Source organism: Camellia sinensis, chromosome 11 (assembly GCF_055761805.1).
Source record: "Camellia sinensis isolate YWXY chromosome 11, ASM5576180v1, whole genome shotgun sequence".
Classification (NCBI taxonomy): domain Eukaryota; kingdom Viridiplantae; phylum Streptophyta; class Magnoliopsida; order Ericales; family Theaceae; genus Camellia; species Camellia sinensis.
Genome location: NC_138971.1, coordinates 121,018,227 through 121,090,315, shown reverse-complemented (window position 1 = coordinate 121,090,315; position 72,089 = coordinate 121,018,227). Strand labels below are relative to the sequence as shown.

Sequence of the window (72,089 nt, the reverse complement as noted above, 5' to 3'; positions counted from 1 at the left end):
AACTTGGTTAGAGTAAATTACATGACTCCATGACCCCTTGATAATTGTCCAATTTACATGTGACCCTATTATTTTGACAAAATGACACAACATACACCCTCTCCTCTCCCCTCCTCTTGAAATGAGAAATTATTTGGTAACACCACTTATGCTATAACACTTGTCCTATTGTCTCCTAAAATTGATACAAAAATGGTGGATCACAAATGTTAGCCAATGAAATTCAAATTGGGATATTACCAGTATTTATCCCTATAATAAAATGTAATTCTTCCCTTGAGTCCTATTACAACCACACTTTTTATACAACATTTCTTGATGACGGCTGAGAGGGTGATTTATGATCTGGAGTTGGGCCGAGATATCGACCGAGCAGGTTGAAAGCCCAGCAGTGCATTGGGCCGAGATGACCGACTGTATGCCCAGAGAAGGGCTGCTAGAACTTGGGCCGGGCAGAGTTCGGGCTGTGTGTGCCACCCCGGACCGGACAGAAACTGCTCGGCAAGGCAGTGCTCGGTCGGGCCAGGATGCTCGGTCCGAAGATGGCCGAAGCCAGATAGGCCGAGCGACCGGCGCCCGGGAAGGCTCGGACATCCGAGGAAGTTGTCTGACCGGCAGAGAGGCCGACCCCAGGAGGCACCTCGGGCTAGGCTTTGCCGAGATGCCGCCTAGCCCGGTCCTCCTCAGCCTTGGCCAGTGAAGTGCTAGGGTATGGAGCACGGCATAGCACAACGGATAGGGCAGCTCGGCTGCCGAGCTCCAGTTGTGATGACAGGCAGTTGAGGTTAGGTGATGAATGACATGGTTTATGCTGACAGATGGGATAGCAGAGCCGCGTGTCAGGAGATGACAGGGAGTGGATATGGGGCTCAGAAGGTATATAAGCATGTCTGCGCCCCCCATACGCAGGACACACGAACATCTCTGTAAGGAATTCTTACACTCAAACACTCTCTCCCTTCTCTCTATCCATCCTTAGGTGTGTGCTAACTTGATCGTCGGAGGGTGTTTCCGACCACACACCGCCGGGTAGCTCACCATTACTTGCTCGCAGGTGATCGGACATCGACGGAGCTTGGAAGAAAGGAGTACGGGCTTGCCGGAATATTTGCTCCCCGTACAATTGGCGCCGTCTGTGGGAAGTTTTCAGACAAAACCTTGTCTTCCAGGCTCGTCTGATCGCCGTCCATGGCGAACAACGACGAGTTTCCGTTGTCCGCCATCGACGGAGCCACCCCGGAGTATACCCGAATGAGAGAGGGACCTCCTGCCGTCCATCCAATGGCTGACTTGGGGACGCCCACTAGAGGACAGTCAGGAGACGCGCGGGACAAGCGCGGAAGGAGTCATGGTCATTCACGGAGTCCAGACGGTCACCGGCGGAGGAGAGACTCGCACGCCAGGCGACTGGAAAACAAGTTAAGGGACCAAGACGCTGTCATCAGGCGGATGGCGGCGGAGATGGAGGATCTTAAGCGGCATGTCAAAGGGAAAGGTGTAGCTGGAGTGGGAGACCACAGTGAGCGCACCCCATCCCGCCGGTCAGGCGATCAGGGTCAGCGACGTACTCAGTCCATTTCCATCACCAGGAGTTACCAGGTTGGTGATTCCAACGTGCATGTAGAAAAGTCTAGCGCGCAAGACAGCACCTACAAACCCTCACGTCCGGCGACGACGTCGAAGTACTCTTATTCTGCTCAGTCAGAGGACCTACGGGCAGTGTTAAGGGAGCGGGCTCGCCGGCGCGAAGCCCAGAGAATACCAGCTTTCCAGCGGCTCTCCTACGGGGTTCACGCCAGCGAGGAGGTCGAAATGCCTCCACCCCGCCAAGCAGTGCCAATATTTGAAGATATAGACCTGGCCAGGCTGAGTGCCACCCCTTTTTCCCTGGAAATAGAAACAACACCGCTTTCGGCAGGCTTCCACCAGCCTAAGTTCACGCTCTACGACGGCAAAACCAATCCTTATATGCATGTGAGCCACTTCCGACAGGTCATGGCCGTACATAGGCGAAATGACGGACTTATGTGCCTAATCTTCCCGTCCAGTTTAGGTGAGCTGGGCTTAAAGTGGTTTGAGAGGTTGCCGGAAGGGAGCATACAACGGTGGCATCAGTTGGCCGAAGCGTTTGTTACGCGCTTCAAAACCAACACAAAAACACCAAAGGAAGTCGATCACTTGCTGAGTGTCAAGATGGAACCGTGCGACACACTGAAGGCATACAATTCAAGGTATTGGGAAACCTTCAACGAGATCCTGGATTACCCGGTCAACCTTGCAATCACGCAATATAAGCGTGGTCTCCCGGCCGGACATAGACTGCGGGACTCGCTTACCATGCACCAGCCGACCTCCATGGGCCAGCTCATGCAGCGCATCAATGAGTACATCCGAGTAGAGGATGATGCGTCAGCTTCCACCGTGAAGGCCACCCCGGTCGGAATAGACAAGAAGACAGCAGGCAAAGTGCACGCCGTTGGGCAAGAGTCCAGCCGCTCAAATGACCGAGCAGAGGAATCAGACCGAGGCTCAAATCGTAAAAACCGGGGTAAAGGACGTCGGAATGACCAGGATGATTACCCCCGGGATGACGTTGAGGACGCAAACAGAAGAATGAAGGCGAGGACAGGCATAACCACGGTCTTCAAGATTCCAATCTATCGCATACTTAGTGAAATCCGAGACAAGGAGTATGTCCGGTTTCCTGCTAAGTTGGGCGATGGACAAAGGGGCTACAATCCGCGGTATCGTTGTACGTTTCACCGGGAGAGGGGCCACCGGACTGAGGATTGTTTGCCTTTGCGACAACATTTGGAAGAATTGGTTGCGGCCGGGCATCTGGACCTTTACATTGATGGCGGCGTGAAACCGAATCAGGCTCCGGTCGATCCCAGGGGACAGGATGACCGAGATGCACCACCACAAGGAGTTATTAATGTCATCCACGGCATCGTGGAACCGGAGCGTGTTTGCGAACTCCGGGGCATGATCAAGAAGGCAGAGCATATGAGGGAAGTTTTGTCAGTACAGCCTGCCATCAAAAGGGGGAAGACAGAGGAGAAAGATGTAATTAGTTTCACCTCAAGGGATTTAGAGCGTATCCAGACGCCGCACAACGATGCTCTTGTAGTAACACTACGCGTCAAAGAATTTGATGTTAGACGGATCTTGATCGATCAGGGAAGCTCGGTCGAGATCATGTATTATGATGCGTTCAAACAGCTCAAACTCCGTGAGACAGACTTGGCTCCGGCCACTTCGCCACTGGTTGGATTTAACTCGCAGTCGGAGTGGCCATTGGGAAAGATTATCCTGCCGGTCAAAGCGAAATCCGTGGTCAAGCAAGTGGAGTTTTGGGTGCTACAAGTGCCTTCAACGTACAACCTTATCCTTGGAAGAGGATGGCTTCACGCCATGCAAGCCGTAGCATCGACCTACCACCAGGTGATGAGATTTCCCTCGGCTATGGGGGCAATCGAGGAGATTTGGGGTGATCAGGTCATGTCCAAGCAATGCTTCGTGGCGGTCAACGGGAGCCGGGCTGCCAAAGGATTCGTTCAAATGATCGAGGGACCGGAGGACCGGAGTGTCTTGGATGATGTTGGCACCAAAGCCGAAGACAAGGCTGTTGAAGAATTGGTTGAGGTGCGGATTGATGCCGAGCAGCCGGACAGATTCTTCTTGCTCGGTTCAAGTCTCTCGGCCATGGAGAGAACCGAGATGATTGAGTTTTTGATGGCGAATATCGAAGTCTTTGCATGGTCGCCCTACGACATGCCTGGCGTTGACCAAAGCTTTATTTGCCATCACCTCAATGTCTTCCCTGGAGCAAAGCCAGTCATCCAGCGAACAAGGAGATCGGCGCTGCATCACGCCGAGGTAGTAGCAGAGGAGGTAAAGAACTTGCTTGAGGCACGAGCAATACAGGAAGTGCACTACCCTCGGTGGATTTCCAACACGGTAGTGGTGCCTAAGAAGAATGGAAAGTGGCGAGTCTGTGTCGACTACAAGACAGTCAACCGAGCTTGTCCAAAAGACAGCTTCCCTTTGCCGCGCATTGACCAGCTAGTGCATTTGACGGCTGGACACAATCGACTCAGTTTCTTGGATGCGTACCGCAGCTATCACCAGATTGCCATGCATGGGCCTGACCAAGAGATCACCTCCTTCACGACTCCAAGGGGACTCTTCTGCTATCGAGTTATGCCCTTTGGTTTGAAAAACGCCGGAGCAACCTTTCAGAGGATGGTGACCAAAATGTTTGCTCCTTTGCTCGTCCGGACAATGGAGGCTTACATCGATGATATGGTGGTAAAGAGCCGACATGAGGCAAACCATTTGTCTGACTTAGCCGAGATGTTTGCCATTCTGAAGAAGCACAAGCTGCGCTTGAACGCCTCGAAGTGTGCCTTCGGCGTGGGATCCGGGAAATTTTTGGGATTCTTAGTCACGAACCGAGGCATCGAAGCAGACCCTACTCAGATCAGAGCCGTGCAAGAGTTGAAGCAGCCCAGCTCGGCTAAGGACGTGCAGCATCTGGCCGGGATGGCCGCCGCGCTTAATCGATTTATAAGCCGGTCATCAGATCGCTGCCGCCCTTTCTTTCAAGCATTGAAGTCAAAGTTCTCATGGGATGACGAGTGTGACCGAGCTTTGGCCGAGCTCAAGGATTATTTGTCTTCTCCGCCGCTGTTGGTTACACTAGAGCCAGGTGAGGAACTCTACCTTTACCTTGCCGTCTCCCAGCACGCAGTAAGTGCGGTGTTAGTCCGGGCTGCAGGAATCAAGCACCCCCCAATTTTTTACGTAAGTAAGACCTTGCTGCCGGCTGAGACGAGGTACTTGCCGCTGGAAAAGCTTGCGTTGGCACTGATGATGGCTTCGAGGAAATTGGCACATTATTTTCATGCCCATACCATCGTCGTACTGATCGAGTTTCCCCTCAAGGCCTTGTTTGAACGCGCAGACTTTTCAGGCCGAATTTTAAAATGGGCGGTCGAGTTGGGACAGTTCGATGTGAAGTTCCAGCCGCGCACCGCAATCAAAGCCCAAACCTTGGCCGATTTTGTTGCCGAGTTCTCACCTGGCACTCATCCGGTATGCCCGGTCGACATTGCCGAGGCAGATGATGAGACGTACGCAATGCCAACCGAGGAACAACCAGTTGAAGAAGAAAGCGCCGCGGAGTTAGTGCGCACCATCGCAGTTCCCTCAGTTTGCACGGTCATACCACCCGGCGATGCGATGACGGAGTTGTGTATCACCAACCCATCCACTCTGTCCGGTACCGCATCACCAAGGGGGGAAGGAATGGTTCCACACAGCTCAGAACTTGATGATTCGCCTACGGACTTGGGCATTCTGAACCAACTTGTTGAGTCCGGTGCCGAATCATCCAGGAGGGAAGGAATGGTTCCAGTCAGCTCAGAACCTGCGGCCGGCTTCACACCGCAACCTGATGATTCGCCTACGGACTTGAGCATTACAGACCAACTTGCTGAGTCCGGTGTCGAATCACCAAGGGGCACTGAATTTGAACCGGTCAACACCAAACTTGACACCGCACAGCCAGGCAGTTGTGATCCCATTGCCCTTCGCAACTCTCAGGACCCATCTGACTGCTGGAACCTTTTTGTGGGGGACATGTGGAAGCTTTTTGTTGATGGATCGTCTAACCGCCATGGTGCCGGCCTAGGTATTGTTCTTATATCCCCGGACGGCCTAACCATTGAGCATTCTATCACACTTGGCTTCCCGGCGTCTAACAACGAGGCTGAGTACGAGGCGCTTCTCGCCGGGCTCAAGAGCGCAATTCAAATGAAGGCTGCCGAGCTCCTGGTATACAGTGATTCCCAGCTTGTGGTTAACCAAGTTTCAGGGATTTATGAAGCGAAGGACGATAGGATGGCGAAGTACCAAGCTCTGGTCAGGGACCATATCAAGCAGTTTGAGGCAATCAGAGTCCAACAGATTGGCCGGGAAGAAAACAGCCGAGCTGATGAACTCGCCGGCCTCGCTTCCATGGTAGATAGTACGTCTCCCAACCCCCTGTTAATTGACTTTCTTCCGCGGCCGAGCATTGAAAACGCCGGGCAGACGGATGTACTCTGCGCCGAGTTAGGTCCCTCATGGATGGACCCCTTGATCTTGTTCCTCAGAGACCGGATTCTTCCAACAGACAAGAAAGAAGCACACAAAATCCGGGTGAAGTCAGAGCGGTTTTGGCTCTCTCCATCTGGCGCGTTGTATAAGAAGTCCTTCACCGGTCCTTATCTCAAGGGCGTGCACCCGAATAGTGTGGCAGCCTTCTTGTTTGAAATTCATGAAGGCATTTGTGGCAGCCACATAGGGGGCAGGTCCTTGGCCTACCGAGCTATTTCGCAGGGATACTGGTGGCCGTGCATGCAGGCCGACGCGCAAAAATATGTCCGCAAGTGCGAAAAATGCCAGAAATTCGCCCATCAGATCCACCAGCCTGCCAGGGAACTTCTTCCCCTCACCAGTCCTTGGCCTTTCGCCATGTGGGGGCTAGATATAGTGGGACCACTGCCAACAGCACCGGGCAACCGGAAATTCTTCATCGCGGCCACAGATTACTTCACAAAGTGGGTTGAAGCTGAGCCCTTGGCAACCATCTAAGAGAAAGACGTGAAGCGATTTGTCTGGCAGAACGTGGTCACGCGGTTTGGCGTCCCCAAGATTTTGATCTCTGACAACGGCACCCAGTTTGACGGTCGCCTATTCAGAGGATTTTGTGAAGATTTGAAGATAGAATTCTACAACTCCACCCCGGCCTACCCGCAGTCCAATGGTCAAGCCGAAGCATCAAACAAGACTATACTAGATGGGTTGAAGAAACGGCTGGAAAAGGCTAAGGGAAAATGGGCTGAAGAATTACCTAGCGTCCTTTGGGCATACCGAACAACCCCGCGACGTTCGACCGGGGAAACTCCATTTGCTTTGGCTTATGGCATGGAGGCGGTCATACCTTTGGAAGTTGGAATGCCCACCCTTAGAAGCGAAAGTTTCGAGCCCGAGCTAAATGCCGAGGCTATTGCCTTGGAGCTCGACCTAGCGGAAGAGCGCCGGGAGAAAGCCCTCATCCATGTGGCCGCCTACCAACAAGAGCTCTCCAAGAAGTATAACAAGACAGTGCACCCCAGACCGTTCAAAGTTGGAGATTGGGTTTTGAGGAAGATTATGGGCAACACCCTGGTGCCAGGAGAAGGCAAACTAGGGGCAAATTGGGAAGGACCCTACAAGATCACTGGTCTGGCTGGCAAGGGGGCTTACCACTTGGAGGATCTAGAGGGAAGAGCCATACCCCGGCCATGGAATGCGGCCAACTTGAAATTGTATTATTTTTAAGCTTTTACTTTCCTCTTTTTGTAAAGAAATTTTTTGGCTTACAAAGCAGAATGTAATTCTTTTTGTCAAATTATAGAAGTAATTTTGCTTTAGCACTTGGATTATTGTTTTAATGTTACGGGCCGAGATGATGTACTCCGGTTGGAAGAGTTGGTGTCTTGCCCAACTTTGGATTCCCAACCGAGATGATGTACTCCGGTTGGAAGAGTTGGTGTCTTGCCCAACTTAGGATTCCCGATCGAGATGATGTACTCCGGTTGGAAGAGTTGGTGTCTTGCCCAACTTAGGATTCCCAACCGAGATGATGTACTCCGGTTGGAAGAGTTGGTGTCTTGTCCAACTTTGGATTCCCAACCGAGATGATGTACTCCGGTTGGAAGAGTTGGTGTCTTGTCCAACTTTGGATTCCCAACCGAGATGATGTACTCCGGTTGGAAGAGTTGATTTGTTCGACTTTGTTACAGCCGAAGTGGCTATTTCGATTCATGAATTTGTCTTGTTCTGCTGAAGTGCTTAGACCGTGTTATGTATTCCGGTCGACAAAGTGTTCAAACGATGAGTTATGCCGAGATGTTTTGCTAAAGACAGAACTGATTACAACCGTGCATACACTTGCAAAAATTTGAATTTTCATTGATAAGAAATTCAGTACAAAGGTGGGGACAGAGCCCGGTTACATCAAAAGTGTTGAAAGCAAAAATACAAAAAAAAGAACAAGAGAACTAAACTACGGGGGAGAGATTGGTGAACTCGTCCTCGCCAGCATCCAGGTTGATGGTAGGACTGACGTCTTCGACACCGGGCTCAGCATTGCCGGGCTGCTCTTGCACCTCGGCCTCCTCTGCCTCCGAATCTATGTCACCCTCTCCGTCCTCAAGTCCTTCCTCGGCCTCCGCTTGCAAGGCGCTGAATACGTCGTTTGCGTAAGGCACAAGGTAGACCGGTAGCGAAGCTGGAGGAGGGTTGGCAAATACGTCGGTGTCGAAGCCTTGGCCGAGGTGTTCGCAGGCGGACTTCCAGCCGGCCTTGAAGTAGATGTCTTGAGTAGCGAAGACTTGCTTTTTATAGCTCTGCTCGGCCTCGTTAAAACCGGCGTTGTTCGCAGCCCGGCAAGCTTTCTTCTCTGACTTCTTGAGGGTGTCCACCTCGGTCTGGAGCTCACTTTGTTTCTTCTCGGCTGCATTCAGCTGACCGAGCAGCCTATTATTATCCGCATTGGCCATCTCGAGAGAAGCTTTAGCCCGGCCGAGCTCGGCTTGAAGGCTTTCAACCTGGCTGGCAGTGTCGTTGGCTTTCTGCCTAAGCCGGTAGATGCGCTCCAAAACCAAGTGTTGTTTTTGAATGGCCTGCACAAAGAAGCAAAGTTGATCAGAAAGAAGACCGAGCAGAAAGGAAACCGAACAAACACTTATGAAATTTTTCAAAGCAACATCCACTTACCCTGGCCATGGACTTCACCGACGATTTGACCAACCGGGTGTCTGGGACGTGGTCGCTGCCGACCACGTCGCTCGGTAGCAGCAGGGCCTTGGTCAGATCAAAGGCGAGCAAATGCTCTTTGTCAGCTTTGATAGAAGCCGTTGCCGGGATATCCTGACCCCGGTGCTTCAAATGTGGGCGCCAGGCCGGCACTGGGGCGGGGGTGTCAGTTGGGTGCTCGGTGGTAAGCTCGGTGACTAGCTCGGCGGACGGGTCTGCCCGAGCTCTTTTTCCGGCCCGACGTGCAGGGGCTTCTCGGCTGGATTACCCGGCGGATTGAGTGGCCAGGGCGACCACGGCGCCACTGGATTGACCGGCGGCTGGCGACCGAGTTACCACGCTCGGCACCTCGGCGGATGTGGCGGTGAGCAGGTTTTTGATTCGACTTCTTTTGGCCATCTCTTGCTCGTCTGTCAGCTGGATTAGCGGGACGTCGGGTAGGGTTGGATCTGGAGGTGGCGAAGGAGCTCTGAGGAAGTCGGTTACTCTACTCCGGCGCGGGGCAGAATACCTATATGTCGGGGTATAGCCGAGTAAATCGTTGCAATCCCGGTGTCGGTACCTAAGCACGGTCCGAATTGCTTCGACGTTGGGGAATTGGTAGTTGGCTTGCAAGACTTGGATAGCTGCAAAAGAAACAGGGAAACCGATTAGTTAAAAACTAAAGAATTAAGTTCACCGAGCAAGTTTGAGTGGCTTACATGAAAAACCGAAGTCCTTGCTTATGAACCAGCCCGGCACCTCGGCGGTTTCATAATTGCCCGACACCCAGAAAAAATCATCGTCGTGAAGATCTTTATCCGGGGTGCCGGTCACAATTTTTTCCTTGCCCGGTCTAATCTTCAAGTAATACGCTAGGCCGTCGCCGGTGTGGCCCATTGTGTATTGCCGTAGTATCTCGGCTAGACCTAAGTGGGTGCCTAGCCGATTGTTCAGTTCGTGAACGCCGTTGATTATTCTATAGGTGTTGGTTGACACTTGGGTGGGCGCCAGCCCGGTACGGCGGAGGAACTCGGTTATGAGAGGGTTGAGCGGGAAACGAAGCCCCCCTTCAACGATTGAGAGCACGGTGAAGGGGCATTGGTCAACTCTTCCCCAAGGAGTGGTCTCCTCCTCAGCCAGTTCGAGATGAACATCGGCCGGAATGCTGTAATCCTCTCTGAAGGCTGCTAGCGCGGCCGGAGTTTCCACTAGGAAGCGAAATTTCCCCATTTGTGGCCGGCTTAGGGTATCCCGGCTGAGGGGTTTGGCGCTAGTTATTGGATGCAGCTCGGTCCTGAGAGCTTCAGGAATGACAGTGGTCCCCTCGGACTCTGCAGGAAAAGGATGGCAAGTGTTAGGTGTTAGCGCGGTCGCGCAAAAGGAGCTGGATTTTAGCTCGGTCATCAAGGCTGCCAGACCACCTCGGTCGTTGATTCTATCTAAGGAGCCCGGTCAGCCAAGCAGGCCAGATGTTAGCCCGGTTGAGCGACCAAGTCCTTTTGATTATCTCGATTTTGCTGGGTTTGAGACAAACATGTTATTTGCTCGGTCAGGTGGGTTTTTTGGATCAAAAGAAGATCAGGAGCCCGGTTCGCTCCAGTTCTTCAGTGTTCTTCAGGAAGAAGAAGAACAACAAGAACAGAGGGAGGCTTAGTACGGATTCTAAGGCCTATACCCTAAGAAGCTACGTTTTTGTACCCTAATGTGTGTAATATGAAATAAAATAGCAACTAGGGGGATCGAAGATCTTACCTGTGAAGAGCTCGAGCTGTCCTTCAAAGCACAAAGAATGGCAGTCGAGATAGAGGAGAGGGCTTGAGCTTTGGATCGTCAGATAGTAGAAAGGCAGTAGGAAGAAATGGCGTAAGAAGGTCGTGTGTATGTAAGAATGAAAGGCCGCCAAAATTCAAAACTCTGGCACGGACGGCGGGTTGGCTGCCCGATGACCAATGGCAGCCCGCCACGTGTCCCTATTTATGGCGACGTCAGGACTGAAGCGACGGGTTGAAGAGGCGAAGAGCCGGCCGAGCTACTTTTGGAGAAAAGATGTCAGCCGGGGAATATAACCGGGCAAGTTTGCAGACAATTATGCCAACTAGCCCGGACGAGGTTCGGCGTCTTGAAGACCGGAGAAATGTTATCTCGGTCGAAGTGAGTAATCCCAGTCACGCTTTCGCGGACGGAATTAAGGGGCAATTGAGAGGGTGATTTATGATCTGGAGTTGGGTCGAGATATCGACCCAGCAGGTTGAAAGCCCAGCAGTGCATTGGGCCGAGATGACCGACTGTATGCCCAGAGAAGGGCTGCCAGAACTTGGGCCGGGCAGAGTTCGGGCTGTGTGTGCCACCCCGGACCGGACAGAAACTGCTCGGCAAGGCAGTGCTCGGTCGGGCCAGGATGCTCGGTCCGAAGATGGCCGAAGCCAGATAGGCCGAGCGACCGGCTCCCGGGAAGGCGCGAACATCCGAGGAAGTTGTCTGACCGGCAGAGAGGCCGACCCCAGGAGGCACCTCGGGCTAGGCTTTGCCGAGATGCCGCCTAGCCCGGTCCTCCTCAGCCTTGGCCAGTGAAGTGCTAGGGTATGGAGCACGGCATAGCACAACGGATAGGGCAGCTCGGCTGCCGAGCTCCAGCTGTGATGACAGGCAGTTGAGATTAGGTGATGAATGGCATGGTTTATGCTGACAGATGGGATAGCAGAGCCGCATGTCAGGAGATGACAGGGAGTGGATATGGGGCTCAGAAGGTATATAAGCATGTCTGCGCCCCCCATACGCAGGACACACGAACATCTCTATAAGGAATTCTTACACTCAAACACTCTCTCCCTTCTCTCTATCCATCCTTAGGTGTGTGCTAACTTGATCGTCGGAGGGTGTTTCCAGCCACACACCGCCGGGTAGCTCACCATTACTTGCTCGCAGGTGATCGGACATCGACGGAGCTTGGAAGAAAGGAGTACGGGCTTGCCGGAATATTTGCTCCCCGTACAACGGCTTACAATGGAAGTGGACCCTACATCATTACATAGTATAGGGCCCACTTCCATTATGAATAAGAGATAAATATATATATATATATAGCGTAAAAATTTAAGTGGCTATAATCTTAGGTTTTTACCGTTGATAGAAAACATATGATTAGGGATGTGTGTCATGTCATTCGTTAACATATGATTAGGATTGAATCAAAATTTTGTCAATACTAACTTAACCAATTTAATTTTTGATTTCATTGTTTTGTGTCATTTTGAATTCGTGTTTAATTTGTATCAAGTTAACATGTCATATCATTAAAAAAAAAATTCCTTCATAATACCAATTGCATGAAAAAACTATAAAAAAAGATATATAAAAATAAAAGTAAAACAAATCCCACGAGTTAAATTTAATGAAACAAAATTTCTCCTCTATGAAATTATAAGTTTCAATTCAATCTCATTTCTTCAATTTCGTAAAATGAAATCCTATTATTTATTTATTTGTTTGTTTGTTTTCTAGATAAATTCCAAAATAATAAGAGATTATTTCATTTAAACCTCTATACTTTTACACGATTTTCAATAACCTTCCCAAACTACTTTTATTTTCACGCGTACTCCCATACTATTTAAGTGACCATCAATTTTTCCCCTGCCGTCATATTTGAAACGGAAAAAGTTAAAAAAATTACATTTTGGCCCCAAATTTAAAAAGAAAGATGCAGCCCCACCCTTTCCTACCAACAAACCACCACCACTTCAAGCCCTTCTATCTCCTTCGTCATAAATCTGTTTCGCTTCATTTTTACGTCGTTGGATTCAACTCACGGTCTAAGTTTCGTATCACATCTCATACGTCTCGTTCTTACTCTTTTTGCATGCTATCGGAGCTCCAAAAGTTGATAAATAAAAAATAATAATAAGATTTTTCTTCTCGTTTTTGACTTTTCTTTGAGCCATCTTTCGAACTTCATATCTTTGTCGATTCTTGACGGTTCTATTTCATTCTTTCGCTATTCTCTTCACCTCACTTCCTGCTTCGCCCTACACTACCTTGCTTTCTCACTTCTTCATGTAATGAGTGGTTTTGGTATGCTGAAAGTTGTCTGAAAATTAATTTCAAAAATTTTAAAACATTCATATTTTGTTTCTTTCTTCTTCATCTTCCTCATTCTTCTTATTCTTCTTCACTAAAACATGATGTGAACATAGTTCTAGGTGGTAATGGAGCTGGTAATGGTGATGGTGGTGATGGTGGTAGTGGTGGTGGCAGTCCGACGATGGAAGTGGGTTTGGTGTTGTAAGGTGGCGGTGATGGTAGTGCTCATGGTGGCGGTAATGGAACTTGGTTGTGAAAAGGTGGGTTTGGTGTTGTAAGGTAGTGGTGATGACAGTGATCATGGTAGCAGTAATGGAATTCGGTGGCGGTGAAGTTGGTGGTTCGGGTGGTGATATTGGTGAAGTTGATGATGGTGATGAAATTGATGAAGAGATATATTTCATCTTTCTATATATATACACACATATCAATAATCTATCTCCATAACAACCCTGTTGAAATGGATAGCTCTATGATTTTCTTCTTCTTCTCTTATTTCCCAAGATTCTTCATCGTTATCAGGATCCAAGAAGACCCATCATCATCATGTAGCCTCCTCCGATTACGAACCAAGATAGATACAGCAGAAAACAAGTTGATCGTTTGATCACTTTCAAACCCATTTTCATTTTGTCTTGATTTCTTCACCTTCCCCTCATACTCCTCTGCAACCAACACAGCAATATCCGTCATCTCTCTCTCTCTCTCTCTAGATCTCTTTATGGTGGAAAATATGATATTTTGATTATTGAATTGTGTTTTCTTTCTTCTTTCTCACTAAAATAAAGAAAAAGTTTAGATGGATAATTGAAGGAGAAGAAAAAGATCACTACCCGAACCACCAACTTCACCGCCACTGAACTACACCAGTTTTGTTCTTCTTCAAGCACCACCACCACTATCACCAGTTTTGTTACCACCTAGAACCATGATCCACATCATGTTATAAGTAAAGAAGAAGAAGAAGAATGAGGAAAATGGAGAAGAAAGAAACAAAAGATAAATGTTTTGAACTTTTCAAAATTAGTTTTCGAACAACTTTCGGCATACCAAAATTGCCCATTATACGATGAAGTGAGAAAGCAAGGTAGTGTAGGGAAAAATAGGAAATGAGGAGAAGAGAATGGCGAAAGAATGAAGTAGAACCGTCAAGAATCGAGAAAGATATGACGTCTGAAAGATGGCTCAAAGAAAAATCGAAAACGAAAAGAAACATCTTATTTTTTAATCAACTTTTGGAGCTCCGATAGCAAGCAAAAAAAGGAAGAACGAGACATGTGAGATCTGATATGAAAACTAGACCGTGAGTTGAATCCAACGATGTAAAAATGAGGCGAAACAGAGTTATAACGAATGAGATAGAAGGGCTTGAAGACGTGGTTGGTGGCGATGGATTGCTGGTAGGAAATGGTGGGTTTGCATCTTTCTTTTGAAATTTGGGTCCAAAATGTAATATTTTTAACTTTTTCCATTTCAAATGTGACGGCAAGGGAAAAATTAATAGTACCTTAAATAGCATGGGGGTATGCGGGAAAATAAGAGTAGTCTGAGGGGGTCATTGAAAATCGTGTAAAAGTATGGGGTATAAACGAAATAATCTCAAATAATGAATGAGAGATTACATATCTCAAAATGGTAACAAAAAAAAGTGTATTGAACCCAAAAACTATATTTTATATATATTTTTATGAAAAATTTAGCTAAAGCCTCTTAGGCCTAATATGTTAGTGTGTAAAAAACAACCTAAAATATTTTACTTCCTAAACTTCCAAAGCAATAGGCGCGTTCTTCATGAAAGATAAACTAACATTTTTCCTCTTTTTTTGGACAATCTTGCCCTTGATATATATCTCAAAGATTTCAAATCTGTTACTACGATTGACATTGAAGCTTCATTCAATGATCATTGTTCATTGATTACAGAACAATGATCATTGTTCAACCATCTTCACTATTCTTCATTGTTCATTGTTCTTCAGTAATCAATGTTCATTATTCTTCAATCATCGTTCATTCTTCAATCATTGTAATCATGAACTAATCAGCAATCAGTATTCAATGATCATTGTTCTTCATTACATTACTGTTCGTGTTAGAGTTGAAGCTTCATTCAATCATTGTTTGATTATTGTTCGAGTTCGATCATGTATGTTAAATTTTTGATTAACTATTTGTTTTTTTAATTTGTTTTTGTTTTGTGTGATTCGTAATTAATGATATTTGTTTACTAGTTTGTAAATATGAAAATAAAATTTCTTCTCTACTTATTGTAATTGCTCATTGTAAGATGTACTATATTTTTTTTATACCCTGTTCATAGAATGATGGTAAAATTTTACTCTGATAGTGTGTCATTGTGTGATTCATTTTGTGAACTCGCAATAAAGCTATGTTTCCTAATTGATTGATAGTAAAATTTTACTATAAAACAAAGTAAAATTTTACTGTTTACATCAATTTCAACGGTATTTTTTTTTAAAAAAAGAAATTATAGTCAACATAGATCTTGTTTAATAGATTTTGATGAGATGATTCTAAAAATACTAATTTTTATTAAAAAAAACTATATCTAGAACAAAAGTTATAGCATTTTAAAATTTAAAATAAAAAATTAGTAGTTAAGGATATTTTAGTAATAGTGGTGTGTGTTGACTTCTTAAGAATAGGGTAAATTACAAATACACCCCCTGAGGTTTGCTTAAAATATTGATTGTCACTCGTGATTTGAAAAATTACAAATAGCCCCTTATTAGAATTTTTATTTAACAGAATTAACTAAAAAAATAAAATTCATAATTGCTCTCTTATACAGTAATAAAATTACCTAAAGTATTAATTGAAACATATTTTTAACATCATTAAAAATTGTTAATTGACTTGATGATTTATTAATCAAATGGGCGATTTGTTATGAAATTAGAAACCTTAGGAGGTGGAATGTAATTTTCAAAATCACAGAGGGGTGATTCATATTTTAATTAAATCTCAGGGAGTGTATTTGTAATTTACTCTTTTCATTTAGGGTTGGACTTCTCTCATGTTGAGATCTCAACATGAGAGAACTTGAGCGACCTATAAGGCCCATCACCGATTCCGTTTCGATGATCTGATCCATTCAATTTGTTGAGCTCTCAATGTATATTATCCATGAAGAAACTTAGTTTGGTCCAATAGTCACAAATTTTTCATTTTATAGCATTTGTCTCTGAAAAAAATTGAAATAAACCATCCATATTTTTAAAGACAAATGCGATAAAATAAAAAGGTTACTATTATCAAATTAACCTACATTGAGGGCCCTGCAAAATGAACGATTTAGATTATCGAAACGATACCCATAATAGGCCCTACGGGCCCCTCAAATTCTCTCTCATGTTAAGATTCCAACATGAGAAAAACCCAATCCTTTATTTAACTGAATCGAGTTACTATGCGATTTGAACATATCATGATGTTCAAATCGTGGTACCTCTAATAGAAATAATATTAAAATGTAGGGTTAATTATACAAACACCCCTCCATTATAAAAATTGTATTGGTTTAGAGGGGTGAAAATGACACATTAATATAATTGAGGGGTCAAAATGGTGGATTTATAGATGATGAGGTCAAAGTGATTCACTAATAGTGGAAAGGATCTTAGTGTAATTAATCTTAAAATATATAATTAATTTTCCATTAAACGGGTATGTGGGTCATAATCGTATTCATGTTGAAAAATAGTCAACTCAAATCAATAATTTTGTACGTGGTTCGAGTCATATAAAAATAATTCAACCTACATATTCATCATGTAAGCAATTTTAAGACTGAATTCTTATTTTATCCGTAATATATTGGATTAAAGAAATAAATCAACCCGATAAAAAGAGTCAACCTCTTCCCTTCTCTCCTTCCCCTCTCCATTTCCCACCTCCTAGTTTATCATGTAAGCAATTTTAAGACTGAATTCTTAGTTTGTGTTGTTCTTCCACACAAACAAAATTTCTTCTTTTCATCCACCCCTTCCTCACTGCTTGTCACTAGTTAAGTTCCAATGGTGTTGGCCGCCACCACCTCTTCTCGCTCCCATGAAAACATAAATTGAATTAATTATAATTAAAAAAAAAAGAATAAAATAATATTTATGATTTTGATAAATATATTAATAACTATAATGATTAAAACCAATCCACTAAAACCATAGTCAAGTTAAGAGAATTTACTAGGCCTAACATAATTGGCCCATGACTCTCTTAATGGCTTAGTTTCAAATGGAAAGTCACGGGAAGAATTTACTAGGCCTAACATAATTGGCCCGTGACTCTTAATGGCTTAATTTCAAATGGAAAGTCACGGGTTCAACTCTTTGTAAGAGAGAATTGAATTAAGAGAACTTCTATGCAGATCCTAATAAAAATTGGCACAACAAAATGTCACTAATCGTCTTTTGCTAGAACCAACTTTCATGTGAAAATTAAATCTAAATATTAGGACCTACTAGTAATTTATCCTAGAATTTTGAATTAATGGATAAATACTTGTGCTTTGCAAGGATGGCGAGGCTAATTCCAATAAGTGCTAATCAAACGACTGACTTGCACCGATAAATAAATAAAAATAAAAATCAAGAAGCATCGAAAGGACGCGGTAAACTAACTCCTTCCTTAAACACAATGGTAAACCTCTGAATTCAACTGTTGTTTTCTCAAACCAAAACTTTGAGTTATTTAATAGGGGTGAGCATGGTCCGGATTAGAAAATTTGAATCAATCCAATCCGTTTAAATCATGGAACCAATCCGAACCAATCAATTTAAACACGGATTGGATCGATTTAAGACCATAGATTCACATAATTAAATAACAAAAAAATATATATATATAACACTTTAATTTCATAAAAATATAAACATAACGTTATATTAGTTTCACAATAGTAACATGTCTTTCTATAATAGCAACATACTATTCTAGAATTTAAACAACCATAAGAAAATTGATTTCATCGTAAATATTTAGACCATTACAAATTAAAACTAAAAATTAACAAAAGTAATAAAAGAAGATATGATGCGGGTTTAGGTTTGAATTTAGGTTTTATATGGAATAAGAGAAGATACTATGGAGAGGATGTATAATAAAAATATAGACTATTTATATACGGTCCGAATCGATTCCAGTCCAGAACCGTGAGGTTCAATCCAGAACCAATCTGTAGACTATGGATTTTTAATTCTTCAATCCGGAACCGAACCATGGATTCAAAAAACCAATCCAAACCTATCAAATTAGACTGGACTGAATCGGATTACAAATTTCACGAATTCCTTACTCAGCCCTATTATTTAAGAGTTAAACATAGTCAAAATAGGGTTTAAATATTATATTTCAAATAATATTTGCAAATAGACAATTCTATCTCAATTTTTATTTGGTTTACAGTAATTGATTCGCACTAAATTAAGATTGATTCATATCCATTAGTGCATGTGCTCATACCTAACGCAAGGAAATATCTAGGCACAACATGTCATATGCAAATTATAGTTTAAATTCGTGTTGATTACAAACTATTCTGATATATTAAATTAGTGATGTTACAAATCAATGCAACTATAGTTTTTTTTTTTTTTTAAATCCAATGAAGGAAAAAAGTAAAGTACATAGGGTATGCACATTTTTTTGAATTATTTTTTTTAAATTGTTTCTTCTTTGCAACATTGTCATAGTTTGTTTTCTGCTTGATATATAAGCCCAGACAAAGAACAATTTATGTGGGGACAAAAAAGGGCAACAAAAAAAATAAATAAATAAACAAAATAAAAAATAAAAAAGGGCTGCCACCACCATAGAATCATCATCTAGACAGTTCATGATCTCACAGCCGTGGCAAGACAGACACCCAAGAAACTAAAATATATTCAGCAAACCTAGATCAGATGAGATGGCCATTCCACAGCAATCAGGAGTAATCAAGTAAAAATTATGCAAACAATATCATCACTATCTGGTAGCAAATAAAAGAAGACATCATCATAGCCCCCTCTTTAACAAAATCATAATACGTAACTTTATAAAACTCTATTGGATAATACTATACCTTTAACACAACACAACTATTCTCACAATAAATAGATCAATGCCACCACAGCCAACAATTTATAGTTAATTGACAATTTTGCAATCAAAGTTCACTAATTCAGTGCCTAGGGGTAGTTTTGTTTTCAGCTGCTTGGCACGTTCTCTAGCAGCATCATTTCCCTCGCCTATTGGGTCATTTAAATCCCACCTTCACATGTAATATGGATGTCTAGAAACGACAGTTATCTTGTCGAGCAACACAGCATTCTCAAGCAAGTACACAGCAAGCTCAGTGTCACAACAATTTCTACCACTTTGAGGAATTCATGTAAGCCTCTTGTACCCTCCCTTGGCTTCCCTCCCAAACATGTAAATCCCACATTTAACTGCCATAAAGCAACAGAATTGAGTCAACTTTGTTTACAGACAAGGAAATCAATAGACAACATAAATCTTTTTAAGTTTTTATCATAACATACATGCTCTTGTATTCTTTCTAGATGACCACCATAGCGTAACTGCCAAAAGGAAAGCAGTGGTCATGTCATTGAGAACTAAAATCATCAATTTAGCAAAAAAATCATCATTCTTAACAATTAATAATAGATGAATGGGACACGAATTATGCAAATTGTTTGTTTCTCATGAGTTACAACATTCAATAAATTTTTGCATTCATTAAAAATGAACTCCATTGTTGGTTTTTGTATCATATAGATTAAGTTATATGGTTAGGTCTTCTATGAAGTGTTCATTAGCTCCATAAAATTTCAACAGTCTCTTACTTTCTTATCTTGAGATCTTAAATTATCCTAAAAAAACTAGGACAAGCCAGCAACCTACATACAACTTCACAAGTATTTTTCTTTCCTTTTTTTTTTTTTTTTTTTTTTTGGATCAACAAAAGTCAGTGATTAGTTGTTAGATTAGCATCTAAGATGAGTTGAACTCACACCTTATGCTTACAAGCACCCCAGTCTTGCCTCCTATTCGACTCCCAAGAGTGGAACCCAAGACCTCTCCTTAGGGGAGACTTGGTAGCCAAAGGGCTAGCCACACAGGCTACAACCCCTTGTTCAACTACGCATGTATCGTTCACTTCGATAGATAATAATTTCCAAAAATCAATGAGAAGTACCGAAGCTAGAGGCTTAAAGCAACTACATCTTAGGACGTGGTTATCCTCAAGGAACTTTTGGTGTGATCGCCAAAAATTAGAGTGCCTCAAATTAGACTGCTTCTTCGTTTTCTCCTTCTATATCAACAAGAAAACAATTGCCTTCATGAACTAACTCACAATTTTCATATCCCTATTTTATGACCGTTCAATTACCCCATCCATACACCTTCCCTTACCTATTGGATTTCCATTTAAACTCCAAAAACCATAAATAATTGTTCAAAACTTTCCATAAACTGAGTCTAAAAACAAGCAATTTATATATTCTTGAGCACAAAATTCCCATAAACCAAACCTAACCTAACCCACCATATACCTCAGCCATTAGTCCCGACTTTCATACATTTCTTACATCACGTTTAGTATCAGAAACTTTGTATCAAAACATGCACACCAACATACTAGTCTTCATCCATTTGAGTTTCAACCTAAAGGATCCTACTTTTTCTGTTTGATTGTCTAGGACAAATCCTGGTAAGCATCAGTAACAAAATCAAGTCCTTTGTGCAATAAGTGACTTGTATAGACGAAAATTTTCGCAACCAAAATTTCAGTAATTGATCCAAGAATGCGGTATTAAAATTGCTACATGTCAATTTTAAAAAATCCCTATCGATGCCTAGCTCTGTTGCTTTGCCAATATCAATGAAGTGATTATGGAAAGCAAAAGGATAGCTTTAACCTATATAATTCAAAATCAAGACGGTAAGCAGATGTTGAAAGTTTTCACCAGATGTTGTGATTGCTAATGAACATGGTAATTGAGATACTAACTTCAACAAAGTCTAAAGATTGAAAGTAAGAATGCAATGTTAGTTTACAACATCTCGAATCATATCCCTGATCTACAAATCACTCAGGCCACTGATTTTATTTCCAAACACTTAGGCCCTTAATACTGTCCTTATTGCTTCCTAGCAGAAGTTTCATGTCCCACAAAAAGAAAAAAAAAAAAAAGAGTTTCAATCTTCCAAGAATACAAACCATGGTTCATTTTTATTTATTTTCTTTATTCCTAGAATACTACATTGAAGGCAAGCTTTCTCATAATGTGGCGGAGAATGAAGTCGGGCATGTTAACAATAAAATGGAAAATCTAAAATTTTTTATGCTAGTACTCGAAACTTCATTTAATAATTTCGATTCATTTGGGTTAGTGCCAGACCGAGAATGAAACAGGCCTCGTTGGTTATGGGAATTTTGGACACACCACCAAACTGAACAATGAATGGAACTCAGTCCACCCAAAATGAAAAACTCAGGTTGCTTCATGTTGACCAACAGTTCTACTTTAATTAAATATTTAGTTGCCCACTAAAAGTTTAGAAATCCCTAACCATAAAGTCCGCAAAATACATGGTCAAACTCTTTGAGAGACATCCAATAAATATATAGAAACAACATACTTGAGACTTCATCTAATAATTTCTAATTTGAATTTTAAGTCTCCACTTAAAAATTTTAGTAAGGGTGAGCATGTGTTGGTTGGGTTGGGTTCAGTTGGGTTAGTGCTAGACCCAAAACCAAATGAACCTAGTGAGTTATGGAAATTCCAAACCTAGAACCAAACCAATGAATGAACGGAATCCAACCAACCAAAACTGAAAATCTTCAGGCTCCCATAGTTCTACTTGCATTTTATAACACTTCAATTGTCCACTAAAATATTTGTAAATACTCAAACATAAAGTCAACAACACATGCTATGCAAATGATTTTTGTAAATGGTTAAAGCCAAGGTAATCAAGACAAATCAAGAATATTTATATCTATAATAAATATTATATAATATATACATGGGGTTGGTTCTCAAGTTGTTCCACATTACTTAAGCCCTAAACCAAGAACTGAAACGACCATGTCAATTATGGGATTTTTTGGATCCAGAACCAAATGGAGAATAGTCCCAAAACGATTGGTTCAGTTTGCAAGTTCATCTATTCATTTGCGCACCTGCACTTTTTGTAGCTCAATAGTCTATTGTACAATTTTATTTATCTTTTATTACCTTTAAAAGGCTTTACTGAGGCCTGCCTCGATGCTGGCCTCGAGGCGAGGCTAAGGCAAAATGCCTCAAGGCTTTGATTTTTAGACTTTACTCCCCAAAGGCTTGCGCACACAATCTGAGACATGCGCTTTAGATGCGTCTTGTATGCCTTTTACGCATAAGCACATGAAGAGTACGCATATGGAGAGTTTGTCTTAGGGTCTTGTTAAACTTACTCTAGTAGATGGTTTAAACATAAAAAATAAAAAAGAACCCTTTTTTACAACTATATTCTATAGGAAAAATTAAGTAAATGACTAATTAAGAAAAAACACAAAGTCAATGCTCAGTGAGAAGCTCAATCACCAAAACTAAGAATACCAATTTCACTTTCAATAAAACAAAGCTTCATTCTCTATAGTGAGCCTTGAGCATAAAAGTATTTACACCTTTATATTTAATTTTGATGTATTTATTTATTGTTTTAAAATATTTACTAAATATAAAAATTTGAAATTTGAAATGCTTACGCCTCAATGCCTTAAGGCTTACGCCTCAACTCATGAGGGCGTTTACGCATTCGCCTTTAAAAACTTTTCCTTTCTTAGATTAATGTTAGGGATTATTTGCTAATTTTTAAAATTCACTTGACGGGGGCTATGGTTTTGGTCCATGGGTTGTATTGTACGCCAAGTTATGGTTTTATGGAGAATTTATACGATCTAGATTTTTTCAACAAGTCAATGGACCTTAGTTTCTAATTTTGAATTTTTAGACCAAGTTGAATTAGAACCCAACAACCTACATATGGGACATGCATGTCGATAAGTCTAATCAATAGAATTGATTTCCAAATTTTTTAGAAAAATTTGAAACTTTGTATAATGTATGGCAACCTTGCTTCAGGTGCAGTTCTGAAGGAATGAACTCAGATAGAAACCAAAAATATTCTCCATTTTGTTCCTCTAAATCCTTCTCCTTGCTCATAAAAGCCAAGCTATTCTTTAGGAGTTAAATCATTAAAGTTTTCGAAAAGAGGCCCTATTAATGCTTAAAACACCAATAAAACAGAACTCTTTCCCCAACCTTTTTGTAGATTTAGAGAAGAGAAAGAAATAGGGAATGAGTGAGACCTCATTCCCTTTTATATTAAGAATAAAACATAATTACAGGAGTGCCATAAGGCATGAGTTATGAGCCAGCTCATTACAGCCCATTACATCAAACCACAATAACATATGTGAATATAATTTCCTATTCTAACACTCTCCCTCAAGCCAGGGCGAAGATATTTCTCAAGCCGAGCTTGTTGAGAATGTTATAAAATGGTTTGCTTCCTATTCCTTTGGTGAGAATATTTGCTAGTTGGTCTCCAGTCTTCACAAATGAAGTACATATGGTGCCACTAGTGAGTTTTTCCTTGATGAAATGCCTATCAATCTCCACATGTTTGGTTCTGTCATGTTGAACTGGATTATGAGCTATACTGGTCGCCGCCTTGTTGTCACAGTACAACCTCATGGAATCGGTCTGATGGATCCCCAAATGTCCCAACAATAGTCTGATCCATAGCAACTCACATACACCTTGAGCCATAGCCTGGAATTCTACCCCAGTACTAGATCTAGCAACCACATTTTGTTTCTTACTTTGCCATGTGACTAGGTTGCCGCCAACAAATGTGCAATATCCAGAGATTGACTGTTCTATTAGTGACTGATCTAGCCCAATCCGCATCAGTAAAGCCTTCCACACCAAGATGTCCATGTTTTGAGAAGTAGAGACCCTTTCCAAGGGAAGACTTCAGGATTTTTAAAACTGCCTCTAGGTGGGAAGTTCTAGGAGCATGCATAAACTGCCTAACCATGCTTACTGCAATGGCAATGTCTGGACGTGAGTGGGATAAGTGTATAAGCTTATCCACTAGTCTCTGATATCTCCCCGTCCACTGGCTCACCCTCTTGATCCTCACTTAGTTTCTGGCCCAGTTCTAGAAGTGTATCACATGGTCTACCTCCAAGCATCCCAATTTCCTTTAACAAGTCAAGTACATACTTTCTCTGACATATGAAGATACCATCTTTGGACCTAGCTACTTCAATGCCTAAGAAATACTTCAAATTATCCAAGTCTTTGATTTCAAACTCCTTAGCTAAGTATTCCTTCAATTGAGGGATCTCATCAACGTCATCCCCTATCAGAACAATATCATCAACATAAACAATAAGAGTTGTGATCTTACCATGTGGGAGTGTTTCACAAATAAGGTGTGGTCAACTTGACTTTGCTTGAACCCATATTTCAACATAGCTTGAGCAAACTTTTCAAATCAAGCCCTAAGCGACTGCTTTGGCCCATAAAGCGACTTTCGGAGCTTGTATATTTTATCTTTGGACTTAGCATTTGCAAAACCAGGGATGTGAAGCCCTTAAAAAATGTATTTCTTTAAAAACCCTTACGTCTAAATTATTTCCTTAAAAGTCCCTTAGTTTCTTAAATTATTTCGAATCTTGCAGGTTAACATTTTTAATTTTTATCGGAATAGGAATATCCTAGCCGAATTAGGTTCCTTAGCCTAATTTAATTTTACATAAATAAGGTTCCAATACATGAGTTTAATTCCAAGCCCTCACTTCTTTTATTAATTTCAAGATTTTGCCCCAAACTAGTACATGTACTTTTTATACTATAGTACCACCAAATCAATTTCTGGATCTATATGTACATTGAGAATATATCCATAGTACACATATATTGAATAGAACATTCTCCATTTCCCTTCCCCATGGCCAACCAACCTAGGAGAGTGTGAGGGATCAATTTTCAAGGCTTGTAATCATGGCATTCTAGAAGCAAAAGTACCAAGTACCCCTAAAACAAGGGATTGTGTTCCCAACCTAGTTCCATTCCAACTAGAGGCTAACTAAATCTTGTCTAATCACATAATTAAGTCCCCTAATCACTCCGTATTCCTTTAGACTCCAAGTTACTTTGTCTCCAAGGAAAGTTATTTTTCTTTTTCTCCAAGTACACCCCTTTCTTGCCCACCAAGTAGACTTTATTTTATTATTTTTCCTTTTCTTTTGTCCCAAGTATCCTTGCCTATAAATTGAGCTCACCTCTCAACCATTTCTATCATTCTTCTTCTTGGTCCATCCATATCTCTATCTCTCTCATATTGTTCTCTTTTAAATTATAGAAATTTTGAGTTTAGATTAAGAGTGTTTAGAGTGAGTGTAAGCATTTTCGTAAAGGAGGAGAGTTGTAAATTTTGTGAAACCTTACATACCTTATGCCACTTTGGAGATTCATGGAGAAATATTGACATTCGAGTGTTGGCGACGGAGGAGATTGATTTGAAGTAATTCGGTGGTATACAATATGATTCATTTAAATCTCTTTGCAAAGAGTTTATTTTAATTACTTCCAATTTGTAATCTTGATTATTGTGATCATTTGATAAATTTTGTAAAATCATTTTATTGACACGTTTGAGTACTCTGGTCATTTGATAAATTCTATGAAGTTTTGTGTAGTCAGTGTTGATTTGTCTAGTTAAATGACATGGAAACGCTCCATACATGGATCGAATAGACCTTGCTAATAGCTTGCACCAATAGCCCGGATAAGCGGTTGTGCTTCGGTGAGGTAGGTGAGGCCGGTCACTGGTCATGTACCAAGTAGGACCGGTATTTGGTTCTGGATAAATTATCATATGTCAAGTTGACTTGTTTGTGCAATTTGGTAAATTGTTTCATTATCGAATCTAATCGGTTGTGTAATTGTTGGATCTCTGTTGATTTATTTTCTGTCTGAGCCTTGTTATTCTTGTTGTATTGTATACTTCCCAAATTAATTTATTTTTCAGGTGTGGAGCAAATTTAGTGGCGATTGAGGTTGAAGTATCTAAAAAGATTATTTGAGTTGGAGATTTTTTAGTCCACAACTATATATTATTTTTGAAAATTTGTATAATTTATGTTTTGGAGACATTTGAGTAATTATTTATGGAGACGATTTGCATATTTGAAATTATAAGTTATCCGCAATTATAAATTTGAGGTTGATTTGATTTATTAGTGGCCCGGAAGTTGGGGCGTTACAAGGGAAATATCCATATAGACCTCCTCTGCTAGGTCTCCATGAAGGAAAGCATTCTTCACATCAAACTGATGAAGCGGCCAATCCAAATTTGCAGCAAGAGAGAGTAAGATTCTCACGGAATTCATCTTAGCAACCGATGCAAATTAGGGCTGAGCAAGGAATCTGTGAAATCCGTAATCCAATCCAGTCCAGTCCAGTCCAATCCGATAGGTTTGGATTAGTTTTTTGAATCTGCGGTTCGGTTTCGGATTGAAGAATTAAAAATCCGTAGTATACGGATTGGTTACGGATTGAACCCCACGGTTTCAGATTGGAACCGATCCGGACCGTATACAAATAATCTATATTTTTATTATACATCCTCCCCCATAGTATCTTTTCTTATTCTATATAAAATCTAAACTCAAACCTAAAACCGTATAATATCTTCTTTTATTACTTTTGTTTGTTAGTTTTTAATTTTAATTTGTAATGGTCTAAATACTTATGGTGAAACTAATTTTCTTATGGTTTAAATTCTAGAACAGTATGTCGTTATTATAGAAAAACATGTTGCTATTGTGAAACTAATATAGCGCTATATTTATATTTTTATGAAATTAAAGTGTTATATATATATATATATATTTTTGTTATTTAATTATATGAATCCGTGGCCCTAAACCGATCCAATCCGTATTTAAATGGATTGGTTCGGATTGGTTCCATATTTAAACGGATTGGATTGGTTCTAATTTTTCAGGAACCGTAGATAACGGATTGGTCCTGGTTTTACCCCAATCCAATACAATCCGGACCATGCTCACCCCTAATGCAAATGTCTCCTAGTAATTTACCCCAAAAGTCTGATTAAAGCCCTTAGCAACCAGTCTTGCTTTGTACCGCTCTCTGTTTTGTGTTTTACCGTATACACCCACTAATATCCAACTGGATTTTTGCCTCTAGGTAACTCCACGAACTCCCAAGTGCCACTCTTGCTGAGAGCTCTCATCTCTTCCATCATGGCATGTTTCCATTCAGGAATAGAGAGAGCATCCTGAAAATTGGTAGGTAAACTCACAAAAGACACTTTAGACAGAAAGGCTTTATATGAGGAAGAAAGATTAGAATAAGAGATGTGATTAGTAATAGGATACTGAGTACATGGCCTAACCCCCTTCCTATTAGCAATGGAAACATCAAGATCTGAAAACTCAGGAATAGGAGCACTAGAATCAGAATTACCTGGACTCTCAAGAGAGGGGGGTGACTCTGGACACTCATCCAGAGAAGAAGTTGGCAGTAGAGAAGGAAAAGTAGTAGTCTCTTGCATTGAAGGGACTTAATGTCTGTCCTTGTCCCAGATATAAACTTTGCTTGCTTCCTTTTCCGCAACAACTGTTGGCTCATCATTCTCTATCGTTGCAACCACTGGTGAAAGTGGAATAGGAATCTCTTCACACCAAGGCTCCTCCTAAAGGGATGACAGTAATACCGGGGAGGCTGGAAAGTAAGGCTGAGACTCAAAGAAAGTGACATCCATAAAGACAAACCATTTGCAAGTAAAAGGATGATAACACTTGTAACCTTTTTGGGTGGCAAAATAACCCAGAAAAACACACTTAAGAGACTTAGGATCCAATTTACCACAAGGGAATGATTATGGACAAAGCAAACACAGCCAAAGGTCTTAGAAGGAATGGAGAACCCAGAAGAGGACTTGAAGAGGTGTGTGTTTTTAAAGGACTTGGGTAGGAAGTCGATTAATTAAATACGCGGCAATGAGAATCGCTTCCCCCCAATAGAAGCATAGAACCCGCATCTCAAATGATAGACGACGGCCACATCAAGGAGATGGTGATTTTTGCATTCTGCAACAAGATTTTGTTGAGGAGTATTATTGCAAGAAATTTGGTGGATAATGCCATGAGTGGCGAAATAACTAGCAAGACCAGAGTCAATATATTCCCCCCCATTATCAAAACGTAGAATTTGGACAACTGCCCCAAACTGAATACAAACCATTTTATAGAAATTTTGAAACACAGAAAGCACCACACTCATATCTCTCATCAGATATACCCAAGTGGCCCTAGAGCAATCATCAATGAAAGTAACAAATCATTTCTTACCTTTTATAGACACAAAACGGAATGAACCCATACATCAAAATGAATCAAAGAAAATAGGACTGAACTTTTATTAATAGACGGAGCAAAAGAGGCTCGATGTTGATTTCCAAGTTGACATGACTCACATCGAAAATGAGACATTATTTTTCTCAAAAACAGAAAGAAATAAATGCTTAAGTAATAAAAAGGTGGGATGGCCTAAGCAATAATGCCACAGCCAAATGTCGTCCTTGGTGGATGGTGATTGGATAGATGAATGAGCCAGCTTGTTTGTCTGATCCACAATGTAGAGACCATGTTCTCTCTACCACTGCCAATCCTATTCCTCATGATAAGGTCTTGGGAAAAACAATGATCAGGAAAAACCATTACGTTACAATTTAAATCATGAGTAATCCGACTCAAAGATAAAAGATTAATACTAAAATTAGGAACATGAAGTACAGAGGACAAAGGAAGGGAAGAGGTGGCATGAATTAAACATTTCCCTAACACAGATGAAATAATACGTACTTTTTCTTGACCGGAGGTGGGGTTATACTCGGAGAATAAATTAGAGGAGCCAGACATATGGTCAGAAGCACCAAAATCAATAATCCAGGGTACAGTCATATAAGATAGCAATGCACATGGGGCGGCAGCCAAGTTACCTGAATTGGCCAAGGAAGAAGAAGGTGCACCTGTAGCAAAAGTGAAGGCTCGACGGTCTAGCAAGTGACGAAGAGCAATCTCAAAATCCGAGGCAGATAACCCCGAAACATCAGCAGCAAGGAAGATAGTGGCTCAACAGTGTTGGAAAGATGTGCCCGAACATTGGCCCCGCGGCCTCTAGACTGACCAGACCTACCCCCTCGAGTACCAAGACGGTCGCCTCAACCACCAGAGGGAGTCCCATGCAGCTTCCAACAAGTCTCTCCTGTGTGTCGAGGTCTACGACAGCAATCATAGAAAAGATTATCCTTCTCAGAGGAAGGACGAGAACCACAAGTATCGTGAGGAGGTGCAGACACCAAGGCTGAACAATCAATAGTAACAGATGGAAGCATCGCAGAGCGGCGACTCTCCTCATTCTGCACAAAAGCAAAGGCTTCCTGAAAAGAATGAAGCACATCCATGCCAAGTACCGTACTCTGAACTGGATCATACTCCACCTTTATGCCTTCCTAGTGATTGTGCAGCACCACTTTGTAGTGTGAGGTTTTGAATTCAAATCTTATGGAGAAGAGTTTGACACTCTTTGTGGTTCCCCCTTCCCTTAACAACTAACATCCAACCCCAGCTGATGTATAAAAAAATAAAAATAATAAATAAATAATTGGATTCTATGTGTTTTTTCAGCATCTTTATGATGGACATTCAGGAACCCTCCATGAGTCTTAGCCAGTGAGAACACCACGAGTGAAACAGTGTCTATTTGGTTCATCACATGAGTGAAACAATTGAACTTTGGGCCACATATTGCTTAAAACAAAAACAAGGTTGACCATACAGCAGTAATACTTTTTATTTACTTAAATGTTTAAGACCAAGAACAAGAGAAAAAGTTTCTGCTATTTTGTTCACTAGGAATTTTTAATTAAACCACCCACTTGCAATTATACTGTTCAACAGGCCAGCCACTAGAACAATTGTACCAAGGAATGGGAAAACAAATCTTGGCCAATGGGTCAGGCCACGAAAATGGATTGGATCCAAAAAAAGTTACTCATAAAATGGTCAGCTAAAAATGGTTCTTGGCAGAGATAAGTAATTAAACTGATCAAAATGGGTCCATGTGACCGACCTGTGTACAGCTAAATCTGTCCAAGTATAACTTGTTTGCTAATTGGGCAGGTTCAGGGTTAATCCATTTAAACACAACACCCATCTTCACCTGCCCAACCCAACCCATCCATATGTCACCCTTTACTTAAAAGGCTTTGAGCAAGCATATACGTAATAATACAAAATTACTTTTTTCCTTCTTTCTTAAACTCGTCTAATGTACAGTAATAAAAGTACAGTTCAACCCAAATCTTTTACTCTCAACTAATCGGCACTTACGTGCCACTCTAAATACTTACATTTTCAAAATGCCACATCATGGGAGTATACAAAGATTGGCCCCCTCTTTTTACAATTTTATGAGTAAATCAACTTTATTTATATCTTAAGAATTTTTATCTAGGAAGAACCATGTTTGTGTTAAATTACTATGTACTTCTGTAACATTTTTATAACAAATATAAGATATCAATAAAAAGTGGACTCTAATTGCGTAAAATAAAATTTACAATCATTGAATTGTTCATCTCCTACATGTACAATGACCATAAATATTATTGTCAGTTTTTAAAATTGGTAAAATAAATAAGGATTGGCATGTATTTTAAAATTTTAAATTAACATAACAGCACTTAACCTAACGATATTTAATTTAAACATTGTAAAATAAGAAAATAACTCTTACAGGTGAAACAAATTAGGATAGACAAGAATTTTAAGAAATTATGTTAACTTACCACGACTTGACCTAATGAGGTTTAATATTGTTAATTTTTAAATAACAAAGGAATAAATAAACATAACAATCATGAGTATATAGTAATAATAAGCCTACATAACAAAAAAATGAAAGGTTTAACATCAAAGCTAATAAACCATCAAAATAATTTATACATATAAACATATATTTATGTCATGGTTCATAATAATATTATCATAAATTTGTTAAAAATATTAATTTTATTACGTGCATCGCATAGATCAACCACTGGTTATAATATAATAACTGCGTGATTACATAGTCAAATTACAAGACTGATCTCATACAAATGAATGGGAGCTAAAACATGTACAAGTACTCATATGAACACAACAAACATTGTAATTTGCATCATTTGACCAAATAAACAATAATCCAAGTGTTCTTAAATGAAAAGCCATTTAGATTAAGAAGATTCACCTTCACCACAAACTTATACAATGCATCTATCAAGGAAGTGAGGAATGGGATACTTTGGTCATCATATGCAACAGCTTACAATTCCAACCGCTTAAGATTACAAAATTCTGGAATTAAAAAACAAAACTACCACGCAATGGTTATGCCAACTAACCAGAGAATCCAGGTCCAGTACAAGTGTCTCTAGCTAACAGAGTACACCAGAGAAACGGTAAAATGCTGAACAAACTATATCCATGCAGTAACTAACAACCCCCAATGGATACTTCAGAGAACAGGACAACATTCTTAAGAGGATTGTTGATTATGTATGGCCCACGGTATTTAAATGATATGAGATTTGTAGCCAAAATCTCAAGATTTCGTAAACTGAAACAGTAGCTAAGCACCAATTACTTCAACTTCAGAGGACCACCTATTTTTAGATTAACCAAAGATCATGAATGCATCAAAGATAACTCTTCAATCAACGGACAATTAGATAAGAATTGTGCAAGAACGTCTTCTGTCAAATCTACCGATTTCAAGCAGAGGGAAGTCAAGGTATTAAAGCTTAGAACACCAAATTGGCTTAACGGAAAAGGGCAAGAATCCTCAAACTGAGAATCGTCAAATTATCCTCAAGTCCAACTCAAGCTTTCAAACTCTTTTCTTTTGCAAAGTTAATTCATCTATCAATGACACATGCAAAATTCTAATCCAAATCAAAGCACACTCTAAATTCTTCTATATTTTGGCCCTGATGCAAATTGGAGACTTTGTTTACCCTACTTATATACTTAGTCCTTTCAGTTTCAATTGACATTGTTTCTATTTCTTGTTGCATGCGCGCCTTTGTATTGGAAGCATCAAAATTCAAACTACCCATGGAAAACTTCCACAAATTTTTCCATTCAAGGGAAAGCACACCAGTTCTTGCCGCTTCTTTCATTGTCAAGAGGGACAAGATGGCAATGCACTTAGCTGATCCTCCATGTAATTGCTCTTCTTGCAACACTAATCATTGAAAACAAAAGCTAGTGACACACTTTGTTCCAACATATCAAACATTACTATGAAAAATAAAAATAACAAAATTCAAACCCATCATGCAACATAGAGAAACAAAAGAAATGTAGCAGTGCAACCCTCAACCCCAACCAACATAAAACATCCAAGAAATAAAAGCATTTTAATAACAAGAAGAAAGTTTTTTGTCCACAAAGGCAAGGTTTCCAATTAGGAATGACAACAAGACAAGCAAGGTTTGAAGCGCCCCATCCCCACCCCGTTTCCTTGTTGGGGTGGGAAACATCGAAGCGGTGGCGAGGATGGGTCAGGAGCAAGGGGTTGGCAAGTAATTTGTCACCCTTCAGAGGAATTATACTAATGAGGGAGATGATGTAGTATAAGAGGGACAAAGATTGATGAGTAATAAGAGTTAAAAAGATTAAAGACAAGTGTTAAAAAGGTAAGAAAAGAAAAACTGAGAAACACATGAGTGTTTTACTATTTTACTCTTACTAAATTTAACAAATCAAATTCATATGTGGATGGATATACATACAAAGGTCATTTAATTAAATATAATTGGCACAGGGTGGGTTGAGATGGGGCGAGCGAAGCAAATTTAGTATCCTCTCCGTTGTCTTGTTAGGGCTGTAAAAATGCTTGTGGGATAAGCTAAGAAGCACGAACACACACTTCTAAGAAGCAGATAGTACTAATAAGCACGAACGAACACTTTTAAGAAGCAGATGTGTCCATTTCGGACACCGACACTCTTAGACACGTGTTCAATACTATTTTTTACATGTCCTTGATTAAAATTAAAAATATTAATTTTGGACACATGTTTGACACTCATTTCATGACGTGTCGTCACTTATCGGTCATGTCTATCACTAAAAATATAAACATGAGACCAAAACTTTGACATTTGCTAATGTTTGATTTTCAAAGTTTGAGAATTTGACATAAATATCTTATATTCTTAAAAACAACGTATAATTCTTAAGAATAATGTAATGTATGATTCTTTTTAAAAAATATATAAATAGATGTGATGCAGAATATAAGAAACTCAATGAAGAGTAAATTCAAAAGAGTGGCGATATTTGAAAATTGGCATGATTTCAAAGAAAAATGAAAAACCGATAGGAACCATTCATAATCATGTTTTTAGTATTATTATAGTCCTATTTTATTATTAGTTTATATTTTCTAGGATTTTTAGGTTAGGGGTATTTTGACAATTTTCATATTTGTTGATATGAGTTAATAGGGGTTGCCCATGAGTGGGTATTATTTATTATTCTTATTTGGTCTTAAATTGATTTTGGAAGTAGATCATACTTGTACATATAACTAGACTTGTAGATATTTGTATAGATATTTCTAAAAGACATTCTAGAATGTTCTTGTAGCTTGTAAGAAGGCTTCCATGGGAAGCTTCTACATGACACTTTCTTGTGTGTTCTAGAATGCTCTTAAGAAGCCTATAAATAGGAGAGGCTCTCATTTGTTCCAATCAATCCAAGAATTGTACCGCGTCCCTTTAAAGTGAATACAAAAACATTCTCTCAAACTCTTTTTGTCTTCTTACTTGCCTTTCTTGCAAATTTGTGAGTTAGGCTGACTTAGCATCACCAAGTAAGACTAGTGATTGTCTCAGAGCCACGCGGATAACTTGGAAATAACCAGGGCCGTGACATGTCGCTGGCAAAAAGAGAATGTCCAAGCTCCTACGGTTCCCTATAGCTATAACATATTTCATACAAAGAATAACTTATAAGTTAGTTTAAAATTTTTTATTTTTTATTTTTTTTGTTAACTCATTAATTCTTTTGTTTTGTTTTTTGTTTTTTTAATAGCCCACTTCATTTTTAATAGAGGCACAAGATAGCCTTGACGATGGTGCTTTAACTGTATTTGAGATCGATGGTGTTAGGAAGAGATATCGGCTCAATCATTTTCATATAGTGGTTGAAGTAGAAATACTGTACAATAAAATCATGGAGCATTCGAACAGTCATATATACTCCCCTCTTCCAATTTCCCAAGTCAAGGAGGACAGGGCCAACGAGTGTACGGAATAATTGCATTTTGTTGCCATACCTTAAAGGGGAGTTACAATTCAAGATTTTTTGAAAACATCGTCAAATAGAGATTCACTCTTTGATTCCCTCCATTCGAATCAATATAAGAAACTAATGAAGGAGATTATCAAAATTGTTATTCATCTAAAGGGCATAAGTGATTTAACAATCAAATTAGATCTTCAAACTGTCTCATTATTACATGAAAGACAATTTCCTCAACATTGTATTGCCAAATTTTTTTGTGGCAAAGTTTTCAGTAAGTTGAAATTCTGCTAATAAAAATGATTTATTTATTTACTTATTTATTTATTCTTATGGATTTAATTTTTATCTTTATGTACTGTTATATAGGAAAGCAAAATAAGGTATTAGGTTTTTGTAATTGACAATCATGTTTGATAAATTTTTTTGAGTTGTAATTTTATTCGATCTTTTATTTCAATGAGGCTATGAGTATTTAGATGCGAATCTAACCTGAATTGTGCCTATGTGGCGGAGTTTATGATCTTAATCCTATCATGTTTGTCAATTCGCTGACTATATCACGACCTTTCAGAAGTTTCACTTGCTTGCAAAATTACTAGGAATTGTTCTTTTCCGCTCGAGCAGCCATTCTTGTGCTCGAGCGTAGACCCTGTTTAGTCTCACGCGTTTTAGTCACTCTGCTCGAGCGGCCCTTCTTGCGCTCGAACAGAGATCGCGGATCTGTTTGCTATAAAAGCTGCGGTTTGGTCAGGTTTTAGGGTACGGCTTCCAGATCTTCTTCTTAGGTATTAGGGTTTCCTTCTCGAGTTTTTTTGCTTGTTTCCTTTGATATTTGTAAGAGTTTAATCATGTATTGAGTGGATTATATCAAAGGGTTTGTTTAGTTTGTTTTATTCACTCAGCAGCATCGATATCAATCTTTGTCCTTGTATAGATTAATTTGATAAATGCCAACAACTTTAATATCGGCATTGGTGGATTCCATGGAACATAAGCCTGAAGCTTTAGTGGATTCCGGAGTGGCTCATCGTCGTGGATTCGACATCGGCGTTGTGGATTCAACGTTGGGCAAGACAATTCCAAGGTGAAGACGGGGCTGGAAAAGGCACATAGGGGTCGGTTCAATTCGGGCGTGAATTCATTAGAAAATTGAGAGTACACTTGTGTAATTTAGTTGTGCCTTCTTAATGAATTGTTTTGTGGCCTTGGCCCATGATTTTTTATCACAATTGGAGGCGTTCCAATTGTGATTTTTCCACGTAAAATTGTTGTGTCAATTTGTCTTTGATTGTTTGATTGAGATTGTTATTTACTGTTTAAAATTGGTACATAATCACAAATCAATATATCCGGGATTTTAGATTTTTCGTAAGGTAATAACTCCCTCATCAAAGTTGTTAGCATTTATCAAATTGATCTATACAAGGACGAAGACTGATATCGATGCTGCTGAGTGAATAAAACAAACTAAACAAACCCTTTGATATAATCCACTCAATTCATGATTAAACTCTCACAGATATCAAAAGAAACAAGCAAAGAAGCTCTAGAAGAAAACCGTAATACCTAAGAAGAAGATCTGGAAGCCATACCCTAACACCTGACTAAACCACAGCTTTTATAGCAAACAGATCCGCGATCTCCGCTCGAGCAAAGTGACTAAAACGCATGAGACTAAACAGGGTCTACGCTCGAACACAGGAATGGCTGCTCAAGCAGAAAAAAACAACTCCCAGTACTTTTGCAGGCGAGTGAAACTTCTGAAAGGTCGTGACATAGTCAGCGAAGTGGCAAACATGATAAGATTAAGATCACAAACTCCTCTGCATAAGCACAATTCAGGTTGGAATCGCATCTAAATACTCACAGCCTCACTCAAATAAAAGATCAAATAAAATTACAACTGAAAAGAATTTTATCAAACGGGATTGCCAATTACAAAAACCTTACACCTTATTTTGCTTTCCTATATAACAATACAGAAAGATAAAAATTTCATAAGAATAAATAAATAAGTAAATAAATAAATCATTTTTACTAGCAGAATTTCAACTTACTGAAAATTTTGACACCAAAAAATTTCGTAATACAATGTTGAGAAAATTGTCTATCATGTAATAATGTGACAGTTTGAAGACCTAATTTTATTGTTAAATCACTTATGTCCATTAGATGAATAACAACTTTGATAATCTCTTTCATTAGTTTCTTATATTGATCCGAATGGAGAGAATCAAAGAGTGAATCTCTATTTGACGATGTTTTCAAAAAATCTTCAATTGTAACTCCCCTTTGAGGTATGGCAACAAAATGCAATTCTTCCGTACACTAGTTGCCGCTGTCCTCCTTGACTTGGAAAATTGGAAGAGGGGTGTATATATGACTGTTCAGATGCTCCATGATTTTATTGTATAGTATTTCTACTTCAACCACTATATGAAAACGATTGAGCCAATATCTCTTCCTAACACCATCGATCTCAAATATAGTTAAAGCACCATCGTCAAAACTATCTTGTGCCTATATTAAAAATGAAGTGGACTATAAAAAAAAATAAAAAACAAAACCAAAGAAATAATGAGCTAACAAAAAAATAAAAAATAAAAAATTTTAAACTAATAAGTTATTCTTTGTATGAAATATGTTATAGCTATAGGGAACCGTAGGAGCTTTGACATTCTCTTTTTGCCAGCTACATGTCACGGCCTTGGTTATTTTCAAGTTATCCGTGTGGCACTTAGACAATCACAAGTCTTGCTTGGTGATGCTAAGTCAGCCTAACTCACAAATTTACAAGAAAGACAAGTAAGAAGACAAAGGGTGTGTTTGGTTTGTTTTTGAGAGAGTGATTTTAAAAAAAAAAAATTGGGGAGAGAGTTTAGAAATTTTTTTGGTTTGCTTGATTGTATTTTTTGAAAGTAATTTTGGAGTTTGGGAGTTTGTGATGATTTGATATTTTTGTTGTAATTGGGTAGATGTGTGTGAGAAAAAAAGTGATTAAGAATGAGAGAGGAGAGAGAAAAAGTGATTGCTTGATGTGTAAGAGAGAGGAAGTAATTTTGGAAATTTTTTGAGAAAAACAATAAACCAAACAAAATTTTGAAAAAAAATTTCAAAAACAACTCTCCCAAAAACAAACCAAACAAGCCCAGAGTGTTTGGGAGGATGTTTCTGTATTCACTTTAAAGGGACTTATACAACTCTTGGATTGATTGGAGCAAATGAGCCCCTTTCCTTTTTATAGGCTCTTTAGGAGCATTCTAGAACACACAAGAAAGTGTCATGTAGAAGCTTCCCATGGAAGCCTTCTTACGAGCTGCAAGAACATTCTACAATGTCTTCTAGAAATATCTATACAAATATCTACAAGTCTACTTATATGTACAAGTCTGATCTACAAATCACTCAAGCCACTGATTTTATTTCCAAACACTCAGGCCCTTAATACCGCTCTTATTGCTTCCTGGCAGAAGTTTCATGTCCCAAAAAAAAAAACAAAAAAGGAATTTCAATCTTCCAAGAATACAAGCCATGGTTCATTTTTATTTATTTTCTTTACTCCTAGAACACTACATTGAAGGCAAGCTTTCTCATAATTTGGCGAAGAATGAAGTCGGGCATGTTAACAAAAAAATGGCAAACCTAAAATTTTGTATGCTAGTACTCGAAACTTCATTTAATAATTTCGATTCAGTTGGGTTAGTGCCAGACCGAGAATCAAACAGGCCTTGTTGGTTATGGGAATTTTGGACACACCACCAAACGGAACAATGAATGGAACTCATTCCAACCCAAAAATGAAAAACTCAGGTTGCTTCATGTTGACCAACAGTTCTACTTTAATTAAATATTTAGTTGCCCACTAAAAAGTTTAGAAATCCCTAACCATAAAGTCCGCAAAATACATGGTCAAACTCTTTGAAATTAAGTTTAAGAGACATCCAATGAATATATAGAAATAATATACTTGAGACTTCATCTAATAATTTCTAATTTGAATTTTAAGTCTCCACTTAAAATTTTAGTAGGGGTGAGCATGGGTTGGTTGGGTTGGGCTCGGTTGGGTTAGTTGAACCTAGTGAGTTATGGAAATTCCAAACCTAGAACCAAACCAAAGAATGAACGGAATACAACTAACCAAAACTGAAAATCTTCAGGCTCCCATAGTTCTACTCGCATTTTATAACACTTCAATTGTCCACTAAATTTTTTGTAAATACTCAAACATAAAGTCAACAACACATGCTATGCAAATGATTTTTGCACATGTTAAAGCCAAGGTAATCAAGACAAATCAAGAATATTTATATCTATAATAAATATTATATAATATATACATGGGGTTAGTTCTCAAGTTGTTCCACATTACTTGAGCCCTAAACCAAGAACTGAAACGACCGCGTCAATTATGGGATTTTTTGGATCCAAAACCAAATGGAGAATTGTCCCATAACAAACAAGCCCAACTATGAAGACCTGATTGGTTCAGTTTGCAAGTTCATCTATTCATTTGCGCACCTCTACTTTTTGTAGTAGCTCAATAGTCTATTGTGCAATTTTATTTATCTTTTATTACCTTTAAAAGGCTTTACTGAGGCCTGCCTCAATGCTCGCCTCGAGGCGAGGCTAAGGAAAAACGCCTCAAGGCTTTGATTCTTTAGCTTTACACCCCAAAGGCTTGTGCACATAGTCTGAGACATGCGTTTTAGGTGCGCCTATGCATATGAAGAGTTTGTCTTAGGGTCTTGTTAAACTTACTCTAGTAGATGGTTTAAATATAAAAAATAAAAAAGAACCATTTTAGAACTATATTTAATAGGAAAAATTAAGTATGACTAATAAGAAAAAACACAAAGTTAATGCTCAGTGAGAAGCTCAATCACCAAAACTAAGAATACCAATTTCACTTTTAATAAAGCAAAGCTTCATTCTCTGCAATGAGCCTTGAGCATAAAAGTATTTACACCTTTATATTTAATTTTGATGTATTTATTTATTGTTTTAAAATATTTACTAAATATAAAAATTCAGAATTTGAAATGCTTACGCCTCAATACCTTAAGGCTTACGCCTCACCTCATGAGAGATAAAACGCCTCACATTACGCATTCACCTTTAAAAACATTGCCTTTCTTAGATTAAATGTTAGGGATCATTTGCTAATTTTCAAAATTCACTTGACAGGGGCTATGGTTTTGGTCCATGGGTTGTATTGTATGCTAAGTTATGGTTTTATGGAGAATTTATATGATCTAGATTTTTTCAACAAGTCAAAGGGCCTCAGTTTCTATTTCTTAAGTTTCAGACCAAGTTGAATTAGAACCCAACAACCTACATATGGTACATGCATGTCAATAAGTCTAATCAATAGAATTGATTTCCAAATTTTTTTGAGAAAATTTGGAACTCTGTATAATGTATGGCAACCTTGCTTCAGGTGCAGCTCTGAAGGAATAAACTCAGATAGAAACCTAAAATATTCTCCATCTTGTTCCTATGAATCCTTCTCCTTGCTCATGAAAGCCAGGCTATTTTTTAGGAGTTAAATCATCAAAGCTTTCAAAAAGGGCCCCTATTAAATGATTAAAACACCAACGAAACAGAACTCTTTCCCCGACCTTTTGACATTTTGAACGCAACCCCAAACACGTAAAATAGTACAAAATCCAACAAGCTCACAGTTTGAAATCAAACCAATTGTAGCATTGATTTTAACTCGGTAAGCTACCTAACTTTTCATTACTTAATCAGCCATAAACCCCAGCTGCGATGAGCATTTCTGTAAGTTTCCTAATCTTCCCTACATGAGTTTAGTACTAGGAAGCACGGGTGCGGGTGCGGGGACGGGTGGGGGTACGATTGCGGGTACGCCGATACGGAAAACCCCAAAAAAATATGATACGGGTACGGTTGCGGTACGCCGATATTTTTTTTTATTTTTTTTATAATTATGGTTAAAGGATCCAACCTACAAATTAAAATTAAATATCGAAACTAAAGTGAAAAGAAGAATCGATCATATCTACCCACAACATCAAGCATTGCAAACAGATAACTTAACTTAACTCAAAACCAATGGTTATGCATCACAAATTAATGCTCTGTTTTTCAGTTACATAACCCCCATCCCTCCCCTCAAAATAAACTGCTACGAAAGAGAATTTAAGGTGTCAAGGGATTTTAATTTGTCGTCAAGCTTTACAACCAATATCATATTGCATATATATATGACATATATCAGAAAAAAAAATTTTTAAAATAAGGACAGATCTTAGTTCAACAAATCTGGACAGATTTTAGTTCAAATATCTAGACATATATCAGAAAAAAAAAATATATATATATATAAGGACAGATCTTAGTTCAAGTTCAAAAATCTGGACATATATCAGAAGAAGAAAAAAAATAAGGACAAATCTTAGTTCAAAAATCTGGACAGATTTTAGTTCAAAAATCTGGACATATATCAGAAAAAAAAAAAAAAAAGGTTCAAGAAAAATGAAGAAGAAGATGAAGGATCAAAGAAAGAGAAAACCAAAGAGAAAAGAAGAATCGATGGTTTGCAGCGAAGAAACAGCACAAAAATCTAAAAAAAAAAATGAAAGAAAGAGGATAAAGAATCGAAGAAGAAAAGGGGAAAGAATCGAAGATGAACTTACCTCTTCAATCGCACCTTCGAATGAGAGAATCAATCGGCAGCACCTTCGATTAAACCTTTCAATCGCACCTTCGAAGTGTTCTTCAGACTCTCTTGGGAGTATTTCTGGAAGGAGATAATTGAATAGACATGGAACCCTAGCACCTTCGAAGTTCTTCAGCCTCGGAGTATTTCGAAATGAGATCTGGAAGGAGCTGAGATGATAGAATGATAGAGAGAATAAAGAACCCTAATTTTATATGGTTTCATGTTTTATTTATGTTTTATTTATTACAAAAGAACCCCAGATTTTTATAATTCTTTAAAATAGACATAAAAAATTGCTCCGGTACCCTTTAATTTATAAAAAAATCTCATTTTTTACCCCGGAGTACCCAAAACGTACCAATGGCGTACCCGTGGTGTGCCCATGGCGTACCCATCAGTATACTAACTGTATAAAACATACCTGTTTTGGCGTACCCAATACGCGTGCAGCCTTACCGGTACGCGTACCCGCACCAGAGAAGTATCTGGTACTTGTACGGCAACATTTTTGGAGTACCCGTGCTTCATAGGTTTTATATTAGATCTAGTATTATAGTGATTCCAAAGCACTTGGTCCTACATCAAAACCAAATTGTTTAACTTGAAATTACCAAAAAGAAGAAATCAATGCACTAAATTAGTTTCTAGTTAACAACGGCCTTGGCCTTGTGATTGTGCTGCACCACTTTGTAGTGTGAGGTTTTGAATTCAAAATCTTATGGGGAAGAGTTTGACACTCTTCGTGGTTCCCCCTTCCCTTAACAACTAGCATCCAACCCCAATTGATGTATAAAAAAATAAAAATAATAAATAAATAATTGGATTCTATTTGTTTATTCAGCATCTTTATGATGGACATTCAGGAACCCTCCATAAGACTTAGCCAGTGAGAACACCACATGTGTGAAACAGTGTCTATTTGGTTCATCACATGAGTGTAACAATTGAACTTTGGGCCGCATATTGCTTAAAACAAAAACAAGGTTGACCTCACAGCAGTAATACTTTTTATTTACTTAAACGTTTAAGACCAAGAACAAGAGAAAAAGTTTCTGCTATTCTGTTCACTAGAAATTTTTAATTAAACCACCCACTTGTAATTATAGTGTTCAACAGGCTAGCCACAACAACAATTGTACCAAGGAATGGGAAAACAAATCTTGGCCAATGGGTCGGGCCACGAAAATGGATTGGATCCAAAAAAAGATACTCATAAAATGATCAGCTAAAAATGGTTCTTGGCAGAGATAAGTAATTAAACTGATCAAAATGGGTCCATGTGCCCGACCTGTGTACAGCTAAATCTGTCCAAGTATAACTTGTTTGCTAATTGGGCAGGTTCAGGGTTAATCCATTTAACCACAAGACCCATCTTCACCTGACCCAACCCAACCCATCCATATGTCACCCTTTACCTAAAAGGCTTTGAGCAGACATATACGTAATAATACAAAATTACTTTGTCTTTCTTTCTTAACCCCGTCTAATGTACAGTAATAAAAGTAAAGTTTAACCCAAATCTTTTACTCTCAACTAATCGGTGCTTACATGCCACTCTAAATACTTACATTTTCAAAATGCCACATCATGAGAGTATACAAAGATTGGCCCCCTCTTTTCACAATTTTATGAGTAAATCAACTTTTGTGGGATTCATTAAATCTATATTTGGGTGTAATAAAATATAATGGGATTAGTAATTTCATGAGAATATTAATCCCCTCTTATGGTGGGATTAGCATTTTCAAAAAAGGGTTGGGATAGCTAGTCCCTTCACTTAAATTGATAGCTAAATTATCATTTTGCTCTCCACTTTACAAAAACAACAAAATTATAGATGAGGATTTTTAGGTATTTTATAAATTTAGTCCTAACTAATTAATACCACCCCACTAGTTACAAACAAATACACTTTATTTTATATCTCCAATCTAATATCACTACACTAATAATCTCCCCATTCAATCTTACCGTACTCATAATCTCATCTAACCTAATTCGCCAAACAAACAAGACCTAAAAGTGGTTTAGCCAAGCTAATAAACCAAATTACCAAAACTTAGCTTGCATTTATAACATATTTCAAATTGAAACGTTAATTTCAATCAATTTAAAACTAAAAGAATTTGATGTGGATTGTCCGATTAATTGATAACCATAACATAAAGACTTTTTTATGCCATTGAACCTAAAGTTAAGCTTTCAAAGTTTGCTATGAGCTGTCTTTTTAACCACTTACATTATCGCTAAACTTTATTATTATTATTATTATTATTGTGGGGATATATTTCTTGGGTACCAACACGTGGCATGGCGACGCCGACGTGTTTGGCCGAGGTGCCACATGTCGTGGAAATTACGCCGAGGTGATCTCGGAGTTGCCGAGGTTATCTCCGAAGATATCAGAATCCGAGATAAGCGGATAAGGGACAAGAGTCCTAAGACAAAGAGGAGACTTAGGCAAGATAAGGATAAAGCTCTTATGGAGTTTATCTTTATCTCTTGAAGAATCCAAAGTAAGTATTAAATTGGAGTCCATAGAAGTCGGGCTTCTAGTAGGACTTGGATTGAGTAAACTATAAAAGAGAGGCACCCCCATGGGTCTAAGGTACACAGTTTTATACTCAAGCTTGTGAGTTTAGCACTTGATTATCTTTGAGAGATATACTGACTTGATCGTCGGAGTGCCCCCGGGTGAAAGAGCCACCACCGGAGCCTTTTTCTTTCTGTTTCAGGTTACTAAAGCCATCTACTCTACCGGTGCTCTCCAGCTGATTACTAGGCGGGCAGTGTGGTAAGAAAATTACCCATACAATTTGGCGCCGTCTGTGGGAATCTTAGAAGAATAGATGGCCAGTAACGAACAGAGGGAAAACATTGGGGGCAACACTCCTGCTGGGAGTGGCAGACCAATCGACCTTGATGTAGAAGGAGACAGCCATAATGCAAGAATTCATGACCAAGGCCACGTCGAGAAAGACGTCGGCCAGGAAGGGAACACTTCAAAGAAAACAGACCAAGGCCAGTACTATAACGAAGATAATCTTCAGGTATGGAGGGATAGGTGCCTACGGAGGGATGAGGAAGTAAAAGAATTGGCAAACAAGTTGGCAGACCTACAGTCGGTCGTCAACTTCATGATGCAAAATAATGTAATGCAGCCACCATACCCGCTGCAAGATACGCCGATGCCAGCAATTAATACCCAGAAGGGAGAAAGAAGAGCAATTCTCGAAGCCCCTCAGCACACTAGGAGTGGAAGCCACTCTCACCGACCTTCCAGGGAAGGCGGACGAGAAGAGCCGAGACAAGAAGAGTCCCAAAGGACGTATCACGCGAAGGATCCAGAGCCCAAAGAACATCGCCATATTCAAAGGCAAGCACTTTGCTTTGACACAACACATGGAGAGAGATCAAAACGACCCCACCACGAGGCCGAAAGCAGCGTGCCGAAGAAATTGAAATCAAAAGATAGCCGAGCTCCAGGAAGGAGTAAAGAGGACCTAAGAGATTACCTCAAGAGGAGGCAACAGAATGTTGAAGCCGAGGTAACTTCCCCAATTAAGCCGACGACACAATTCTCGGTGGAACTAGACAAATTTGAAGCACCAAAGAGATTCAGTATGCCGAGGTTCCAAATTTATGATGGTAAGTCAGACCCCAACTTCATTGTTGGACTATACCTGAACTCAATGGCGTTATACAGTGGGAACGAACCATTGCTCTGTAAAGTATTTCCCTCATCCTTTGGGGAAATAGCATCCGATTGGTTCCATAAGCTGCCAAAGGGAAGCGTAAAGACATGGGAAGGCCTGGCTGAGATGTTTGTAGCCAGGTTTGTAACAAACAAACTACAGCCCTTGAGGGTCGACGCCCTGATGGCTTTAAGAATCACCAAAGAAGAAGGCCTTAGGCCTACGCGAAGAGATACTACGAGGTGTTCAATCGAATACCCGAATGCAACCAAGAAGTGGCGGTCGTATCTTTCAAGAACGGCCTGAAAGATGACTGCCCACTACGGAAGTCTTTGGCAAAAACACTGCCAAAAAGCATGGAAGAACTCATGGCAAGAATCGAGAAATACGCCAGAGCCGAGGAAGACACATCGGGAAACAAAGAGACAAAGCAGGAGAAAGCAAACGGCTCGCCGAAGCGAGGCCGAGGTAACAACGGACCACCCAAACAAGAAACAGAATTGAAGGGCAAACAGGCAGTGGCGACGGTGTTCCGAATCCCCATCCATAAAGTCCTGGATCAAATACGAAACCAACCCTATTTCAGACCTCCAGCAAGAGCACCAGGGGAATTCATGGGAAGAAACATGGGTAGGCGTTGTGGTCCGTTGCCAGAAACAAAATTGTTTCTCTATGTTGCATGATGGGTTTGAATTTTGTTATTTTTATTTTTCATAGTAATGTTTGATATGTTGGAACAAAGTGTGTCACTAGCTTTTGTTTTCAATGATTAGCGTTGCAAGAAGAGCAATTACATTGAGGATCAGCTAAGTGCATTCCCAGATGAAATTATCATTGCCATCTTGTCCCATAGCAGCGCAACCCTCAACCCCAACCAACATAAAACATCCAAGAAATAAAAGCATTTTAATAACAAGAAGAAAGTTTTTTGTCTACAAAGGCAAGGTTTCCAATTAGGAATGACAACAAGACAGGCAAGGTTTGAAGGGCCCCATCCCCACCCCGTTCCTTGTTGGGGTGGGAAACATCGAAGCGGTGGCGAGGATGGGTCAGGAGCAAGGGGTTGGCAAGTAATTTGTCACCCTTCAGAGGAATTATACTAATGAGGGAGATGATGTAGTATAAGAGGGACAAAGATTGATGAGTAATAAGAGTTAAAAAGATTAAAGACAAGAGTTAAAAAGGTGAGAAAAGAAAAACTGAGAAACACATGAGTGTTTTACTATTTTACTCTTACTAAATTTAACAAATCAAATTCATATGTGGATGGATATACATACAAAGGTCATGTAATTAAATATAATTGGCACAGGGTGGGTTGAGATGGGGCGAGCGAAGCAAATTTGGTCTCCTCTCCGTTGTCTTGTTAGGGCTGTAAAAATGCTTGTGGGATAAGCTAAGAAGCACAAACACACAGTTCTAAGAAGCACGAACGAACACTTCTAAGAAGCAGATGTGTCCATTTCGGACACCGACACTCTTAGACACGTGTTCAATACTATTTTTTACATGTCCTTGATTAAAATTAAAAATATTAATTTTGGACACATGTTTGACACTCATTTCACGACGTGTCGTCACTTATCGGTCATGTCTATCACTAAAAATATAAACATGAGACCAAAACTTTGACATTTGCTAATGTTTGATTTTCAAAGTTTGAGAATTTGACATAAATATCTTATATTCTTAAAAACAACGTATAATTCTTAAGAATAATGTAATGTATAATTCTTTTTAAAAAATATATAAATAGATGTGATGCAGAATATAAGAAACTCAATAAAGAGTAAATTCAAAAAAGTGGCGATATTTGAAAATTGGCATGATTTCAAAGAAAAATGAAAAACCGATAGGAACCCTTCATAATCATGTTTTAGTATTATTATAGTCCTATTTTATTATTAGTTTATATTTTCTAGGATTTTTAGGTTAGGGGTATTTTGACAATTTTCATATTTGTTGATATGAGTTAATAGGGGTTGCCCATGAGTGGGTATTATTTATTATTCTTATTTGGTCTTAAATTGATTTTGGAAGTAGATCATACTTGTACATATAACTAGACTTGTAGATATTTATATAGATATTTCTAGAAGACATTCTAGAATGTTCTTGTAGCTAGTAAGAAGGCTTCCATGGGAAGCTTCTACATGACACTTTCTTGTGTGTTCTAGAATGCTCTTAAGAAGCCTATAAATAGGAGAGGCGCTCATTTGTTCCAATCAATCCAAGAATTGTACCAAGTCCCTTTAAAGTGAATACAAAGACATTCTCTCAAACTCTTTTTGTCTTCTTACATGCTTTTCTTGCAAATTTGTGAGTTAGACCGACTTAGCATCACCAAGTAAGACTTGTGATTGTCTCGGAGCCACGCGGATAACTTGGAAATAACCAAGGCCGTGACATGTAGCTGGCAAAAAGAGAATGTCCAAGCTCCTACGGTTCCCTATAGCTATAACATATTTCATACAAAGAATAACTTATAAGTTAGTTTAAAATTTTTTATTTTTTATTTTTTTGTTAACTCATTACTTCTTTTGTTTTGTTTTTTATTTTTTTTAATAGTCCACTTCATTTTTAATAGAGGCACAAGATAGTCTTGACGATGGTGCTTTAACTATATTTGAGATCGATGGTGTTAGGAAGAGATATCGGCTCAATCATTTTCATATAGTGGTTGAAGTAGAAATGCTGTACAATAAAATCATGGAACATCCGAACAGTCAAATATACACCCCTCTTCCAATTTCCCAAGTCAAGGAGGACAGTGGCAACGAGTGTAAGGAAGAATTGCATTTTGTTGCCATACTTCAAAGGGGAGTTACAATTGAAGATTTTTTGAAAACATCGTCAAATAGAGATTCACTCTTTGATTCCCTCCATTCGGATCAATATAAGAAACTAATGAAGGAGATTATCAAAATTGTTATTCATCTAAAGGGCATAAGTGATTTAGCAATCAAATTAGATCTTCAAACTGTCACATTATTACATGACAGACAATTTCCTCAACATTGTATTGCCAAATTTTTTTGTGGCAAAATTTTCAGTAAGTTGAAATTCTGCTAGTAAAAATGATTTATTTATTTACTTATTTATTTATTCTTGTGGATTTAATTTTTATCTTTATGTACTATTATATAGGAAAGCAAAACAAGATATTAGATTTTTGTAATTGGCAATCTTGTTTGATAAAATTCTTTTCAGTTGTAATTTTAATTGATCTTTTATTTCAATGAGGCTATGAGTATTTAGATGCGAATCTAACCTGAATTGTGCCTATGTAGCAGAGTTTATGATCTTAATCCTATCATGTTTGCCACTTCGCTGACTATGTCACAACCTTTCAGAAGTTTCACTCGCTTGCAAAAGTACTGGGAGTTGTTTTTTTCCGCTCGAGCAGCCATTCTTGTGCTCGAGCGTAGACCCTGTTTAGTCTCACGCGTTTTAGTCACTCTGCTCGACCGGCCATTCTTGCGCTCGAACAGAGATCGCAGATCTGTTTGCTATAAAAGTTGCGGTTCAATCAGGTTTTAGGGTACAGCTTCCAGATCTTCTTCTTAGGTATTAGGGTTTTCTTCTGGAACTTTTTTGCTTGTTTCCTTTGATATTTGTGAGAGTTTAATCATGAATTAAGTGGATTATATCAAAGGGTTTGTTTAGTTTGTTTTATTCACTCAGCAGCATCGATATCAATCTTTGTCCCCGTATAGATCAATATGATAAATGCCAACAAATTTAATATCGGCATTGGTGGGTTCCGTGGAACATAAACCTGAAGCTTTAGTGGATTCCGGAGTGGCTCATCGTCGTGGATTCGACATCGGTGTTGTGGATTCAACGTTGGGCAAGACAATTCCGAGGTGAAGACGGGGCTGGAAGAGGCACATAGGGGTCGGTTCAATTCAAGCGTGAATTCATTAGGAAATTGAGAGTACACTTGTGTAATTCATTTGTGCCTTCTTAGTGAATTGTTTTGTGGCCTTGGCCCGTGATTTTTTATCACAGTTGGAGGCGCTCCAATTGTGATTTTTTCACGTAAAATTGTTGTGTCAATTTGTCTTTGATTGTTTGATTGAGATTGTTATTTACTGTTTAAAATTAGTACATAATCACAAATCAATATATCCGGGATTTTAGATTTTTCATAAGGTAATAACTCCCTCATCAAAGTTGTTAGCATTTATCAAATTGATCTATACGAGGACGAAGACTGATATCGATGCTGCTGAGTGAATAAAACAAACTAAACAAACCCTTTGACATAATCCACTCAATTCATAATTAAACTCTCACAGATATCAAAGGAAACAAGCAAAGAAGCTCCAGAAGAAAACCCTAATACCTAAAAAGAAGATCTGGAAGCCGTACCCTAACATCTGACTAAACCACAGCTTTTATAGCAAACAGATCCGCGATCTCCGCTCGACGGCAAGAATGGCTGCTTGAGCAGAGTGCCTAAAACGCGTGAGACTAAACAGGGTTTATGCTCGAACACAGGAATGGTTGCTCGAGCAGAAAAAAACAACTTCCAGTACTTTTGCAGGCGAGTGAAACTTCTAAAAGGTCGTGACATAGTCAGCAAAGTGGCAAACATGATAGGATTAAGATTATAAACTCCTCTGCATAAGCACAATTCAGGTTGGAATCGCATCTAAATACTCACAGCCTCACTCAAATAAAAGATCAAATAAAATTACAACTGAAAAGAATTTTATCAAACAGGATTGCCAATTACAAAAACCTAACACCTTATTTTGCTCTCCTATATTACAATACATAAAGATAAAAATTCCATAAGAATAAATAAATAAGTAAATAAATAAATCATTTTTACTAGCAGCATTTCAACTTACTGAAAATTTTGACACCAAAAAATTTGGCAATACAATGTTGAGAAAATTGTCTGTCATGTAATACTGTGACAGTTTGAAGACCTAATTTGATTATTAAATCACTTATGTCCTTTAGATGAATAACAACTTTGATAATCTCTTTCATTAGTTTCTTATATTAATCTGAATGGAGAGAATCAAAGAGTGAATCTCTATTTGACGATGTTTTCAAAAAATCTTCAATTGTAACTCCCCTTCGAGGTATGGCAACAAAATGCAATTCTTCCGTACACTCGTTGCCACTGTCCTCCTTGACTTAGAAAATTGGAAGAGGAGTGTATATATGACTGTTCGGATGTTCCATCATTTTATTGTACAGTATTTCTACTTCAACCACTATATGAAAACAATTGAGCCGATATCTCTTCCTAACACCATCGATCTCAAATATAGTTAAAGCACCATCGTCAAGACTATCTTGTGCCTCTATTAAAAATGAAGTGGACTATTAAAAAAAATAAAAAACAAAACAAAAGAAGTAATGAGTTAACAAAAAAATAAAAAATAAAAAATTTTAAACTAACTTAAAAAAACCGAAAAAGGAATTTCAATCTTCCAAGAATAAAAGCCATGATTCCTTTTTATTTATTTTCTTTATTCCTAGAATACTACATTGAAGGCAAGCTTTCTCATAATTTGGCGGAGAATGAAGTCGGGCATGTTAACAAAAAAATGGCAATTCTAAAATTTTGTATGCAAGTACCCGAAACTTCATTTAATAATTTCGATTCAGTTGGGTCAATGCCAGACCGAGAATCAAACAGGCCTTGTTGGTTATGGGAATTTTGGACACACCACCAAACGGAACAATGAATGGAACTCATTCCACCCAAAATGAAAAACTCAGGTTGCTTCATGTTGACCAACAGTTCTACTTGAATTAAATATTTAGTTGCCCACTAAAAAGTTTAGAAATCCCTAACCATAAAGTCCGCAAAATACATGGTCAAACTCTTTGAAATTAAGTTTAAGAGACATCCAATAAATATATAGAAACAATATACTTGAGACTTCATCTAATAATTTCTAATTTGAATTTTAAGTCTCCACTTAAAATTTTAGTAGGGGTGAGCATGGGTTGGTTGGGTTGGGTTAAGTTGGGTTAGTTCTAGACCCAAAACCAAATGAACCTAGTGAGTTATGGAAATTCCAAACCTAGAACCAAACCAATGAATGAACGGAATACAACTAATCAAAACTGAAAATCTTCAGGCTCCCATAGTTCTACTCGCATTTTATAACACTTCAATTGTCCACTAAAATTTTTGTAAATACTCAAACATAAAGTCAACAACACATGCTATGCAAATGATTTTTGTACATTGTTAAAGCCAAGGTAATCAAGACAAATCAAGAAAATTTACATCTATAATAAATATTATATTATATATACATGGGGTTAGTTCTCAAGTTGTTCCACATTACTTGAGCCCTAAACCAAGAACTAAAACGACAGCGTCAATCATGGGAATTTTTGGATCCAAAACCAAATGGAGAATTGTCCCATAACGAACAAGCCCAACTATGAAGACCTGATTGGTTCAGTTTGCAAGTTCATCTATTCATTTGCGCACCTCTACTTTTTATAGTAGCTCAATAGCCTATTGTGCAATTTTATTTATCTTTTATTACCTTTAAAAGGCTTTACTGAAGCCTGCCTCAATGCTCGCCTCGAGGCGAGGCTAACGAAAAACGCCTCAAGGCTTTGATTCTTAGGCTTTACTCCCCAAAGGCTTGTGCACATAGTCTGAGACATGCGTTTTAGCTGCGCCTTATACGTCTTTTACGCATAAGCATGTGAGGAGTACACATATGAAGAGTTTGTCTTAGGGTCTTACTAAACTTACTCTAGTAGATGGTTTAAATACAAAAAATAAAAAAGAACCATTTTACAACTATATTTCATAGGAAAAATTAAGTATGACTAATCAAGAAAAAACACAAAGTTAATGCTCAGTGAGAAGCTCAATCACCAAAACTAAGAATACCAATTTCACTTTTAATAAAGCAAAGCTTCATTCTCTGCAATGAGCCTTGAGCATAAAAGTATTTACACCTTTATATTTAATTTTGATGTATTTATTTTTTGTTTTAAAATATTTACTAAATATAAAAATTCAGAATTTGAAATGTTTACGCCTCACCTCATGAGGGATAAAACGCCTCACATTACGCATTCACCTTTAAAAACTTTGCCTTTCTTAGATTTAAATGTTAGGGATCATTTGCTAATTTTCAAAATTCACTTGACAGGGGCTATGGTTTTGGTCCATGGGTTGTATTGTATGCTAAGTTATGGTTTTATGGAGAATTTATATGATCTAGATTTTTTCAACAAGTCAAAGGGCCTCAGTTTCTATTTCTTAAGTTTCAGACCAAGTTGAATTAGAACCCAACAACCTACATATGGTACATGCATGTCAATAAGTCTAATCAATAGAATTGATTTCCAAATTTTTTTGAGAAAATTTGGAACTCTGTATAATGGCCCCGTTTGGTAGAGCTGTGGGAAAGTGCTTATAGCTTATGCCTAAACAGCTTATAGCTTATAACTTTCAGCTTAAGCTGATTTCCAGCTTATTCTTAAAGCATCTCCTGCCCCACTCAAAGAATAAGCTGTTTTCTGACTTCCACAAAGCTATAAGCTATAAGCTATAAGCTAAACCAAACACATCAAAATAGCTTAAATTAAGCTGAAAGCTGAAATAAGCTGAAATTAAGCTGTACCAAACAGGGCCAATGTATGGCAACCTTGCTTCAGGTGCAGCTCTGAAGGAATAAACTCAGATAGAAACCTAAAATATTCTCCATCTTGTTCCTATGAATCCTTCTCCTTGCTCATGAAAGCCAGGCTATTTTTTAGGAGTTAAATCATCAAAGCTTTCAAAAAGGGCCCCTATTAAATGATTAAAACACCAACGAAACAGAACTCTTTCCCCGACCTTTTGACATTTTGAACGCAACCCCAAACACGTAAAATAGTACAAAATCCAACAAGCTCACAGTTTGAAATCAAACCAATTGTAGCATTGATTTTAACTCGGTAAGCTACCTAACTTTTCATTACTTAATCAGCCATAAACCCCAGCTGCGATGAGCATTTCTGTAAGTTTCCTAATCTTCCCTACATGAGTTTAGTACTAGGAAGCACGGGTGCGGGTGCGGGTGCGGGGACGGGTGGGGGTACGATTGCGGGTACGCCGATACGGAAAACCCCAAAAAAATATGATACGGGTACGGTTGCGGTACGCCGATATTTTTTTTTATTTTTTTTATAATTATGGTTAAAGGATCCAACCTACAAATTAAAATTAAATATCAAAACTAAAGAGAAAAGAAGAATCGATCATATCCACCCACAACATCAAGCATTGCAAACAGAAAAATTAACTTAACTCAAAACCAATGGTTATGCATCACAAATTAATGCTCTGTTTTTCAGTTACAAAACCCCCATCCCTCCCCCTCAAAATAAACGGCCACGAAAGAGAATTTAAGGTGTCAAGGGATTTTAATTTGTCGTCAAGCTTTACAACCAATATCATATTGCATATATATATGACATACATCAGGAAAAAAAAAATTAAAAAAATAAGGACAGATCTTAATTCAACAAATCTGGACAGATTTTAGTTCAAATAACTGGACATATATCAGAAAAAAAATATACATATATATATAAGGACAGATCTTAGTTCAAGTTCAAAAAGCTGGACATATATCAAAAGAAAAACAAAATAAGGACAAATCTTAGTTCAAAAATCTGGACAGATTTTAGTTCAAAAATCTGGCATATATCAGAAAAAAAAAAAAAAAAAAAAAAAAAAAAAAAAAAAAAAAGTTCAAGAAAAATGATGAAGAAGATGAAGAAAATGAAGGATCAAAGAAAGAGAAAACCAAAGAGAAAAGAAGAATCGATCGTTTGCAGCGAAGAAACAGCACAAAAATCTGGAAAAAAAAAATGAAAGAAAGAGGATAAAGAATCGAAGAAGAAAAGGGGAAAGAATCGAAGATGAACTTACCTCTTCAATTGCACCTTCGAATGAGAGAATCAATCAGCAGCACCTTCGATTAAACCTTTCAATCGCACCTTCGAAGTGTTCTTCAAACTCTCTTGGGAGTATTTCTGGAAGGAGATGATCGAATAGACATGGAACCCTAGCACCTTCGAAGTTCTTCAACCTTGGAGTATTTCGGAATGAGATCTAGAAGGAGCTGAGATGATTGAATGATAGAGTGAATAAAGAACCCTAATTTTATTTGGTTTCATTTTTTATTTATGTTTTATTTCTTACAAAAGAACCCCAGATTTTTATAATTCTTTAAAATAGACATAAAAAACTGCTCCGGTACCCTTTAATTTATAAAAAAATCTCATTTTTTACACCGGAGTACCCAAAACATACCCATGGCATACCTGTGGTGTACCCATGGCGTACCCATTAGTATACTAACCATATAAAACGTACCCGGTGCGTTTTTTGCGTACCCGGTACGCGTGCAGCCGTACCGGTACATGTACCCCCACCCGAGAAGTACCCGGTACTTGTACGGCAACATTTTTAGAGTACCCGTGCTTCATAGGTTTAGTATTAGATCTAGTATTATAGTGATTCCAAAGCACTTGGTCCTACGTCAAAACCAAATTGTTTAACTTGAAATTACCAAAAAGAAGAAATCAATGCACTAAATTAGTTTCTAGTTAACAACAGCCTTGGCCTTGTGATTGTGCAACACCACTTTGTAGTGTGAGGTTTTGAATTCAAATCTTATGGGGAAGAGTTTGACACTCTTTGTGGTTCCCCTTCCCTTAACAACTAACATCCAACCCCAATTGATGTATAAAAAAATAAAAATAATAAATAAATAATTGGATTCTATTTGTTTATTCAGCATCTTTATGATGGACATTCAGGAACCCTCCATAAGACTTAGCCAGTGAGAACACCACATGTGTGAAACAGTGTCTATTTGGTTCATCACATGAGTGTAACAATTGAACTTTGGGCCGCATATTGCTTAAAACAAAAACAAGGTTGACCTCACAGCAGTAATACTTTTTATTTACTTAAACGTTTAAGACCAAGAACAAGAGAAAAAGTTTCTGCTTTTCTGTTCACTAGGAATTTTTAATTAAACCACCCACTTGTAATTATAGTGTTCAACAGGCTAGCCACTAGAACAATTGTACCAAGGAATGGGAAAACAAATCTTGGCCAATGGGTCGGGCCACGAAAATGGATTGGATCCAAAAAAAGATACTCATAAAATGGTCAGCTAAAAATGGTTCTTGGCAGAGATAAGTAATTAAACTGATCAAAATGGGTCCATGTGCACGACCTGTGTACAGCTAAATCTGTCCAAGTATAACTTGTTTGCTAATTGGGCAGGTTCAGGGTTAATCCATTTAAACACAACACCCATCTTCACCTGACCCAACCCAACCCATCCATATGTCACCCTTTACCTAAAAGGCTTTGAGCAGACATATACGTAATAATACAAAATTACTTTGTCTTTCTTTCTTAACCTCGTCTAATGTACAGTAATAAAAGTAAAGTTTAACCCAAATCTTTTACTCTCAACTAATCGGTGCTTACGTGCCACTCTAAATACTTACATTTTCAAAATGCCACATCATGAGAGTATACAAAGATTGGCCCCCTCTTTTCACAGTTTTATGAGTAAATCAACTCTTTTTATATCTTAAGAATTTTTATCTAGAAAGAACCATGTTTGTGTTAAATTACTATGTACTTTTGTAACATTTTTATAACAAATATAAGATATCAATAAAAAGTGGACTCTAATTGCGTAAAATAAAATTTACAATCATTGAATTGTTTGTCTCCTGCATGTACAATGACCATAAATATTATTGTCAGTTTTTAAAATTGGTAAAATAATAAGGATTGGCATGTATTTTAAAATTTTAAATTAACATAACAGCACTTAACCTAACGATATTTGATTTAAACATTGTAAAATAAGAAAATAACTCTTACTGGTGAAACAAATTAGGATAGACAAGAATTTTAAGAAATTATGTTAACTTACCACGACTTAACCTAATGACGTTTAATATTGTTAATTTTTAAATAAAAAAGGAATAAATAAACATAACGATCATGAGTACATAATAGTAATAAGCCTACATAACAAAGAATGAAAGGTTTAACATCAAAGGTAATAAGCCATCAAAATAATTTATACATATGAACATCCACAGTGGGCTGCCAATGGAGCTGGCATTGCCAAATTTTGGCAACAATTGGCAAAAAGCTATATTGGCTGCCAAATTATGGCAATGCCAAAGCTTGTGCCAAATTTTAAGCAATTCTCCATCATCAGAGAGAAGATTTCAAAAAAATAAATACCTCGATTTGAAGACGCGCGATGGATTTCAGACGATTTCAGCAATCTCAAGCTTTTGTCTTGTTCATCTTCTTCATCTGCTTGCTTTGTCTTAGGGTTTGTTTGTACTTCGTCTTCATCTTCTCCATCTGAAAGACGATTTGAAGGAGTCGATTTCAATGGTTTCGGGATTGTCAGATGGATCGAATATAGAGAGATCCAAAGGGTTTAGGGTTTAGAGAGAGATAAAACAGAGGGAAGAGAGAGGCAGGGAGGATCTGTGGAGATAGAGATGGAGGGATCTGCGCGAGAGATAGAGTGACGCATGGATGACCGGGTGGAGATAGAGATGGTCAAAGCAAAGGTGAAGATCACAAAGAGAGAGGTCGAAAGAGAGAACAGAGGAGAAGCATCTGAGGAGCAAAATTGGCTACGTCATATCACATTGAAGAAGAGCAGCTTGCCTAAATTTTACCCAAAAATATTATTAAAAAATTTATTTTCTATTTTAGGAATTATTATATTTAAAAATTTATTTTTTATTTTAAAAATTATTTTTTCGTCCAACTTCTTCAACAAATTCTCTATTCTTGTCCTCTTCTATTAAAATAATTTTTTTAATTATTTTTAAATTTGAATATTTTTCAGTAATAAAATTACACTAATAGTCCCTATAGTTTGGGACTTGTGTTATTTTGGTCCTGACTTTTCAATTGTGACACATTTGATCTTGAATTTTGAATTTGTTCCAAATAAGGACAATTGAAGATATCATTAGATTTTTCAAGGGTAAAATTGTCAATTTGATAAAATATAAACTAATTTGACAAAAATAAATGTCAAACAAATATTTTTGAATTTTTAAAAATTATTTATACCCACTAAAAATAAAATTATGTAAAATTGATAAATCTTTTAGACATTTATTTTTTTTTTTACCATATTATTTTTTATTATGTGTTTGGATGATGATCATGTAAAATTAATTTTAAAATTAATTATGTAATTTTTATCAATTTTACATAATTTTTTCGTTGGTAGATAAAAATAATTTTTAAAAAATTACAAATATTTTTTTGACATTTATTTTTGTCAAATTAGTTTATATTTTATTAAATTGACTATTTTGCCTTTGAAATTAAACAATATTATCTTCAATTGTCCTTATTTGAAACAAGATTGAAAATTCAAGGACAAATGTGTCACAATTGAAAAGTCAGGGACCAAAGTGACATGAGTCTCAAACTATAGGGACTATTTGTGTAATTTGCCCTAAAATAATTAAACAATATCATTTGAAGTCAAAAATGGAGGCTTTATAGCACTGCCTTTAAAGTCAATTAATTACAGAAGAAAACAGCAAAAGCAAAGGCGAGGGCCAGACGTCCGAGAGGTTGACCGGCCGGACGTTCGGGTGGACAACCGGTTAGGTCATTTTTTAGCATTTTTCTTCTTTAGCTACAAGGCACTCACGGATATCCGGACAGATGTCCGAGGAGACGTCCAGAGAGACATCTAAGGGACTTCTCCTCAAGCCTTCAACGAAATAAAATAAGAATTTATCAGATATAAGGGAACTACAGTGACTCCTTACAAATAGGAAGTCACTGTAGCAATCCTACATATAAGGGATGGTATAAGGGATCTGTTGGAGAAGAATTTCTAAAGAATTAGCTATTATAAGGGAACTGATAGAGATGTTCTAACCCCCAATCGAAATTCAATAATAGCTTTCGGAGGATTCATAAGTTTTTCTTTTTTTTTCTTTTTTTCTTGGTACATCAAAAAATTTAAAATAGACGAAACATGCAAACAAAAAAAATAAAAAAGAGAAACTAAAAGAACCACTAGCCCCTTTCTAAGGTAGCTTTGTCCAATCAAATCAGCCATAACTTGGTTGCGGATCCCATTTGGGGGTCTTCTATGACAATCAGCGATTTATCTTGATCTGCACCCAGCTTAGCCAAACCATCGGCACTCATGTTGCCCTTAAGGCATGTTGAATTGTGTAGCTGCATCTTCAGATGAGGAACTTAGAGTCTTCCACCAAACTTCGAAAAGAAGAAATAACCTTAACTTTCTCCTTCTGCAAGTCAATGGCTTCCACAAAATCGGTCTCAATGATCAGATTCTTGTAGCCCTTCTCAAAAGCAATTGTCAAACCTCGTTAAATGGCCTAGATTCTTGCCTCAATGCTTGAGTAGTTGGTAAGTTTTCTGTTGAAGCCGCAAAGCCAAATTCCTTTCTCATCGCATCACTTGGGTCACCTCCCGAGCTGTCATCCATGTTCATCTTCAATTTTCCTGCAAAGGGAGGAGTCCACACAACCAGCAAATTAGCTGAAGGATAAACAATAGAGCATTTAAAAACATCTTTTATTTCAGAAGCAAATCTTTGGATGTTACAAATATTATGTTATCAAGGAGTAAATTTGTTTTCAAAAATTAAAAGATTTCAGTTTTTCCAGATTTGCACAAAGTAGCAACAAAAAGGGTAGGACCAATAACCGGTGAAAACTTAGACTTCAAAATGGATTCTATGGAAGGTAGAAATTTTCTCCACAGAGAAAGTGAGATAAAGTGCTCCTTCCTATACTCTGAAAACAGAAACCAACCTGTTAGTGATCACTCCCGACCAGGGATAGTAAGGAGGACCCTCTAACGGTCAAGTTAGAATGGTGACCAGTCATATTGTATTTTGTTGAAAAGAAAGACTTGTTTTTTTTACCCTCTTTGCTTTTCTTATTCCTCTTTTTATAGTGCTATCGTCTTGGGCTTTGGCCATTGGATGATCATCGTAATCTGAGGGCTCTGCTTACTACCAGACATTGGTCAGGCAAGTGGCTAGGTTGTTTTGATCCTTTATCGCTGGATCACCTTGAGGTGGCGACTTAGATCAGTTTAGATGTCTGTGGTCAACTTGCCAATTGTTTGTCTGTTGGATTTAGATCATCGGACAGTTGTGTCGTTTGGGTAGGCTAAGCTTATGCCCTTAGCTCTGACAATTGTGGTCCTCACTGTTGATTATAAATGGATCGACGTGCATCCTTGCATTCTGCAGATCTCCTTTTAAAAGGCGATTTTACTTAAGCTTTAGTCACGTGACACTGTCTCTTCCTTTATGGACCTGGTGATGATTTGGGCTTTTCTCTTGATCTGTCCTACTTGGCTAGGCTTGGGTTTTGGGCGAATGTTTTTACCTCTAGGCTTTGGGTCAATGTTTTCACCTCTCAACAATTGCCCCTCTTCGGAGATCCTTTGTAGCGGATTGCCAAAGACATCATGGCCGATCTAGTCGGAATCCGGGTCGATACCCCTGCCTATGACACGCGTCTTTTTGAGTAGTTTTAAATTAAATGATGAAGCCCGTCACTTCGCCTTTTAGTGCGCCATCTCGCTTCTGACATATTAATTGAGGGGTTGTCTCTTGCTCTTCACCTCCTTGTTTATCGTCTTCTCAAAACCCTATACGTATTCCTCTGTCCTTCGCTTGAAGTTTTAATCTATAATCCTTGTAAGTTTTTTCTCTTGTTTGCTTATTGTGATTTTGAATTTCTTTTTGCTTTTTCTTTTGCTAGTTTCTTTTATTTTCACCACGAATTGCCTAAGATATTTCTTAGAGTCCGAGGAAAGTATTACAGAGTTTAGAACTCTGTATTACATTCTTGATGATGCTATCGTCCGTCTCCTTATTCTGGTGATAGTAACTCGGAGGGATCTAAGGAACAAATTCCTCTCCCTTTGATAAACATAGTCGAGGGAGGAGTTCAATTCCCCCTACATCCTCTTCTCAGAGAGGTGTTTCATTTTTATGAGGTACCTCCTTCCTAACTTTTCCCCAACTTTTTCAGAATAGTTATGGGCGTGGTTGCCTTGAACAATATCTTAGGGATCAATCTAGGCCTTTTGAAGATTAGATATTGTTATAATTTTGTCCTTACTTCCAAAGAAAGGTTGAAGTTTTACTTCAAGCCCAGATCAGCGAAGTGTCAACTTGTTCAGATGCTTCCTGACTCTAGCAAGGATGTCAACGATTTGTTTGTAATAATAGAGGGGAATTGGAAATTCACTCATAGTGAATTCGACATATTTTCAAGGTCATTGGCTAACCAGGTTATCCTCTATCTTTCTACTTGCCTGTGATGTCGTCCTTTATGATTGCAGTTTGTTAATGCTTTCTTGTCATTTTTTGCAGCTCCTAAGGTCTTTTCTAATCCTAGCGAGTGGAAAGATCAAGTGAACCTCCCTCTTCTACAACAAGCTTGGTCTTACAAAGGGCCACCAGAACAACAAGGCCAAGGTCAAGTTGCCCACGTGCTGCTTTCCTACATCCCTTACTATGGTACCATGATCGTGACTGACAGTATAGATCTTAGTGCTGACAGTGGCTTTGATTTTTATATTCTTCATTATCTTCGGGAGAACATCGAGGAAGTAGCACCTGAACAAGAACAACCTCAAGAAGAGTCATCTAGTTCGGAGGCTACTATTTCAGACATCATGCCATGCCACTAAAGAATTTTTTGGAGATTGTTGTCGCTAGAAAGCGTCAAAGGGCTGCTGAGTCACTCTCAGCCTCCCAGGCTATTTCTGATCCTGCTGCATCTGATCGGCCCTAATGATCACCAATTGTAGTGGTAGATGGTTCATTTTCTTCTCCTATCATGGCAACTGTTGAGAACGTTGCCCCCAACCTTTGGCTAGAGATCGGGTAAGCGCCCTCATAACCAATCAGTAGAGGTCTGAAAGAATTAGATTCTTCCACTACTACTGCGTCGTCTCCAACCTCTACCTTAAAGATAGCGGCCGTCGAATCCCCAATCATCTCCATGCCCGCCTTGAAGGATCGGCAGATAACCAATGCTAATACAGCTATAGGCAGTGCTGAAGTGGCCCCTACAATTATCCGCAGCTCTGTCATTCCTGTAGATGTTGCTGGATTGGCCGAACAATCAGATGTTGCTGTCTTCTTGCAGGCCTTCCACTTTTCTTTAGTGGTAAGTGCTTATCACCCTGCAATTATAGTTGGGAAGTTATAGTTACTTCATGTGAATATCACTAAATATATTTTGGGATTAATCTTCTATGAACATGTTAAGTCAATCACAAGTTGTCAACATCTAAATGCAATGAAAATATAGTTCCAAAAAACTTTTGTTTAAATTGCTAACGAACTGGGCATTTTTACAAACATCTTAAATGCAATCAAAATTCAAATGACATAATTGGCCCTATAATTTTAATGCCAAAATTTCTCATGAAATATATTGCAACAATTCAAGAACAAGTCATGGAAGCAACAACATGGATACAAAATAGTATATTAATTAATGTAAAAATGGATTATTTCATTAAGAATGTCAACCAAGATATATAAATAGCAAAATAGAACAAAATCCTACCCAACCTCGTTTCAATTTTCGAATTAGTGTGAGCCAAGAGAGACTAGAATAGAAATTCAGATAGAACACTAGAGACAGAAAATAGGGTAAAAATCAAAGAGTATAATTTTTTTAAAAATTATGGTTTTTATAGTCTTATTTTGGGCCAACTTTAAGCCCAAATTTGAGTGACGCCCACATGTCTTTTGGGGTGGGTTCAAAGAGGTGACGTGTTTCTTGTCGCATGGCAAGTCACACGGTGGAGACGTCAAAACCATTTATGAGTGAATGAGAAGTTGACGTCGATTTCGAGTTCGTTCAAATAGGAAATTAAAGAGTCAAATGTGGGTTATCTTAAAATGGTTGTCCCACATTGAAACTTTAATAGAGCTTATGTGAGTATATAAGCTCTAGGTGGACAAACTTGGGGGCACCCCAAGTTTGTAGGTTAGAGGAGTTATGGACAAAGTGGGTTTTGGTTCAAACTACCACACATGTGTGTCGCCGTCCGTCTGGCCGATCGAGCCAGGCCGGGTGCGGGTTGTGGATTGGCTTAAACCACCACACACGTGCACCGCCGCAGCCGGCCATCCGGCCGACTGAGCCGGGCTAGGTGCGGGTTGTGGATTGGGTCTTAGCATTAATTTTTTGGACAAAATTTATTTGAATTTTTCCAAAAAAATATTATTGTAGAAAAAAATTTGAATTTTGCACCAATTTGAATTCAAATTTTTTGCTTCCACCCAATATGTCTTTTCCAAACAAGTCCAAGCAGATTCAAACAGATTTTCAACCTGTTTTAACAAATTGCACTGGACAGATTCAGTTTCTTTCCAGATAGATTCAAAAATGTTTCAACAGTTTGCATCTGTTCAATTTGAAATCAAACCTGTTCAGTTTGAAATCATACATGTTCGGTTCTTCCAACAATCACCAACTATGCCTATAAATACAAAATCATTCCATCAAATTTGATCATCCAAATAAATTCAATTCTCTTCCCGTTTTTGCTCTCTTTTTGCATTTTTCTTCATACTAGTTTTTAGAGAAATTTCTGAGAGTATAGAACATAGGATCTAGTTTACCGGAACAGATTGTTTTTAGTGCTAATACAATCTGTGTAAGATCATTTTATCCCAAGAGATAGACGCCATAATTTCGTAAGTACCTAAGCGGGGCGAATCTGTCTTAAGGGCAGTGTATCACACACTTGACTTGATCATTATTGTTCATAAGTTGTTTAGGTAAAATATTGTAAGTAATTTATTTTGTTTATTTGATTTGGATTCAAGTTATTGGTTATACACAGAAGATTTTTCCAACAAGTTTTAGAAAAGGGATGATTTTAGAAATATCCACAGAGAGAAAAAAAAAATGGGGAAGAAGATAGTTTTAGAAGAGGGTTTAGGGTTTCAGAAATAATCAGAGGGAGGGATATCTTGTTGATTACTCTTTAAAAAAAAAGTTTCCTTTGTTTTCTCCGAAACCAAAATGAAGGCTCACTGGGTTAGATTAGGGTTTTAAACCGAACAACCACTTAAAACCTTTAGTCAGTCAAGCCAGAGGAAGACAAACGAATGAGTGCTGCGAGAACCCGAATATAAAAATAAAGTAAAAAATTAAATGATAATAATTTTACAATCTCAAATATTTTGATGGTGAATTCTAAAGTACAAATTAAATATTGTTAGAGGGTATTTCAATTAATTTTAAACACATGATATGAAAGGTTAATAATAATAAAACCCTAATCTCTCTTATTTGTTCTCCGCAAAACAGCTGCAGTCGTGAAAGAAAGAGAGAGAAAAGAGATTGGAGAGAAATTTTCAGCAATATTGGTGGGTTTCCTATTTTATTATATTTTTATATTGTGATGGTTCATGTGTGTAATCCACTTGTTGTTGGTAAGGAATAGGAGAAATGGGTGTATTGTTTGGGTGCCAAGGTAGTGGTTGGTGATGAGAAATAATGGGTGTAATTCGTAGTCTAAAGAAAGAAAACAAAATTTGCACACGAACACAAACATTAAAAATCAAGAAATCATATCAAACAAATGAATTTTGAACTGAAATTTTTACAGCAGCTTAATTAAATATTGAATTTCATGCCAGAATTATTTTATAATTTTTGGGAGTCAAAATCCATATAAACTGATGCGTTCAAGTTTGTCTAGGAAACTAGTACAAAATAGTATATTCGGAAGTGTCATTTTCTTTGGGTATAAATCCAAAAATTATCAAATCAGTGTCATTAGAACCGGTTACAAGTCTAGTTTCTTAAATTTTTGGCCTTGCATCGATTTCTCAGGTATACTAAGAGAAATATTAATTTCTTTAAAGTGCTGCAGAAAGCGACCTGTATGGATATAATTAATTGTAAATAATTATTTTGATAAGCAAATCAAGTAAAACCAATTGGGTTTGAAACTTAGGATATATTAGTTGATATATGGAGGGTTTTGAAATTTTTCTAATAGCATGAAGTGGGTTTTTAATTTTCAAATTTAGCGAATGGATTAAGAAAACTTGTTTAAAATTCTATTTTATCTTAAAGTTATTTTTAATTAAGTTTCGATCTTAACCCTTGTCTTGGGTAATTTTAGACCTTGAAGAACATGAAATTAGGTATTATTTAATAGTATTTAATAGTAACGGTGAGTTGGGTTGAGCTGTGATAGTGTGATTTAGCTTGGGGTTACTTAGTTTCTTATTCTTTTAGTATTTTTGAGTTACTAGTGACATGTAGTTTTCATACTTGGTTCAGGGTACTAGTTGGATTTTCCTATTCGGTGTAAGGATTATATTATACCATGTTTAGGTGAGTAGTTGCATGCTACATGTTTTTATAAATGTTCCCATACCCTGAACTGTTGGAAAATTAAATTGTTGTTTTAGGACTAAACTGTTTTGATAAATTATTATATTATCAATGGAATTAAATTAACACTGACATATGTGTAAACTTGGCATACTGTAACCTATTTTTTATGGTCTCATGCTTATAATGGTGAACTACCATGTTTTGCGAAACTGAATTGTATTGATTATTGGGATTATCTGTATATAAAAGTTCAAGGAAATCATTCCACTGTGACTCTAGCCACTAGAGAACAGATCTGGGTTGGCCTGTGATGACCCTAGTGCTCAATGATTGTAAGGAAAAGACCTAGGCTAGGCTAGGTGACCTTCAATCGAATCGTCTTAGAAAAAGGGCCTAGATTGCCACCACGAGGATGACTCTTGGTTCAATATAGGATCCAGCAGGCTTATTGCCTTGAGAATTTTGTGGCATGTTACTTGTTATTCTTTGAACCCAAAAAATTATTGATGATCATGTTGCAATTTGTTTTAAGTGGAGAATGTCATCTGTTATATTCTTGAAAGACATGTGTATTTTAACTGTTGAACTGTAGAACCTTCTTTTTGAAGCAGATTGTCTTTATCAAAATTGTATGACAATCTAGTTTCTGTGATATATATATATATATATATATCTTATGTTGGGATTGAACCCTGTTTTCAAAACTATATTTACTATTCATGCTTCTACTCACTGAGCTATCAGCTGACTTAGTTGTTTATCAATTCTAGGTGATAGAAGGACTTAGAGTGGACTCATGGCATAGCGGGGACTCAATTGCATGAACCTCTAGGACATTTATATTACTTTTTTTTATGTTTATTTTTTAGATCACTATATTAAGTTTGTCCATATTATTTATTTATTTATTAAGGCCTCGTTTGGGAACAGGTTTTTTTAATAACTTTTTGACTTTTTGGCTAAAATGTGATGTAAAAAAAATAGTATGTTTGGGATGACTTTTTGAATTTTTACGAAAAGATGTGCAAAAAGTAGAGAGAAAAGGGAATCTTCGACTTTTTGGTATGGGTTGTTGGCTTTTTGACTTTTTTAGTAACTTTTTGACTTTTGTGGATGGTTCCCAAACGAGGCCTAAGATTCATTTAGGATTATTCTATTATATGGGTTGTTTATATCCCATTGGTTTGGATGGTATTGATTAGGGTTGGTTTAGCCGTTTGTACTTGTGACTTGTAACTGGGTTCGGTTTTGATTTATTTATTTCTGGACTATCGTTACATTTATTTTTTGTGATATTGGGTTTGTGTTTAGGCTTACGTGTGCCTTGGGCTAAGTCCTTGTGGGCCACGACCGATCATGCTTGGATTTGGGGTGTGATAAATGTGGTATCAGAGCTGTAGTTTATCAAGTTACATATCTTGTATTTCATCATTTAGACGAGGTTTTAGTCCCTAGAGTTCTTAGTAGTATATGGTTAAGTTAGTTTTGTTTAAGCTTGTGTTTAGCTTTTCTTGATTTCATTTTAAAGGGTAAGAGATGGCACATAGGAAGAGAAGTATCACGATCCAAACCCGCGCCCTATAGGTTTGGCACCGTAATCGGCCAGTAATCCATAGATTACTGAAAACCTCTAATACATAAATCAAATTATTAGGGGCAAGCGGAAGCAAAATACAAATAAACAATATCTATTGAGCTGTGAAGACATATATGGGACAGAAAAATTTTAAACTTCATATACATATATTTACACATCACCAAATATATAGACTAGACAAAAAGGGACTTAGCCCTAAATATAGAATGAACAAAAACTTAAACTTTATTCACATAGATTTGACCACTTGACATATCTGGAACCCCCATGGGAGGCATATAGGTTGGCTAACAAGACAGAGTCCAGGCAGAAGCTCTAGGCCTGGTCACGCGCCTGATCACCTACATACATAAATAATATAGTGAGTTAGAGCCCAGTTAATAACAAGGTAAAAAGGTTTACAAATGATGTCCATCACAGATTCAGAAATCATAGTTTATATTAGAAACAGATTTTTATATATATTTAGATTTCAAATCAGAAACAGATTCAGATTCATACTTATGCAGATTTCATAAATAGTTATACGTGGTACATCCATTAGCGCTAATAGAACAGTTGACCAATTTATATGGGACGTAAACAGTTAACTCATGTGCACAGAGACGTTCATAAGGGTCCATAACAGTTGACCTATGATCACAAGGGATGTACAATTGACTCATGATTCCATGAGACGTATACAGAGCAGATAACAGATATCACATAATGCTAAGGATGCCATGAATACATTTAAGAAGAATGGGCATTCATTCATAATTCATAAAATAACATTTTAGAAAACAGATCATATCATTTCAGTCAGAAAATACTTATAATCAAACATAGCTTTATAGAGTTGTTACCCACAGATAGCTCCAAAAGCAAATCAGACAAATTAGATAGATCAGACAGATTAGGCAAACGATAACGCATGACCTACACAAACACATAACATATACACATTCAAACACAATATCACTTCTTGATCAAACTTGACTTCTCTTATCATTTTTTATCTAAGTAATCTGAAGTTGTACTATGCTTATTCTTTCTTATTCAAATGAACCAGGTTCTTATTTCACATATTCTTTCATTATCAAATCCCTTTCTTCCAAATAGATCAATTTCTTACTTGGCTTCTTAGTCAATTATTACTAAATCAGTGGTTTATTCCTTAACCAACTAATTTGTGTTAATTGTTAGTTTATTAATCTTGTTGAGTCATAATTCTTGCCTAAGAATGCTTAGAAAGAGATGAGATTAAAAATACAAACTAAATGCCATTTTTCCAAAATATGCTGAAAAAGAGTTGTTTGCTCGAGTGAACTTCTTGTCGCTCGAGCGATCTGTAAAGACTGCAAATGTACTAGAAGCCTTCAATGTGCGCTCTAGCAGTAATTAGTCCACTTGAGCAGTCTGTAAAATTTATGAGTTCCAAATTTCTCAAAAATGGCTTCCAAATGCATTTTCAATCTTTAAACCCATCCATATCTTGATCCAAACTTGAAAATACTTTAGAAAACATAAACATTTATTTAGTTATAAATCATTTACTCAGAATCTTAAAGCATAATAATCAATTTATTTAAATCAAAACCTTACCTCATTTCAAAATCAAAACCCATGAACTCATGTTTTTTTCTAAAATTCTTTTTCAAAATTAAATGTACAATGAAATTACATGTAATTCATGAAGCTTAATTTAATTATAACTCTCAAAATCAAATCCAAATCCAAAATAAGGAATTTCAAAATTAACTTTCATAAACTTGAATCTAATTCAATTTCTTCATCCTTTTACTAATTCCTTTCAATTTACATGAAATTGATTTCCAACTCTTTTCTATTTCCTTTAAATCATGAAATTGAAGTTACAAAACTCTTAGAAAAGTATTTGCATGTATGAAATTAAGATCAAAACTAATTAATTTTATATATTCAAATCATAATTTACTTCCTGAATTGCTCTAATTTAGTTTTTTTTATTAATTTTCTTTATATCAAACCCAAATTCAAACTCATAAGTCTTTTAAACATGAATTAAAATAAAAAACCTTGAAATCCAAGATGCATGTAAGGATGAGTTTTAAATTTATGAAGAATAACAAAAATCAAACTCAAATTAACTAATTTCCAAATTTATTTCCATAATCTTAATCTTAAACTTAACTCAATTTTCTTCATCTTCTTGCTAATTCCTTTTAATCATGTGATTTTGATTCCAATTTCATCTTTAATTTCAAGTGTAATGTGAAGATTCTACACAAATTAAACATAAATTTCATACCTTAAGTTTTAATTTCAGAAAATTTAGTTGATTTCTTCCTTAATAAAATCTCAATTTTACTAATCTAAATCGAATTTTTAATTGAACTCCCATGTGGTCTGATACTCGAAATAAAAATAATTCAATTCACCAAATTATATTCTCTTGAGCCATTTAGGCTTTAAATTTCTAATTCCAAAATAAATCCTTAATAGAATCATATATGAATCAACCTCCACAATTTCCATAAATCCTAAATTAAATCAGAATAATGAGCAGTTAAAATTCAAATCTCCATAATTAATTAAATACTAATCATTATATGTGATGGGGTCGTTACAAGAAGTGTGAATGCTCTTGGAACTGGTCAGTCAGCCGCTAATCGTAAAGTTCCCCATGCTCCTATTCCTTCTTCAGTAGCGCCAACTACTGCTCTAGTTGTGGGCACTATTCCCCCTACTACACCATATATTGCTTCAGTTGCCTCTAAAGCACCAGGAGTTGTTCCTGCTGCACCAGCCACACATGTTTTACAGTCTTGCTGGGATTACTGAACAATCATATAGCCCCATAACCAGCAGTTCCACCAGCCTTAAGTTTGGATAGAGGTTCCTTATTTGTGAGGTTTATGAAGCCAAAATCTCTAGAATTTCATGAAGCAATGGACCCTACAGAGGCAGAGGCATGGGTACTACAGATGGAGAAAATATTTGATGTTCTAGGTTGTTTAGCAGACCAAAAGGTGGCCATTGCAGCTTTTAGGTTGAAGGGTCAAACAGAGCATTGGTGGCCCATGGTGAAGAGTCAATATGAGGGTAGAGAAGCAGAGCTAGTGTGGAACAAGTTTCTGGAACTGTTTAATGAGAAATACTTCCTTGAAGTAGTGTGGAGGTAGAAACAAGTGGAGTTTCTCAAGTTGAAGTAGAATAACATGACGGTGGCTCAATATGAAGCCAAGTTTGCAGAATTGTCGAGGTATGCTCCACATCAGGTAGCTACAGAAGAAGATAAAGTGATGCTGTTTGAGAATGACTTGTAGTCAGAGATTCATGCAAAGGTAGCTATTTTAGAGATGAAGACATATTTTGTCACGCCTCAATTTTTAATTACTCAGAAACATTACCAAAGCCTGCAATTTAGGTCCATTTTTTTAATAGATATATACAAATATCTATTACACTTGAGTACTAGAAATACAATAATACATGTTCTCTCACTCTCTCAATGAATATTACTATGACAACAATACATGTCAATCTCCTACTGTACTACAAATAAATAAATACAAATACAAAATCCATTTCTTTTACATCTACTATGAAATTACATATAAAAAAAAAAAAAAACATAGACTTCTTAACTCTTCAATCACAAAATCCACACCTTCTTCCTATAAAAAGATAAAACAACAACGGCGTGAGCACTAATTCCCAGTAGGAATCTCATAGTTCTCAATCAATAACTAACACAGATAGAAATGTAATTCTTGAAGGATTTGATTTAGAAGAAAGGCTTCGTGAAAATTGTCAAGTAGAAAGTTCCCCTGATCGACAATAACATTATTGAACTAGTAATTAGGGGGAAAATTTTTTTCTAAATTGTGTTTTGTATGGTTTGATTCTCACTCGATGCCAAAATTTCAAATATTTTAATGCAACATTCTTTTGATTGTTTGGCAGGCATTGGAGAAGCATGGCATTTTATGCATAGAAGAGATTGTATATGAGGTTACTTTTGGCATATCCATTAATTTTTTATTTTTGTTTTTAAATGACAAAAAAATGAGTAAGTTTATTCTTAGGCTTTTAGCTGTCTTTGAACTAATTTGTGTTCTTTTTATTTAGGTCAGAAATTACTTGGAGAGATGCAAAATATGATCAAAGAAGACAGAAATTTAAGAATTTTGAGTTTTCCTTTATTTTTTTTATATTTTTAATTTTTTCATTAGATTTTTATTGTGTATATAGTGAAAAAACATTTTATTCCTTAACTTTTATTGTACATATTTTTTCAACATTCAACTTTCACTTATAAAATATATGAGGTTATTACTTATTCATATGTGGTTAGCGTTGTGATTCAAAGGAAATTTTTGTACAAATAATATTGATTATATTTTAGATATTAGTACTGTTCAGATTTTAATCACAGTTTATATGCTGTGATTGATAGTCATATTTTGTGGTCGAACTTTTTTTTTATCACATGCACTAATCGTGATAAACAAATGCATATAACTGTGATCTTATCTCATTGTTAATCATAAATTATTTAAGTTCAATCTCAGGTTTTATTAATTATTAATCACACTTAAAATCTATGATCTAAATGTTTTTTTTTTTTATCATGGTCAAAACATGTGACAAAATTATCTTTTAATGACGGTCAAAAAGTGTGATCGAAAATGATCCTTAATCTTAAAGATCACACCTTGACAAATTAAAAAATTCGTGATTAAATAACATATATCACACTTAAAATCCATGATCTATTTACAATTTTGTAGTAGTGTTTTATGTTACATAAATAAAATTTTGTTAGATCACTTACGTGAGTTTGTGAATTCTTATGCATTTTTGTGAAATTAGTCAATTTGTATGAGATAAGTTAAGCGAATTTTTTCTGGAATGACTTACGTGACTTTGTGAAAACTTATGCATTTAGTAAACTAAAATTTTTCTCAAACAACTTACACAAAATTCAGTTCATTTATACTTTTTTTTTAGATTGCTTACGAGTGTTTGTGAAAACTCACGCAATTTTGTGAAATTCAAAATTTTTATGGGTACAAATTTTCTATGAATCACTTGCATGAATTGTGAAAATTTACTCACTTTTGTGAAATTAAAGTTTTCTCCAATGACTTACTCGTAAAGGTGTTCACTTATGCATTTTTGTGTTCTTCAAAATTTTCAGGAACAAACTTACATGATTTTTTTGTTAACTTACGCATTTTTTATGAAATCACTTCTGTGAGTCGTGAAAACATACTCATTTTTGTGAAATCAAAGATTTATCTAACGACTAGGATATATTTGTCTTCACTTACGTATTTATGTAAAATCACATACGTCAGTTGTGAAAACAAACGCATTTTTGTGTTGTTGAAAATTTGTAGGAACAAACTTACGCTTCATTTTATGTTAACTCCCCTGAGTTTTGTGACACACAACTTACGTGACTTTGTGAAAACTTACGCAAATTTGTGAAATAAAAGTGTTCTTCAAGGACTTACTCATATTAGTGATCATTTACGCATTTTTGTGAAATCATTTACGTCAGTTATGAAAACTTATGCATTTTTGTATTGTTGAAAATTTTTAGGAATAAACTTACGTGAATTTTGTGTTAACTACCCTGAGTTTTGTAACACAACTTACGCGACTTTGTGAAAATTTACGCAAATTTGTGAAATAAAAGTGTTCTCAAAGGACTTACTCGTATTTGTAATCACTTACGCATTTTTTTGGGAAATCACTTACGTCAATTGTGAAAACTTACACATTTTTTTGAAACAAACTTACGCAGCATTTTGTGTTAACTATCCTAAGTTTTGTGACATAACTTACGTGATTTTGTGAAAACTTATGCAAATTTGTAAAATAAAAGTATTCTTCAAGGATTTACTCGTATTTGTAATTACTTACGCATTTTTGTGAAATCACTTACGTCTGAAAACTTATGCATTTTTGTTTTGTCACGCCCCACTTTTTATTACTCGAAATCATTACCAAATCCATTAATTCACTTCAAGTTCAGAGACAATATGTGGAAATAAACTCAAATATTCGACTAGTAGAATTAAATAGTAATTCTCTCATTCGAATGCAAATTACATACGACATGAGCATTCTAAATAAACTGCCCGTAGGCTTACAATCATTAAAGAATCAAAAGAAGGGTGTAACCCTTTTACAACAATGGCACTCCGCCAACATAAAAGAGGCCCCGTGGCCAACAAATAAGAAGATCCAAATCTCGTAGCACATCCTGACTATTACCTGAAAAAGATTCAACAACGTGGGATGAACATATAGTCCAGTAGGGAT

The 72,089-nt window shown here is 37.6% G+C and overlaps 1 protein-coding gene across 18 annotated transcripts; it reads right to left on the bottom strand.

Moving 5' to 3' along the window:
* Positions 1-18,860: 18,860 nt before the first annotated feature.
* On the bottom strand, positions 18,861-56,457 carry LOC114293021 (uncharacterized). Of its 18 annotated transcripts, XR_014344420.1 has the most exons (7): positions 56,019-56,427; positions 53,664-53,846; positions 41,470-41,624; positions 41,023-41,205; positions 32,208-32,294; positions 19,452-19,490; positions 18,861-19,358 (listed from the first exon to the last, which is right to left on the bottom strand). XR_014344420.1 is itself a non-coding variant. In XM_082894607.1 (5 exons), the coding sequence occupies exons 2-5, from the start codon at positions 41,574-41,576 to the stop codon at positions 19,215-19,217; spliced, it is 483 nt and encodes a 160-aa protein (XP_082750733.1). In that variant the 5' UTR covers positions 41,577-41,624; positions 56,019-56,127; the 3' UTR covers positions 18,861-19,214. The 18 variants fall into 18 exon arrangements, 2 of the variants coding, with proteins under 2 accessions (XP_082750733.1, XP_082750734.1); XR_014344427.1 differs by lacking the exon at positions 41,470-41,624 and having other exon boundaries at positions 53,664-53,856; positions 56,019-56,439; XR_014344430.1 differs by lacking the exon at positions 41,470-41,624 and having other exon boundaries at positions 56,019-56,437.
* Between the last annotated feature and the right edge of the window lie 15,632 nt (positions 56,458-72,089).

Coding starts and splice junctions, on each gene's coding strand:
- LOC114293021 (XM_082894607.1), bottom strand. CDS start 41,576: ATGAAGCACGGGTACTCCAAAAATGTTGCCGTACAAGTACCAGATACT. Junction 41,216..41,469: donor TATTGGGTACGCCAAAACAG/GTATGTTTTATA, acceptor CTATCATCTCAG/CTCCTTCCAGATCTCATTTC. Junction 19,359..19,451: donor TAGAAAGAATACAAGAGCAT/GTATGTTATGAT, acceptor GCTTTATGGCAG/TTAAATGTGGGATTTACATG.